Source organism: Arachis hypogaea, chromosome 9 (genome assembly GCF_003086295.3).
Source record: "Arachis hypogaea cultivar Tifrunner chromosome 9, arahy.Tifrunner.gnm2.J5K5, whole genome shotgun sequence".
Taxonomy (NCBI): Eukaryota; Viridiplantae; Streptophyta; class Magnoliopsida; order Fabales; family Fabaceae; genus Arachis; species Arachis hypogaea.
Genome location: NC_092044.1, coordinates 111,419,512 through 111,490,435, shown reverse-complemented (window position 1 = coordinate 111,490,435; position 70,924 = coordinate 111,419,512). Strand labels below are relative to the sequence as shown.

General features: G+C 36.1%; 7 protein-coding genes and 1 non-coding gene across 9 annotated transcripts; 3 read left to right on the top strand and 5 right to left on the bottom strand.

Annotated features, from left to right (window-relative positions):
* Positions 1–7,623: 7,623 nt before the first annotated feature.
* On the bottom strand, positions 7,624–14,869 carry LOC140175222 (uncharacterized). The gene is made up of 3 exons (XM_072202171.1): positions 14,719–14,869; positions 8,206–8,228; positions 7,624–8,088 (listed from the first exon to the last, which is right to left on the bottom strand). The coding sequence occupies exons 1-3, from the start codon at positions 14,867–14,869 to the stop codon at positions 7,624–7,626; spliced, it is 639 nt and encodes a 212-aa protein (XP_072058272.1).
* A 15,265-nt stretch (positions 14,870–30,134) lies between these two features.
* On the top strand, positions 30,135–31,523 carry LOC140175221 (pre-mRNA-processing factor 39-2-like). The gene is made up of 5 exons (XM_072202170.1): positions 30,135–30,245; positions 30,504–30,560; positions 30,946–31,101; positions 31,207–31,326; positions 31,509–31,523. Exons 1-5 carry the CDS (start codon positions 30,135–30,137, stop codon positions 31,521–31,523), a joined length of 459 nt encoding a protein of 152 aa, XP_072058271.1.
* A 7,394-nt stretch (positions 31,524–38,917) lies between these two features.
* Positions 38,918–41,128, top strand: LOC140175220 (zinc finger BED domain-containing protein RICESLEEPER 2-like). Its single transcript, XM_072202169.1, has 3 exons — positions 38,918–40,531; positions 40,618–40,936; positions 41,025–41,128. Exons 1-3 carry the CDS (start codon positions 38,918–38,920, stop codon positions 41,126–41,128), a joined length of 2,037 nt encoding a protein of 678 aa, XP_072058270.1.
* Positions 41,129–43,995: 2,867 nt separating this feature from the next.
* Positions 43,996–47,361, bottom strand: LOC112711859 (cysteine-rich receptor-like protein kinase 25). 2 transcript variants are annotated; one of them, XM_025764586.3, is made up of 7 exons: positions 46,427–47,359; positions 45,636–45,782; positions 45,430–45,551; positions 45,134–45,344; positions 44,811–45,048; positions 44,573–44,726; positions 43,996–44,495 (listed from the first exon to the last, which is right to left on the bottom strand). In XM_025764586.3, exons 1-7 carry the CDS (start codon positions 47,262–47,264, stop codon positions 44,178–44,180), a joined length of 2,028 nt encoding a protein of 675 aa, XP_025620371.1. In that variant the 5' UTR covers positions 47,265–47,359; the 3' UTR covers positions 43,996–44,177. The 2 variants fall into 2 exon arrangements, with proteins under 2 accessions (XP_025620371.1, XP_029145052.1); XM_029289219.2 differs by having other exon boundaries at positions 44,304–44,502; positions 46,427–47,361.
* Positions 47,362–48,822: 1,461 nt separating this feature from the next.
* On the top strand, positions 48,823–50,745 carry LOC112709511 (uncharacterized). Its single transcript, XM_025761396.1, has one exon. It carries the CDS (start codon positions 48,823–48,825, stop codon positions 50,743–50,745), a length of 1,923 nt encoding a protein of 640 aa, XP_025617181.1.
* Positions 50,746–54,225: 3,480 nt separating this feature from the next.
* On the bottom strand, positions 54,226–57,234 carry LOC112711858 (cysteine-rich receptor-like protein kinase 25). Its single transcript, XM_025764585.3, has 8 exons — positions 57,111–57,234; positions 56,246–57,011; positions 55,927–56,082; positions 55,710–55,834; positions 55,415–55,625; positions 55,075–55,312; positions 54,839–54,989; positions 54,226–54,752 (listed from the first exon to the last, which is right to left on the bottom strand). The coding sequence occupies exons 1-8, from the start codon at positions 57,231–57,233 to the stop codon at positions 54,441–54,443; spliced, it is 2,082 nt and encodes a 693-aa protein (XP_025620370.1). The 5' UTR covers position 57,234; the 3' UTR covers positions 54,226–54,440.
* Positions 57,235–59,547: 2,313 nt separating this feature from the next.
* Positions 59,548–60,491, bottom strand: LOC112711857 (NDR1/HIN1-like protein 26). The gene has a single exon (XM_025764584.3). It carries the CDS (start codon positions 60,420–60,422, stop codon positions 59,739–59,741), a length of 684 nt encoding a protein of 227 aa, XP_025620369.1. The 5' UTR covers positions 60,423–60,491; the 3' UTR covers positions 59,548–59,738.
* Positions 60,492–67,371: 6,880 nt separating this feature from the next.
* Positions 67,372–67,479, bottom strand: LOC112713299 (small nucleolar RNA R71). Its single transcript, XR_003158273.1, has one exon. It is a non-coding gene; the product is annotated as a small nucleolar RNA R71 (small nucleolar RNA).
* Between the last annotated feature and the right edge of the window lie 3,445 nt (positions 67,480–70,924).

The following is a 70,924-nucleotide window of genomic DNA, read 5'->3' as shown; positions in this document are numbered from 1 at the left end:
TTCAAATATAGTTATTTTTACATGAATTTAATAGTTAAAAAATATAGATAATTTTATAAATTAATTAAATTATTATTTAATAATTTTTAAATATTATTATATAAAAATAAAAAATAATTATACATAAGTTTTTATCATATGTAATATATATATATATATGTATATTATTTATATATTAAAATTAATCATTAAAATTAGTTACTAATATATTTATGTATAAAATATGTGTGGTTTAAATATATATTTATATTTTAATATATATTTTATATTAATGATTAATTTTAGTGATTAATTTTAATATATATTAAATATAATTCATATATATATATATATTGAAAACTCTACTTGATTTATATGTGAGTGTACATTTGGCGTGTGGAGTATATACGAGCATCACGTCGTAAATAGAAAATTTGTTACTTGAACCATTAACGTAACGTTATTTTTTTATCTTTTATATCTTAGTGTCTAACAACTATCTAATGATTATATTAAAATTAGGTCGTTTTCCTTTCGTCCTTAATTCTATCTGAAAAATATATAGGTTTACACGGATCAAGGAAATATACAAATAAATTAAACGGCCTCTGCATACAATTCATTTGATGTGCAATCAAGTTTAGGTTGAACTTTCCAATCTGTGAAATTTGTCTTTCCTAAACATTTTTATCCATTTCTCAAATGTAATAATCCTACGTTGAATAGTATGACGGCCGAATAACAATAGTGATGTGTACTTAACTATTAATATGTATCGCTTCGTTGTGACGCTGCTTTGTGAAATTTTCTTTCGTAAGTGTAATGACAAGTGGACTAGTATATGGTAAAAAATCTGGATGATTTTCTTAAGAAACCATAGCTGGCCAAGTTTTTATTTCGGAGTAGGATGTGCATCTAAGTCAACTCGAGTATATCAAAACTGATTCTTACAATAAATGTTTCTCCAATCCTAGTATCCTACAATCGCCATTAGTCAAGGAATCAAATCTATCATTGAGTATTGCTAATTAATTAAGAGTGACTTAGATAAAAAACCTTAAAACATTTTTTTATAAATATTTTTTAATAATTAAAATTTAATATATATATAATTAATTAAATTATATTATTTTTGTCAAAATTAAATTAAATAAATGAATTTAATCGAAAAATTGATAAATTAAATCTTAAATCGATCTAAATTAATATTTTTTTTTAAAAAATAATTATAATATTCCTATTATAGAAAACGACTACAATACTCTTATTATATATATATATATATATATATATATATATATATATATATATATATTTACTGAGAATTCTAAATCTTAACCCTTCTCTTTTCTTTGTATTATCATAGAGTTAAGATTTAAGATTTTTAAAATTAATTATAAGAGTATTTTAGTATTTTTCTATAATAAAAGTATTGTAATAATTTTCTATGAAAAATATTAATTTAGACCAATTTAAAATTTGGTTCATCGATTTTTTGGCCAAATTGATTATCCAATCTAATTTGGTAAAAAAAAAAATAACATGGTTTAATCGATTACATATGTTAACTTTTAATTGCTAGAAAATATTTTTTTTAAAAAAAGACGTTTTAGGTATCTTTATTTAAGTGACTCCCTTAATTAAAAGGACAAATCACTTAGATAAAGCAAAGACATGAAAATATTACCTATATCACATAAATAGAAAATCATTACGTGTATGTCCCTAGAGGACATTTCTATGTAAATTGAAGCGGAAAAACTTGATTTAGGGTAGTTCTATGTAAATCGAAACAGGTGAATTCGATTTTGAATTCGATTTAGTATACACCCATGTAAATCGAATTAGTCTCCTTTAATTTATGCATGCATGGCTACATTACCTCGTAAATCGAATTTGGCCCATTCGATTTATGTATGGTTGGCATCTTTCTAAGTAAATCAAAGTAACCTAATTCGATTTACCTTGTTGGAGATCAAGTTGAATAAATTGAATTAGGATAGGCAGATTTACTATAATTTCAGCAACATACGTAAATGGAAGTTGGGTAGGTAATTCGATTTAGTAGGGTGCAAATATGTATAAATAGTTGTGGAATGTAAATTCTCCATCATAGTGAGCCCTACAATGGCTAGTGAGGAGAGTTTCTTAGTTTTTGTACATTATAGAGGGTCGATTAAGAAAAAAAACGCATTCCGGAATTAAGTTTATGGATAAGGATCCGCTTAGTGTTTTCATGAGACCTTCAACGAGTTTCATCGAGTTTGAGGATACTATAACCCGAAAACTGGGACTGTAAGGAATAAAACGGGTGGAGAAGTTATTCTATAGATTTTCAATATCCGTTTTACGAGATGATGTGAAGTATGATTCGTTCGTCATAGGCAGCAATGAAGATTTGAAAGTTCTATTCCACTATCGTCGGCAATTTTCGGAGGTGAGGATCCCTGAGTTGTTGGCCAAACTTGTGGATGTGATCTTTAGTTCAGGAGGTTCTAACCGGAATACTCTGTCTTTAGCCACGCCGTCAGTTCGAGTTCGAGGTCTGTTGGTGCCTTTTCATCTCTGCCCGTGATTGAGTTTGAGGCACTTTTGGTGGCCTCTATGTCCTTCGCTGCTGATCTAAACTACACTCGTGACAGAGAACGGGTTGACACTGTGTCAGTAGTTGATCTAAACTGACTAATAGCTTATCCAACTTAAACCAGTGGTCATTGAGTCTCATGAGATGGGTCAGGCCAGCCATCTAGACGTACAGCATATGCCCATTGTTCTAATGATAGTCACTATTGTTCTAATCTTTCTACAAAGTTACCCATTCAAGTGAGAGTCTAACATATTTTTTTACACAGGAACTTTAACAGCTTTTATATCCCCAGATGGCATCCTAATTATATTTTGGAGACCCCTAACTTTAGTAGCACGGATAAAAATATCCTACCCAAGTTTGTTTTTTGGAATTATATAATAATTTCTCCTGTGGAGTGTGTCAATGATAGAGCTTCCAACAGAAGTTGAAGAAAATGCATCCTATCAGATAACCACATTAATACAAAGGTAAAACAAATGAATTTATTGAGAATTGAAATTATCAAATAAATTAAAACACCTACTTTCTTTTGGCCTTATATAACAAAAGATAATAAATACTCACCAAGTTCGACTACATAATGCTGTATTGTCAAAATATGACTAAATAAATCTAATAATCTGTATGAACAACCTCTAAATGCAGCGCGCTTATTAGAGAAAACTTGGTCAACATCTTTGTTAAATGTAAAATGGAGCAGAGCAGAACAATTGTTTTATATATTAACTAAGGTATTATTAATAAAACAAGAGAGAGCAGAGCAAAGAAGCCACGACCACAAGGAGTAAGAGAGTAGAATAATATTACAACTATTATCTCTAAGTTCCAATTGTTCAATTTATTCATAATAGATTAAATTGATCATAATAGGTGTAAAAGCCTTAACAAAGTAGATGAAATTGATCGGAATCTAGATTAGGGATACCTGCTTGAGAAATTGATGAAAACGACTGCGACAGCGCCGAGATACCAGGAGACAAAGGTGATGGCGCCGCGAGCTAAAAACGACGACGACGGTTACACCGCAGAAGACAACGCGACGATGACGGCACAGAAGACAACAACGACGGCACCGAGATCTCAAAGATAAAGGCGGCGGCGCAGCGAACTTAGTCGACGACGAAGACCTTGTGAAGAGAGGTGCTTCTGCGGTGGTTACATCGGTTACTGTGTAAGAAGAAGAGAGTGTTGTGGCCTTGTGGGTAAATTAGGGTTAGAGAGGATAGATTAATTCAGTAGTTATTTTGTTTTATTTAAATCAGCAATCGATTTTGCGATCGATTAGTTTTAACAATATTTTTTATTGGTCACTAATTCGGTTACTAAGGATTATATTTTCAACCAATATAGTGACCACGATTTAGTGACTGAATTAGTAACCAAATTTTTCTGCCATATTTATTCTATCGATTGCAAAATCGGTCGCTAAATAGCGACCGATTTTGCAACCAATCGCTTTAAATCAGTATTTATATTTGGTTGCTAAATCGGTCGCTGCGTTACTTATTAGCAATCGATTTAGCAACCACCGGCTTAGCGAACAACCATTTTTAGCTTCTTTTTTTATTGGTTGTAAAATCGGTCGCTAAATAAAAAAAGCGACTGATTTTATGACCAACAATCCCAAACATTACTTCCTCAATTCAGTTGCTAATTCGGTCGCTAAGTTAAAAAGTAGTGACCATTTTAGCGACCAACTTTATGTTACTCGTATAACAAACTTATCGGTCACTAAATCGGTCGCTATTAGTGATCGATTTCTTTGGTCACTAAAATTGGTCGCTGAATATAATTTTAGTGACCGATTTAGCGACTGATTTTTTCTAGTCCTAGGAATCCTATATCGGTAGTTAAATCAGTCGCTATTAGCAACCCCTTTTTTCAGTCGCTAAAATCGGTCGCTAGTCTGGTAATTTCTTATAGTCCATGATCCTATTGTCTAACGACATACCATGCTGCCTCCTCATGCTCGAGATGCAGTGATGGAGCTGTATGACATTGAGAAAATATTCTTAGAATCATAAAACTTTACAAAAAATAAATTATCTAAGATGGAAAATTTTTATTATAGATTTACTTTAACCAGATATCTATTAAACTCTCAGAATTTCTTACCCTGCATTTTTTTTTATATACTATAACACACTATCATCCTTGTATCAATACTCTAACCACTGTTTGAGACTACAGATTCTATCAGTTATAATATTCAAGTTTTAAATAGTTTAATAGCAGTAAATAGCTTATAATACATTGCTACCCCTAAATCAATCCTCTAACTACTACTTGAAATTTACACATTCTAATCATATTAATAAACAAGATCTAACCGATTTAAACAAAACTAACACATAGTTTTTTTCTTTCAGAAAATAAAATAAAATTTAAATTTTATTTTATTAACCTCATTATGCATGCTACCAGCGATATGTGCGACTCTATCTAAGCGGTATATTCGATTCGGTCCGTCTTTCATTTTGCTAGGCTGCGTCGTTTTCTCTGGATTTAGTGGAGTATGGGGTGGTGAAATGTAATTCGAATAAAGTGGATTCGAATTATATAGAGCCACTGTTCATGTAAATCGAATTAGGGGAGTTAGATTTACATTGAGCACAATGTCTTACATAAATCGAATTAGGGGGGAGTTAGATTTGCTATCGGATAAATCGAAACCACCCAATTCGAATTACTATAAGCACAAAATCATTACTTAATTCGAACTAGTTTCATTTGAATTACTATGGACTTAGATAAACTATGTATATTGTTAAATTTGAGGGACTTAGTTCAATTTATTTAAAACATGTGTAAATCGAAATAAATCAATTCAATTTATGTATATTATAACTTTTTTTAATAAATTTATATAACTTAATTCAATTTACTATTAGATGTTGGAATTCAAATTATATTAATTCGATTTGTATAGTTATATTCTTTAGAATATCTACGTATTATTTTTGTTTTAGATAATATATACAGGTAATATTTTCATATATGGCTTTAGTTTATCCCAATGATTTGCCCTAATTAAAATTAGAACGACATAGTATATGGTGTAACTACTAATTCCTTTGTTACTGAATTTTTAATGTAGACAATTAGCCATAACATGTGTTTAATTTCTATAGTTAGAGACGAAACTCTTAACTACATATAGTAATTAGTATTTTTTTAAAAAAAATATTACTGCCTTAAAATTTGGACAATTTCCCATAATTAGGATTTAGGGTTTAGGGTTTAGGATTTAGGGTTTAAAAAAAATAATACTGCCTTAAAATTTGGACAATTTCCCATAATTGTTATAGAATATCTACATTTGTATAGTTATATTCTTTAGAATATCTACGTATTATTTTTTGTTTTAGATGATATATACAGGTAATATTTTCATATATGGCTTTAGTTTATCCCAATGATTTGCCCTAATTAAAATTAGAACGACATAGTATATAGTGTAACTACTAATTCCTTTGTTACTGAATTTTTAATGTAGACAATTAGCCATAACATGTGTTTAATTTCTATAGTTAGGGACGAAACTCTTAACTACATATAGTAATTAGTATTTTTTTTAAAAAAAAAAATATTACTGCCTTAAAATTTGGACAATTTCCCATAATTGAATTCTCTCTAAATTTTGGTTCACGCTGTAAGCAAGTTGGTATTAAACTATTCAATTTTTTTTAATGAATTAAATTCCAAGACTTTTCAACATAAGATCTTAGAAGATAGATTGAAACTGAAAAATAGAAATTATGAGACAAAAATTAAAAAATAAATATTAAATTAAATTTTTATATTATATTCAGTAGTATAAAATGTATTTAATATCATATTTAGTTTAAGATAAATATAAAAATTAAAAAATGTATTTAAAATTTAAAAAGTTAAAATTATAGTATTTTTTAAAAAAATATTATTAAAACTTTATTTTCCACTCTAAAAATTTTAGTTTTATGTATTTCTACTTTATGAAAATATTAAATAAAAGACTAAAATTTTGTGTCGTATTAGAATTAAAATGTTAATTTTAATTTATGATCATCTAACACAATATTTAATCTAAAAAAATATTTACAAATTTAATATATTAATATTAATTTATTAATATTTAAGTTAACAGTTAATATATTATTCTTGTGATATTTTTTTATCCAACAGTCATATAGGACTCTTGGTTTCTGAGCAAAACATTATACCCATCCATACAAGTGATGAAAAGTCATAACCCATTATAAATACGATAATATTTAATAACAAAAAAAAATTAATTAAGAATAGCTAAAATTTATTTTATTTATTATTTATTAATTATTATTAAAATTAATAAATATTAAATAAGACAATATATATTGCATAGAAAATATTTTTAGAACACCTACAACTCTAATATATGTGTCTTTTAATCAAAAGATATAATATAAATTACATATATTTGTAATGATGATATTAGAAAGATTAAAAAAAAGTTTAATATATTATTATTCATTATTTTATATGCACATAAAAAAGTGTGAATATTAATTTTTTGTTCAATAGGGTAAAGAATTTTTTATTATTATTAAGTGAAAAGTTTTTAAGTTTTATTATATTTTAAAAGAGTATTATTATCAATTTAATAATAATTATGTGAACAAATATTTATCTAAAGATAACAATTTAATTATGTCTTAAAATCACAACAAAATTAAATGTTATCCTTTTCTCTTCATTTTAATATATTCAATAGTTCTAGTCATCCACTCTCCGGTTCTAATTTCAGAAAATAAACGTAGTCTTAAGAATTATTAGTTTTAAGTCTCGTGCCAAGTACGGAGATATAACATCAGCTACGTTGAATATTACAGTAATGACTGAATGGCAGAAAATAAATTGACAAAAATCTCTTTGTACACAATATTAAGGGTATGATTTGAGGCTTTTTCATTAGAATTAACAACTAAGATCTTAAGACCAGACATACTATTGACTCGAAAGAGTGTAATATAAAGCTGACCATGTGTGAAAACAAACCTTAGAAGATACACACCAACAGTTGTGAGTGTCTGTCCTTAGGACTTATTTATGGTCATTGCAAAGCAAAGCACAAATAGAAACTGCCTTCGAGTAAACCTAATAGGTAAGGTTTTATTATTGGGGATCATGTTCATTCTTGGAATAAAAACAACTTGACCAACATTTCGTCCTGCTAAGATGACGCACTCAATAACATGATCACCAAGTCGCCTAACTTGCATTCGTGTACCGTTGCACAATCCACTGGATTGGACAATATTATGAAGAAGCATGACAGGTACACCAATCTTAAGCACTAACTTGTGTTGTGGAATACCAGAATAAATCAATGTATTCAACGACTCTGTGCTCATTGTGTATAATTCAGATTGTAAGTGACCGTTTTCATTAAGCAGTGTATCAGACCTCAAGTAAACATTTTCATTGCCAGAAAACAAAGATATAACATGATTGTTAACTTCGGTTACAACATCAAGTATCGGTGCCAATATACTCCTGTCCTTAAATTAGTCCACGCTAGAAATATGTAGTAAGATATCAGGCTAAATGAACAACACCAAATCGTGAAGAGATGGTGACTCAAAATTAAATAGCAACTTCTCTGGTATCCTAATCACCGATTCACCATCGGAATTGTCTCCTAATAATCCGTCACTTAACTTAAGGATCCAGTCAGCAAATTTCTTTAACTAAACATTGCGGATATCCTGTGAGCAAATTTCTTATTTTCATTTTAAAGTTTATATTTCAATTGATTAACTCTAAACTTGATATGATTAAGCTAACCACAATAAACATTAACCATATAGTAACTTTTTTTTTTTATATATGATTCATCACTTATATTTTATAAATATTATGAATATTGGTGCACTCTAAAAAGATACTAATTTAAATATTGAGGTCAATTAACCTATTAGTTATGTTCATTTTATCTAAGTAAATTAACAATCATAAATACTAATTAGATAACGACTCTTTTATTTCTTTATATCCGATTCATAATCTATATTCTATATATATCTGATAAACCCCATTTGTAGGGTTTATCTTGAATTGGTTTTAGGGGATTTTATAACCTTTTACCCACATTTATCCATTGAAATAGCATGGTTTTATAACTTCTCCTTTAATTGTGCTTAAGAGTGAAAACATGCTTTTTAGGTCTTAAAATAACTAAATCTAATTCTCCTTGATTCCATTAGATGTCTTGATATGTTTGTTAAGTGATTTAAGGTTTAGGAGGCAAAGATTGGATCAAGGAAATGAAGAAAGAAGCATGAAAAGTTGGAGAACTCATGAAGAAATGAAAGAATCGGAAAGTTGTCAAGCCGACCTCTTCGCACTTAAACAACCATAACTTGAGCTACAGAGGTCCAAATGATGCGGTTCCAGTTGGGTTAGAAAGCTAACATCCGGGGCTTCGAAACGATATAAGATTTGCCATAATTGCTACACGTATGGTGGCGCGCACGTGCATAGTACGCGCACATGACGCGTACGCGTGGATTGAGAAGTTCCACATTCCATACATTTTCCAGAGAGTTATGCCTACACCACGCCAACGTTGTGCTTTTGGCACAACACCACTTGCGCGCACGCGACATGACGCGTACGCGCCACTCTCGAAATAAGCCATCGACGCGCGCGCGCCATGCGCGCGTACGCGCGGATTTCCTTCCTTCACCACAATTCTTTTCTTATCCTATTTCCATTTCTTTCCTTCTCCTCTCTTCTTCCCTTCTCCTACCCCTCATCCAACACCTCCAAACACCATTGATAACCATTTATTTTAGTTAGTTAATTAGTTAGTTGGTTAGTCGATTAGTTAGTTTTAGTTTAGTTTTCATTTCATTTTCTCTTTTTCATTATAAGTGTTGGATTATTGATTTTGTTTACTATACATTGCTGCCCCTTATTGCCTAAATGCTTTCTTAGCATGTATGTTTTTAGGTAATCTTTGTTGGATTCTATGATTGATGTTATATTTTGCTACTTGGTCTTGAGTTTTTCATGGTTACCTTTTGAAAAATACCAAGTGATGAGAATTGCCTTTGATATTGTAACTCTTTTGAATTGCATGTTGTAGCTAGCCACCATGTGATTTGAACTCTCTCTTTGAGTGGGCAATTTCTTGATGGATGTTGAGCATTTACCTTAATGCATTGTATTTCATGATCATATTCATCCATATGTTTGACTTGAATGCTTTCATGCTTCTCTAATGCTTGTCTTACCTTACAAGCTTACTTAAAGCATCTCAAGCATACTAGAATGAGTAAAGTGCATGCTTCTTTTGTGACATAGCTTTTTATACTAATGTGTGTTCTAAACCGCGCAATTTAGATTTCACACACTTATTTGTCATTCATGTCACACTAATTCACTCACTCAATTCTAGTGATTAGTACCTCATTCCAACAATGTAGGCTTCCTTGTTTTTATATCTTCTCATCTTATGGTGTTATATTTTTTTTTTCATGAACAATGCACCACAAGCAAACATGGAAGCGGAAGAAAGAACACGCAGCAATCCGGAGAGTCGCCATACCCCCTTGCTCATCTTTGAGTGCACTGAGGACGGTGCAAACTTTTAAGTGTGGGGAGGTCGTCCGACCGATCGGCGATTTTGGGTGACAAATTTCTAATCCCAACACTTTTGCATTTCATTCTAGGATTTTATGGTTTTTACTTGCATTCTCTTAATTTTTGCATATGTATACACAATAAGCTTAGTCAAAATAATGAAAATTTTCAAGATTTCTATCTATAGGGCACCAATTGATTTGAGTAAAAACTTTTCATAAAACTTGCTTGAAATATATATATTATGGATCATGTTTTTGAGCTAAGAACACAAGCAAGTGAGATTTGAGCCTAATGGTGTGGTTACATCTTATAACCACTTATTTTTCCTTCTTGTGTGCATTATTCTCTTCCTATGATTGTAATCTTTGATTTGTTTGATTCTTTATGTCCATTATTTTGTGTATTCATGCATTTATATGATTGAGGCCATCATTTCATTGAGATTACTTACCCAAATAGCCTTACCTTTTATCTTCCATTGTTAGCCAATTTGAGCCTACGCTTAACCCACTTGTTCTTAATTTAACACATTACAAGCCTAAAGCGGAAAACAATAAATGTCCTTATTTGGATCTTTGATTAGCTTAGGCTAGTGTGTGTGAGTACCATTCAAGTGTGGGAACTCTTGGGACATTAGGGGAATAAAAGGGTAGTTTTGTATTTTTGTTGTAAATATTGGGAATTGGGTACATGCTCGTGTATTGATCAAATGTATAGACCTTATGTATTGATGCTCTTGTATATAAAAAAAATGATGAGAAAAATAAAAGAAAAAGAAAAAATAATATGGAAAAGAAAAAACTAGAAAAAGAAAGAAAAAAAAGAAAAATAATAAAAAGGGGACAAAATGCCCCAAATCAAAGTATAGTCCAATAAAATCAATGCATAGGTGTTGTGAAATTAAAAAGGAATACATGAGTATGTGAAAAAGTGAGGGATGGGTAGTTAGATTAGAACTTAATTGTATAGGATGTCATAGGCTAGGTGGGAAGTTTAAGCTTATCAAAGATTCAAATTCCAAGCTCACTTAACCAAATATGCATCATACCTTGACCCTAGCCCCATTACAACCTATGAAAAGACCTCATGATATATGTATGCATGCATGAAATATTTGTTGATTGTTAGAAGAAAAACAAATCTTAGAAAGCATGATTAGGAGAGAATTGAGAGAATCGACCCTAAACACTTGAGCGAATAGAGTGCAAACACATCCGGTGAGGGTTTGATGCTCAATTACATGTTTTCACCTATGATCATAATTTTCATGCAAGTTTGTAAAAATATTTAATAACTCAATTCAATTGTGGATTAGACTTGCTAGTCCTTAGTCCTTGTGCATATATGCTTCTTGGGAATTGATTTATTTTGACCAAGCAATTGCATTCATTTAGATAATCGCATATAGGTAGATTGCATTTAGTTAGTTTCCATTGAATAAATGTCATACCCTTACTTCATTCTTGGTTTAAGCATGAGGACATGCTTGGTTTAAGTGTGGGGAGGTTGATAAACCCCATTTGTAGGGTTTATCTTGTATTGATTTTAGGGGATTTTATAACCTTTTACCCACATTTATCCATTGAAATAGCATGGTTTTATAACTTCTCCTTTAATTGTGCTTAAGAGTGAAAACATGCATTTTAGGTCTTAAAATAACTAAATCTAATTCTCCTTGATTCCATTAGATGCCTTGATATGTTTGTTAAGTGATTTAAGGTTTAGGAGGCAAAGATTGGATCAAGGAAATGAAGAAAGAAGCATGAAAAGTTGGAGAACTCATGAAGAAATGAAAGAACCGGAAAGCTGTCAAGCCGATCTCTTCGCACTTAAACAACCATAACTTGAGCTACAAAGGTCCAAATGATGCGGTTCCAGTTGGGTTAGAAAGCTAACATCTGGGGCTTCAAAACGATATAAGATTTGCTATAGTTGCTACACGTATGGTGGCGCGCACGCGCATAGTACGCGCACGCGCCGTTGCTGCCACCTGGTTCACTTAAAGCAAAACGTGGCTAGCGAATTCTAAAGTCTTGTGGGCCCAATCCAACTCATTTCTGATGCTATTTAACCCAAGGAGTGAAGAGGGAAACATAAGTTAGTTACCATTAGTCATAGTTTAGTTTTAGAAGTAGTTTCTAGAGAGAGAAGCTCTCACTTCTCTCTAGGATTAGGATTAGGATTAGGTTTAGTTCTTAGATCTAGATTTTAATACATCTTCTTCTACTTCTATCTTCTCAATTCCTTGTTGTTACATTCATTCTTCTTCCATTCTTTTGTTGTAATTTCCTCTATGTTGTTCTTATGCTTTGTTGTAGATCTACTATTGTTCCTTCCATTTTCCTTCAATTAAATAAGAGATAATTCATAATAATTGTTCTTCTTTGCTTTTCTATTGTTGATCTCTTGCCTTTGTAGTTAGATCTCTCTTTAATTCTTACAATTTATGTTGTTTACTTTTATTGCCTTTTATGTGTTTGTTGAAATGCCTCTTCTAGATATAGTATAGATTTTGTTCCTCTTGGCCTAGGTAGAGTAATTAGTGACACTTGAGTTATCTAATTCCTTTGTTGATTGGTAATTGGAGAGATTGCTAATTGGTTTGGAGTGCACTAAAGCTAGTCTTTCCTTGGGAGTTGGCTAGGACTTGTGGCTCAAGTCAATTCATCCGCTTGACTTTCCTTTATTTGGTAAGGTTAACTAAGTGGTAGGAATGAACAATTCTCATCACAATTGAGAAGGATAACTAGGATAGGACTTCTAATTTTCATACCTTACCAAGAGCCTTTTATAGTTGTTAGTTTATTTTCATTGCCATTTACTTTCATGCTTCTTATCCAAAACCCCAAAACACATTTCTAACCAATAACAAGACACTTTATTACAATTCCTAGGGAGAACGACCCGATGTTTGAATACTTCGGTTATTAATTTTAGGGGTTTGTTACTTGTGACAAACAATCTTTTGTATGAAAGGATTATTGTTGGTTTAGAAACTATACTTGCAACGAGAATTCATTTGTGAAATTCTAAACCGTCAAAAATCCAATCATCAATATCATGAATATTGGTGCACTCTAAAAATAATGCGAATTTAAAGATTGAGGTCAAATAACTCAACACTTATATTTATTATAAACCCTATATCTTAATTGGTGAAGCCTAAAATTTACATGAATAAGTTAATTATTACGGTGATTTTTTTATTTTTTTTATACGTAATTCATCACCTACATTTTATAGATACTATAAGTATTGGTGAAGTATAAAGAAATACAAATTTAAACATTAAGGTCAAATATGATAGTGGTTTAATAGTGTTATTTGAATTATTAAATCTACATATATCCTAATTGATTAAATTATTTTTCTTAACCAATTATCAAATGTAAACATTTTATTGTTTGAATCCAAAATTTAAAATATTAAATCTTAGAGGTGAATGCTAAATTATCCGAAGTTAATTTTAAAAGATAAATTTATGATAAAAATAATAAAATTTGTGAACACCATGTGGAGCTTAAGAAAAAAAAACTTAAAAACAAAATTATTATGCGTCTTAATTGATGAATTCTAAAATTTATATGAGTAAGTTAAACTACCATAAATACTAATCACATGGGACTCTTTTATTTCTTTACATGCGATTCATCACCTATATTCTATATATATAATGAATATTATTGTACTCTAAAAAAATACTAATTTAAACATTGAGATCAAATAACTCAACACTTATGTTCATTATAAACCCTATATCTAAATTGGTGAAGCCTAAAATTTACATGAGTAAGTTAACTACCACAAACACTTTTTATATGATGACTTTTTTATTTTCTTTATATGCAATTTATCACCTATATTCTATAGATATTATAAATATTGGTGAATTATAAAAGATGCTCATTTAAATGTTGAGGTCAAATATAATAGTGTGATTTAGTGTTGTTTGAATTATTAAATCTACGTATATCATAATTAATTAAATTATTTTTCTTAACCAATTATCTAATGTGAATATTAAATCCTTTGAGTTAAATACTAAATTATCCAAACATAACTCTAAAGAATAAATTTATAATACAAATAATAAAATTTATAAATATCAGGTTAAACTCACTACGAGAAAAATAGTTATTACAGACGGATATTTCCGACGGATTTTATCCCACGAAAATACAGACGAAATTTCAGAGGGACATTTTATCGGAAAACAAAAAAAATGAATTAGCATAAATTACAGACGGAAAAGAGAATCCATCAATAAATCCGTCGGAAAAATGAATTTTTTTCCGTAAAAAATTGTTACAGACGAAAAATTCGTCTGTAATTAAATAAACAAAACGTTGTGTTTTATTAAATTATTACAAACGAAAAATCCGTCAGTAATTTAAAATTTTCCGTCGAAAATATTAAAATAAAGATTTGCCCAAACGAGCTCTTCCTCATTTCATTTCCCGTGTCTCTTCCCCGCACCTCCACGCCCATCCCTTCCAAATGCTCTATCGGTAGCGCGTCTCAGCCTTGCACCGCCGTCTTACCTTGCGCCGCCGTCGCACCGAACCTCCATTGCACTGAACTTCCATCACCGCAAAACTCTGTCACACCCCTTCCTGGCTCTTCTCCGTGTGTTGCTAGTTCCCTTTTGAACCCTAATATGCATTTCTCCGCCACCGTCTTCGTCGCCTCCATCCTTATCCTCTTCACCTTCTCCTGCGTTCACTCTTTCTACCTTCCCGGCGTCGCCCCTCGAGATTTTCAAACCGTACGTCTTTGACAAACCCCTATTTGACGGTTTGTTTTGCATTGAATTTAGAGTATTTTGATAACCTTTTGTCACATTTAGCCTATGAATTAGCATGGTTTTGTTATCTCTCCCATATTTGTGCTTAAGTGTAAAAACATGCTTTTTAAGCCTTATTTTGATGAATTCTAGTTTCTCTTTGATTCCATAAGATGCCTTGATGTGTTTGCTAGTAATCTCAGGTTGAAATAGGCTAGGCATGGATCAAAGGAAGTAAGGAAGGAAGCATACAAGTGGAGAGAAGCACAAAAAGCCAAAGAGTTGATCTCGGCCAAGCACGCGTACGCGCACAAGGCGCTCGCGCGCACATCGCAGAATTAGCCAGGGACGCGCACGCGTACCGTGCGCGCACGTGTCGTGGTCCGCACGTGATTCTTTTATTGCAACACGTGCCTGGCAATTTTGGAAGGTTTCAGCAACCAACTTTGGCGCCAAAATGCATATAAGAGCCAAGGATTGAAGGGGATTGACACACATTCACATCCATAGACTAATTTTAGATCCTTAGGTAGATATTTTGAGTTAGTTACAATTGTAGAGAGAGAAACTCCAACTTCTCTCTAGGATTCATCTTCATTTTCTCAATTCTCAACCATTCCTTGGTGAGATCTATTACAACTCTCAATTTACTTTGTTCATGTTGTAGATCCTCTTCTCTAATCTCAATTAGTGTTTGTAATTGTTCAATTCTTATAGATCTTAGATTTAGCTTTGTTGTTTTGGATTCTATTGATTCATTGAAGATCTCATTTTCATTGTTGTTCATTGTTGATTGTTGTTAATTTCTTGTGTTGGATTGCTTTGATTCTAATTCTCTTCTCTCCATTTTACTATGTCTTTCATTCTTGCTCTCCAAGTGTTTGAGAAAATGCCAACTTTAGATATGGAGTAGTATCCCCTCACTTGGCCTAGTAGTTGAGTCATTGGAGACACTTGAATAATGGATGTCAATTGTTGATTAAGAATTGAGAATTGCTAATTGACTTGGAGTGCACTAAAGCTAGACTTCCCTAGGGTAAGACTAGGACTTGTGACTCAAGTTAGTTACTTTTACTTGACTTTCCTCTATAATTAGGGGTTAACTAAGTAAAGCAACACTCCTTTGTCATCACAATTGAAGGAAACTATAGTGATGGAACTTCCAATGTTCAACCTTGGCCAAGGCTTTTAATATTGATTGATTGTTGTTTTCTTTTATTAGCACTTTTATGCCACACTCTTCAGGCCACAAAAGACCACTTAACCAATAACATGCATCCTTGTAGCATTCCTAGGGAAGAACGACTCGGGACTAATACTCTCGGTTATGGATTGTAGAATTACTTTGATGATGGATTTTGTGTCGGTTTAGACTATACTACGATTGATTACTTGATAATTTCTATACCGGCAAAAATTCATTCGTCAGTCTTCCATTTTTCTCTCTTTCTGAGATTCGCGTTCTCCTTTCTCTTATTCGAATTTATGCGCTACTTGTTTCATTAATTTCTTTATCAAAGATATTCTCACAGAAATCATAAGTGCATTTCTCGCTCGTGTGTTGCTTAGTTGATGTGTTTTTCTCTTCGATCTCGCCTCAGCCGTGCAGGTAACCTAATCAGAAGGAGGTGCTGTGAGGTTTTTGTTATATTTTATTGATGTATTTTGTTGTTGCTATGAGGTTTTTTTCAATTTTCATACAGTATGGATAACATTATAGTAAAGAGTACTACTACTTTGGGTTTTATATATATAATAATGCTTTTCCTGTCATTGAAACATGAAATAGTAGCAGCAGGAGATAACAATTACAATGATCCATACTTTCGTTTGAATTTTGAAGAAATTTGATGGTAAATGCAGTAGCTGGGATTGATAAACCCTAGGATTGTGATTTAATTAGAGGTCAGTTTATTCTTCTTCAAGCCCTTAATGATTTACAATCATAGTTATTATTTGTTTATTTATTTATTGTTTGATTATTTCTGGATTTTTTTTAGAATTTTAAGATTTAGTAATTACCTTTTCCCTCAGTAAGCAAATGTAAGTTTTAAATTTATATAGTTCTATTGTGACTTTGTGAGCTTAAGTTGCAGATTCCATAGTTTAGAAAGTACAATAAAACTTTGGAAGGTTTGCTTCTTTTGTCGAAATTTTGGTTTTTATGTGAAATACAAAGCTATAATATTTTAATGGTGCAACATAGGAAGTGATTTTTGCTTGGCAGAGTAGATTAGAGCTTTATGACATTGTCAGACAATTCGCTCTCCTGGTTTATATATAACCATTATTTCTGTTTTGGCTTATGCCGCTGCAGCACTTGTGGAAGCACTCTCTGCATCATACACCATTATCCTAGTATTTTCAAAGCTATATCTCCTCACTATATTTTCCATTTCTTTTGGAGAAATGGAAAAGCTGACTGGCTTTTACTTGGTGGTACTGTCTTCTGCATTACAGGTATGTGTGTCTCTTATCATCTTGATAATATTCATCATCATTGTCCATTGATACAGAAGTAGGAATATTATCAACTTGGCATGCCTTGGTTTGGCTATTGACTAAATTTTCTATATGAGAATTGTGCAAAGAGAGACTTGCAACTTAATGTTATTGGTGGTTTCTGAAATGTTTTGGATTGATTTTATTTGATTTGGATCTGAAATTTAAAGAGAGAATGAAAAAAATTTGATTTCTTTTTATTGTGTTAGGAATATGGGAAGCACAGATGCCAAGTGGAAATTGGCTGATCACCCAAAGCTGCCAAAGGGAAATTAAAGCCAGTTGCTGTAGTGGTTTTGGATGGATGGGGTGAGGGCAACACTAATCAATACAACTGTATCCACACTGCTGAAACTCCAACCATAGATTCCCTAAAAAAGGTTGATATATAGATATAGATACTACATGGTATATGCACCCTTTTGTGGAATCTGAAATCTTTTTCTTTTTGCACATATTATGATATATTCATTCATATAATGATAAGATCTAAGATTGGTCCCATTTTTCAGGGTGTATATGTTTGCTTGAAGCCTCATGGAAAAAGTGCTAGAGACAACTTTCTGATATATATTTGAGTTCTGCTAACTGAACTTTGGAGTGAAAGTTTTATATAGTTCTGCTAACTGAAAGGAAAGAGCTTCTCAAGACCCAGTTGGTGGGAAAGTCCGGTGTTACCTCCAATGTTGCAGCCTCTTTCATTGAGACACTTGAAGCCAATGAGCTTTGATGAGCGGATAATTTATACGCTTTTTGGCATTGTTTTTAGTGTGTTTTTAGTATGATCTAGTTAGTTTTTAGTATATTTTTATTAGTTTTTAGTTAAAATTCACCTTTCTGGACTTTACTATGAGTTTTTGTGTTTTTCTGTGATTTCAGGTATTTTCTGGCTGAAATTGAGGGTCCTGAGCAAAAATCTGATTCAGAGGCTGAAAAGGACTGCAGATGCTGTTGGATTCTGACCTCCCTGCACTCGAAGTGGATTTTCTGGAGCTACAGAAGCCCAATTGGCGCGCTCTCAACGGCGTTGGAAAGTAGACATCCTGGGCTTTCCAGCAATGTATAATAGTCCATACTTTGCCCGAGATTTGATGGCCCAAACCGGCGTTGCAAATCAGCCTCAGAATTTCCAGCGTTTAACGCTGGAACTGGCATAAAAATTGGAGTTAAACGCCCAAACTGGCATGAAAGCTGGCGTTTAACTCCAGAAAAGGTCTCTACACATGAAAGCTTCAATGCTCAGCCCAAGCACACACTAAGTGGACCCAGAAGTGGATTTTTACGTCATTTACTCATTTCTGTATACCCTAGGTTACTAGCTTACTATTAATAGGATCTTTTGACATTGTATCTGTACCTCATGACACTTTACACGTTTCTTTGTGTACCTTCCACGGCATGAGTCTCTAAACCCCATGGTTGGGGGTGAGGAGCTCTGCTGTGTCTTGATGGATTAATGCAATTACTACTGTTTTTCATTCAATCATGCTTGCTTCCATTCTAAGATATTACTTGTTCTTAAACCGGATGAATGTGATGATCCGTGACACTCATCATCATTCTCAACTATGAACGTGTGCCTGACAACCACCTCCGTTCTACCTTAGATTAAGTAGATATCTCTTGGATTCTTTAATCAGAATCTTCGTGGTATAAGCTAGAACTGATGGCGGCATTCAAGAGAATCCGGAAGGTCTAAACCTTGTCTGTGGTATTCTGAGTAGGATTCAATGATTGAATGACTGTGACGAGCTTCAAACTCCTGAAGGCGGGGCGTTAGTGACAGACGCAAAAGAATCACTGGATTCTATTTCGGCCTGATTGAGAACCGACAGATGGATAGCCGTGCCGTGACAGGGTGCGTTGAACATTTCCACTGAGAGGATGGGAGGTAGCCACTGACAACGGTGAAACCCTTACATACAGCTTGCCATGGAAGGAGCCTTGCGTGCTTGAAGAAGAAGACAGTAGGAAAGCAGAGATTCAGAAGATGGAGCATCTCCAAAACCTCAACCTATTCTCTATCACTGCAAAACAAGTACTTATTTCATGTTCTTTTACTTTTTACAATTAATCCTGATAATTTCTGATATCCTGACTAAGATTTACAAGATAACCATAGCTTGCTTCAAGCCGACAATCTCCGTGGGATCGACCGTTACTCACGTAAGGTATTACTTGGACGACCCAGTGCACTTGCTGGTTAGTTGTGCGGAATTGCAAAAGTGTGATTGCAATTTCGTGCACCAAGTTTTTGGCGCCGTTGCCGGGGATTGTTCGAGTTTGGACAACTGACGGCTTATCTTGTTGCTTAGATTAGGACTGTTTTATTTTTGTTGGTTTAGAGTCTTTTAGTTGAGTCTAGTTTCATATTTTAAGTTTGGTGTCAATTGCATGCTTTTGTTTTTCTTTTAATTTTCGAATTTGCATGTCCTTAGTCCCTTTTTGATCCTTAAAAATTCTAAGTTTGGTGTCCTCTTTGTGTTTTTCCCTTAAAATTTTCGAAAATTAGTGTTTGATTTTCTAAAAATTTTAAGTTTGGTGTCATTTTGTTGTTTTTCTCTTTCCTCATTTCAAAAATCAAATCTTTTTCATAAAAATTTTTTTCAATCATATCTTTCTAATTGCTAATCTCAAAATCTTTTTAATTAACTAATTGATTCAGTTTTCAATTTGTTTTGATCTTATTTTCTTTTAATTTTCAAATTTTTATTTTATTTCCCTTTGTTTTTATTTTATTTTTCGGTTAATTCAAAAAAAAACAAAATTTATCTATTTGCAATCCATATCAGTTCCCTTTATCCACTATGGACCTAAGTGGGATTGATCAGTCCAGAAGGACTCTGGGGTCATATGCTAACCCCATTACAGCTGCATATGGGAGTAGCATCTGTACACCTCCCATCAAAGCAAGCAGCTTTGAGCTAAATCCTCAACTCATTATCATAGTGCAGCAAAATTGCCAGTATTCCGGTCTTCCACAGGAAGAACCTACTGAGTTTCTGGCACAGTTCTTACAAATTGCTGACACAGTACATGATAAAGAGGTGGATCAGGATGTCTACAGACTATTACTGTTTCCATTTGCTGTAAAAGATCAAGCTAAAAGGTGGTTAAATAACCAACCTACAGCAAGCATAAAGACATGGAAACAGTTATCAAACAAATTCCTGAATCATTTTTACCCTCCAAAGAGGATGACACAGCTAAGGCTGGACATCCAAGGCTTTAAACAAGAGGATAATGAATCCCTTTACAATGCCTGGGAGAGGTATAGAGGTATGCTAAGAAAATGCCCCTCTGAAATATTTTCAGAGTGGGTGCAGTTAGACATCTTCTACTATGGGCTTACAGAAAAGGCTCAGATGTCTTTAGACCACTCAGCTGGTGGATCTATACACATGAGGAAGACAATTGAAGAAGCTCAAGAGCTTATAGACACTGTTGCTAGAAATCAATATTTGTACTCTAGCAATGAGTTCTCCCCAAAAGAGGAAGTCATGGCAGTAGCCACTGATCCTAATCCTCAAGAACAGATGATTGAGCTTAATCAACAATTGCTCCTGATGACAGAACAGTTAGCAGAATTTAAAGAGATGCTCCATGAAACTAAAGTTGCTAACAAGAACATAGAACTGCAGTTGAATCAAGCAAAACAGCAGATATCTAAACAGATAACAGAAGAATGTCAAGCAGTTCAACTGAGGAGTGGGAAGACATTGAATAACACTGCTCAAAGTAGCAAAAAGCCAAATAAGGAACAATTGACAGAGGATAACCAAACCACTGTTCAAAATCCCTCGGAGGACAGTAAGAGCCCAGAGAGGAACACTTTTGGCGTTCAAACGCCAGAAAAGGGGGGAAAGCTGGCGTTAAACGCCCATTCCCTGCCCAGTTCTGGCGTTCAAACGCCAGAAAAGGGGGAAAAGTTGGCGTTAAACGCCAAGGGAGGATCAGACACCTGAGAGTGCTGACAGTAATCCCTCTAAAAAGACTTCTTCAACCACTTCTGTAAGGAATAAGCCTGCAGCAACTAAGGTTGAAGAATATAAAGCCAAGATGCCTTATCCTCAGAAACTCCGCCAAGCGGAGCAGGATAAGCAATTTGCCCACTTTGCAGATTATCTAAGGACTCTTGAAATAAAGATTCCGTTTGCAGAGGCACTTGAGCAAATACCTTCTTATGCTAAGTTCATGAAAGAGATCTTAAGTCATAAGAAGGATTGGAGAGAAACTGAAAAAGTATTTCTCACTGAAGAATGCAGTGCAGTCATTCTGAAAAGCTTACCAGAAAAGCTTCAAGATCCAGGAAGCTTTATGATACCATGCACATTAGAAGGTGCTTACACCAAGACAGCCCTATGTGATCTTGGAGCAAGCATCAATCTAATACCTGCATCTACTATCAGAAAGCTTGGGTTGACTGGAGAAGTCAAACCAACCCGGATATGCCTCCAACTTGCTGATGGCTCCATTAAACATCCATCAGGCATAATAGAGGATATGATTGTCAAGGTTGGGCCATTCGCATTTCCAACTGACTTTGTGGTGCTGGAAATGGAGGAGCACAAGAGTGCAACTCTCATTCTAGGAAGACCTTTCCTAGCAACTGGACAAACTCTCATTGATGTACAAAAAGGGGAAGTAACCCTGAGAGTCAATGAGGATGAGTTCAAGTTGAATGCTGTAAAAGCTATGCAGCATCCAGACACAAAAAATGACTGCATGGGCGCTGACATTATTGACTCTCTGGTAGAAGAGATCAATATGACTGAAAGCCTAGAATCAGAGCTTGAGGACATCTTCAAGGATGCTCAACCTGATCAAGAAGAACCAGAGGAACCAAAGGAATTTTCGAAAATTCCTCAGGAGGAGGATAAGCCTCCCAAACCTGAACTCAAACCACTACCACCATCCCTGAAGTATGCATTTCTGGGAGAGGGTGACACTTTTCCAGTGATTATAAGCTCTGCTTTAAATCCACAGGAAGAGGAAGCACTGATTCAAGTGCTAAGGACACACAAGACAGCTCTTGGGTGGTCCATAAGTGATCTTAAGGGCAATAGCCCAGCTAGATGCATGCACAAGATCCTGTTGGAGGATAATGCCAAACCAATGGTCCAACCACAAAGGAGGCTAAATCCAGCCATGAAGGAGGTGGTGCAGAAAGAGGTCACTAAATTACTGGAGGCTGGGATTATTTATCCTATTTCTGATAGCCCTTGGGTGAGCCCTGTCCAAGTTGTCCCCAAAAAGGGAGGCATGACAGTGGTTCATAATGAAAAAAATGAACTAGTTCCTAAAAGAACAGTCACAGGGTGGCGTATGTGTATTGACTATAGAAGGCTCAATACAGCCACCAGAAAGGATCATTTTCCTTTACCATTCATAGACCAAATGCTAGAAAGACTAGCTGGTCATGATTATTACTGCTTTTTGGATGGCTATTCAGGTTACAACCAAATTGCAGTAGATCCTCAGGACCAAGAGAAAACAGCATTTACTTGCCCTTCTGGCGTGTTTGCCTACAGAAGGATGCCTTTTGGTCTGTGTAATGCTCCTGCAACCTTTCAGAGATGCATGCTATCCATCTTCTCTGATATGGTGGAGAAATTTCTTGAAGTCTTCATGGATGACTTCTCAGTATATGGAGACTCCTTCAGCTCCTGTCTTAACCACCTATCACTTGTCCTGAAAAGGTGCCAAGAGACTAACCTGGTTTTAAACTGGGAGAAATGTCACTTTATGGTGACTGAAGGAATTGTCCTTGGACACAAAATTTCAAGCAGGGGAATAGAGGTGGATAAGGCAAAGGTAGAGGTAATCGAAAAATTACCACCACCTGCCAATGTTAAGGCAATCAGAAGCTTTCTGGGGCATGCAGGATTCTATAGAAGGTTCATAAAGGATTTTTCGAAAATTGCAAAACCTTTGAGTAACCTGCTAGCTGCTGACACACCATTTGTGTTTGACACACAGTGTCTGCAGGCATTTGAGACCCTGAAAGCTAAGCTGGTCACAGCACCAGTCATCTCTGCACCAGATTGGACATTGCCATTTGAACTAATGTGTGATGCCAGTGACCATGCCATTGGTGCAGTGTTGGGACAGAGGCATAACAAGCTTCTGCACATCATTTATTATGCTAGTCGTGTTCTAAATGATGCACAGAAGAATTACACAACCACAGAAAAAGAGTTACTTGCAGTGGTCTATGCCATTGACAAGTTTAGATCCTATCTAGTGGGATCCAAAGTGGTTGTGTACACTGACCATGCTGCTCTTAAATACTTACTCACAAAGCAGGATTCAAAACCCAGGCTAATAAGATGGGTGTTGCTTCTGCAAGAGTTTGATATAGAAATAAGAGACAGAAAGGGGACAGAGAACCAGGTAGTTGATCATCTGTCCCGAATAGAACCAGTAGCTGGGGCGTCCCTCCCTTCTACTGAGATCTCTGAGACTTTCCCAGATGAGCAACTCTTTGCCATTCAGGAAGCTCCATGGTTTGCAGATATTGCAAACTATAAAGCTGTGAGGTTCATACCCCAGGAGTACAGCAGAGTGCAAAGAAAGAAATTAATTTCATATGCCAAGTACTACCTATGGGATGAGCCATATCTCTTTAAGAGATGTGCAGACGGAATGATCCGCAGATGTGTACCCAGAGAAGAAGCACAAAGGATCCTATGGCACTGCCATGGATCACAGTATGGAGGACATTTTGGAAGTGAGCGAACAGCCACTAAAGTCCTCCAATGTGGCTTCTACTGGCCTACTCTCTATAAAGATGCCCGAGAGTTTGTGCGCAACTGTGACAGTTGCCAAAGAGCTGGTAACTTGCCTCACGGATATGCCATGCCTCAACAAGGGATATTAGAGATAGAATTGTTTGATGTATGGGGAATTGACTTCATGGGTCCATTCCCACCATCATACTCAAACACTTACATTCTGGTAGCAGTGGACTATGTATCTAAGTGGGTAGAAGCAATTGCTACACCCACTAATGATACCAAGACCGTGCTGAAATTTCTCTAGAAACACATCTTCAGCAGGTTTGGTGTTCCCAGAGTACTAATCAGTGACGGGGGCACTCATTTCTGCAATAGATAGCTATACTCTGCTATGGTCAGATATGGAATTAGCCACAAAGTGGCAACTCCGTATCATCCACAGACAAATGGGCAAGCTGAAGTCTCTAACAAAGAGCTAAAAAGAATCCTGGAACGGACTGTGATAGCCCGAAGAAAGGATTGGGCAAAGAGCTTGGATGATGCTCTGTGGGCATACAGAACAGCATTCAAGACTCCTATAGGAACCTCTCCATACCAACTGGTGTATGGGAAGGCCTGTCATCTGCCCGTGGAACTGGAACATAAAGCATACTGGGCAACCAGATTCCTAAACATGGATGCTCAGTTAGCTGGTGAAAAAAGATTGCTCCAGCTAAATGAGCTAGAGGAGTTCAGACTCAATGCCTTTGAAAATGCAAAAATTTATAAGGAAAAGGCAAAGAAGTGGCATGACAAGAAGTTGTCATCCAGAGTCTTTGAGCCAGGACAAAAAGTTCTGCTCTTCAACTCTAGGCTCAGATTGTTTCCAGGAAAACTTAAATCCCGGTGGAGGGGTCCGTATGTGATTACAGGAGTGTCACCATATGGATATGTTGAGCTTCAGGATATTGATTCTGACAAAAAGTTCATTGTTAATGGACAGAGAATCAAGCATTATCTTGAAAACAATTTTGAGCAGGAATGCTCAAAACTGAGACTTGAGTGATTCTCAGTAAAGGTCCAGCTAAAGACAGTAAAGAAGCGCTTGCTGGGAGGCAACCCAGTCATTAGCAGGTTATATGTTTTGTTCTTACAAAGGCAAGTATCAAAAATGAAGGAATTCACAGAGTTACAGAAGGATTCAGTGCAAAAAGCAGAGAAAAAGAGCTTACTGGCGAAAAAACGCCAGTAAGGGATACTTTGGGCGTTAAACGCCAGAATGGGCATCATTCTGGGCGTTTAACGCCAGTAAAGGTGCCATTTTGGGCGTTAAATGCCAGAATGGGCACCATTCTGGGCGTTTAACACCAGGTGTGCAGCATCCTGGGCGTTTAGCAAAACGCCCAGTGATAAAGGAAATTCTGGCGTTTAACGCCAGCCAGGGCACCTGGCTGGGCGTTAAACGCCCACAATGGGCAGCAAATGGGCGTTAAACGCCAGAATGGATGCCATTCTGGGCGTTTAACGCCAGAATGGATGCCATTCTGGGCGTTTAACGCCAGAAAGGTGGGGGACCAAGATTTTGCTTTCCAATCAAATTTTTTTCAAACTTTCCTTTTCTTACCCATACTTTTCTACATAAACACATCTCAACCTTTCATCATTCACTTTCAAATCCTCAAAAATCAAAATCATTCTTCAAATCTCTCTCAAATCAATCCCAAATCTTATTCAAAAACTCACCCTTCTCTCAAATTCTCTCATATCTTCTCAAATCTCCTTTCAATTTTTTTTCGAAATCTCCTTCCCCCCATTATAAAAACACGTTCGGCCTCACCATTCCCCCACACCATTCGAATTTGCTCTTCTCCTCTCTCTCCTCCTTCCTTTCTTTTGCTTGAGGACAAGCAAACCTCTAAGTTTGGTGTGCTTTTCCGTGATCACTAAAGCCAAGATTCATCAAGATCATGGCTCCTAAGGGAAAACAAACCAATTTAAGAGGAAAGAAAGAGAATAATCCAAAGAATCTTTGGAATCAAGGGAAGTTCTTAACCAAAGAACATGAAGACCATTATCACAAAATAATGGGTCTGAGGTCAGTGATCCCGGAAGTTAAATTTGATCTGAAAGAAGATGAATATCCGGGGATCCAAGAGCAAATTCGAAACAGAGGATGGGAAGTTCTAACCAATCCTGAGATAAAGGTTGGAAAGAATATGGTTCAGGAATTCTACTCAAATCTGTGGCTAACAGATAAGCAGAGAATGACTGGAACTGCTTACCATACTTACAGAACCATGGTCAGAGGGAAAGTTATGTACTTCCATCTGGACAAAATAAGAGAAATCTTCAAATTGCCTCAACTGCAAGATGATCCTGAATCCTTTAATAGGAGAATGGTGAGAGCAGATAAAGGGTTGGATCAAGTTCTAGAGGACATATGCCTCCCTGGAACTAAGTGGATAACCAATTCAAAGGGTGTCCCAAACCAACTCAGGAGGGGAGACCTCAAACCAATTGCAAGAGGTTGGCTAGACTTTATTGGGCGTTCCATACTGCCTACTAGCAACCGTTCTGAGGTCACTATCAAGAGAGCAGTGATGATTCATTGCATTATGCTTGGAAAAGAAGTGGAGGTTCATCATGTGATTGCTTGTGAGATCTACACAATTGCAAATAAGAATTCCACTGAAGCCAAATTGGCTTACCCAAGCTTGATCTCCTTGCTCTGTAAAGAGGCTGGGGTAAAGATGGGAGTAGATGAATTCATACCCATTGAACATCCAATCACCAAGAAGTCAATGGAAGGACAAATGCAAGACAACTCTATCAAAAGGAGGGCGCAGGAGTTCCTCCCTGAATTTCCTGAAATTGGCTACTGGGCCAGCCTAGAAGCATCTATCACCAAGTTGCAAGAGACTATGGAGCAACTTAAGGAAGAACAGCAGAATCAGAACTGCATGCTCTGCAAATTGCTGAAGGAACAAGAGAAGCAGGGGCGTGAACTTCAAGAACTGAAACGCCAAAAGTTCTCCCCTCAATTTGAGGGAGCATCCACTTCTCAAAATCAAGGTTGTTGAGTCCTAACTCTGTGAAAAACCTCTATCATTAGAAGCCTATTTAAATTTTTGTTTTCTATTTTTAGTCTCATCTTATATCTATTTTTGAGTCTTGTTCTTAATTTATAATTAATAAAATTTAAAATTCATGTCTTAAAGCTATGAATGTCCTATGAATCCATCACCTCTCTTAAATGAAAAATGCTTTAATCACAAAAGAACAAGAAGTACAGGATTTCGAATTTATCCTTGAAACTAGTTGAATTAGTTTGATGTGGTGACAATACTTTTTGTTTTCTGAATGAATGCTTGAACAGTGCATATGTCTTTTGAATTTGTTGTTTTGAGAATGTTAAAATTGTTGGCTCTTGAAAGAATGAGGGAAAAAGAGAACTGTTATTGAGGATCTAAAAAATCATCAAATTGATTCTTGAAGCAAGAAAAAGCAGTGAATACAAAAAAAAATTCGAAAAAAGAAAAAGAAAAAGAAAGAAAAAGAAAGAAATAAAGTTGTGAACCAAGGCAAAAAGAGTGTGCTTAAGAACCCTGGACACCTCTAATTGGGGACTCTAGCAAAGCTGAGTCACAATCTGAAAAGGTTCACCTAATTATGTGTCTGTGGCATGTATGTATCCGGTGGTAATACTGGAAGACAGAGTGCTTTGGGCCACAGCCAAGACTCATACACTAGCTATGTTCAAGAATCATTATACTCAACTAGGAGAATCAATAAAACTATCTGAGTTTTGAGTTCCTATAGATGCCAATCATTCTGAACTTCAAAGGATAAAGTGAGATGCCAAAACTGTTCGGAAACAAAAAGCTACTAGTCCCGCTCATCTAATTGGAGCTAAGTTTCCTTGATATTTTGGAGTCTATAGTATATTCTCTCCTTTTCATCCTACTTTGATTTTTAGTTGCTTGGGGACAAGCAACAATTTAAGTTTGGTGTTGTGATGAGCGGATAATTTATACGCTTTTTGGCATTGTTTTTAGTGTGTTTTTAGTATGATCTAGTTAGTTTTTAGTATATTTTTATTAGTTTTTAGTTAAAATTCACCTTTCTGGACTTTACTATGAGTTTGTGTGTTTTTCTGTGATTTCAGGTATTTTCTGGCTGAAATTGAGGGTCTTGAGCAAAAATCTGATTCAGAGGCTGAAAAGGACTGCAGATGCTGTTGGATTCTGACCTCCCTGCACTCGAAGTGGATTTTCTGGAGCTACAGAAGCCCAATTGGCGCGCTCTCAACGACGTTGGAAAGTAGACATCCTGGGCTTTCCAGCAATGTATAATAGTCCATACTTTGCCCGAGATTTGATGGCCCAAATCGGCGTTGCAAATCAGCCTCAGAATTTCCAGCGTTTAACGCTGGAACTGGCATAAAAATTGGAGTTAAACGCCCAAACTGGCATGAAAGCTGGCGTTTAACTCCAGAAAAGGTCTCTACACATGAAAGCTTCAATGCTCAGCCCAAGCACACACTAAGTGGACCCAGAAGTGGATTTTTACGTCATTTACTCATTTCTGTATACCCTAGGTTACTAGCTTACTATTAATAGGATCTTTTGACATTGTATCTGTACCTCATGACACTTTACACGTTTCTTTGTGTACCTTCCACGGCATGAGTCTCTAAACCCCATGGTTGGGGGTGAGGAGCTCTGCTGTGTCTTGATGGATTAATGCAATTACTACTGTTTTTCATTCAATCATGCTTGCTTCCATTCTAAGATATTACTTGTTCTTAAACCGGATGAATGTGATGATCCGTGACACTCATCATCATTCTCAACTATGAACGTGTGCCTGACAACCACCTCCGTTCTACCTTAGATTAAGTAGATATCTCTTGGATTCTTTAATCAGAATCTTCGTGGTATAAGCTAGAACTGATGGCGGCATTCAAGAGAATCCGGAAGGTCTAAACCTTGTCTGTGGTATTCTGAGTAGGATTCAATGATTGAATGACTGTGACGAGCTTCAAACTCCTGAAGGCGGGGCGTTAGTGACAGACGCAAAAGAATCACTGGATTCTATTCCGGCCTGATTGAGAACCGACAGATGGATAGCCGTGCCGTGACAGGGTGCGTTGAACATTTCCACTGAGAGGATGGGAGGTAGCCACTGACAACGGTGAAACCTTACATACAGCTTGCCATGGAAGGAGCCTTGCGTGCTTGAAGAAGAAGACAGTAGGAAAGCAGAGATTCAGAAGATGGAGCATCTCCAAAACCTCAACCTATTCTCTATCACTGCAAAACAAGTACTTATTTCATGTTCTTTTACTTTTTACAATTAATCCTGATAATTTCTGATATCCTGACTAAGATTTACAAGATAACCATAGCTTGCTTCAAGCCGACAATCTCCGTGGGATCGACCCTTACTCACGTAAGGTATTACTTGGACGACCCAGTGCACTTGCTGGTTAGTTGTGCGGAATTGCAAAAGTGTGATTGCAATTTCGTGCACCAAGCTTCTCAAGGTATCAATTTCAATTTCCCTGTTAATTGTGTTGTTATTGTTGTTGGAGGAACATGCTTGAGAGATTGTCTCGCTTCAGTATTGTTATGCTTACCATGTGTTTGATGAATTTCCTGAGAGAGATGGAAAAGAGCGGAACTTGTTTTCTGTGTTTCCTTTTCCCAATTCACAAGATTTAGGTACTTTTCCTCTTGGATTGCTTATGAAATTGGGTGTAAGTTTTCTCATGTTTTGTATTTGTGATTGGTAGTATTTTTCCTTGCTTGAAGTTGTTAGTTATTATTAAACTACTGTTTTGTGCCTAATATAATTGATGAGTACTACTTGTATGTACTACTTCATGACCAATAAACTTTCTTATATTAGATGACCAATTCTGCCTTTTGTTACTGCTGAGGACCAGAAAACTGCCATGGCCAAGACTTCTAAGGCATGTGCCTTTCTCAAGAGATGTCCTTCACTAACACTGAGTTCCATGTTGGAGGAGATTGCTGCTATTCTTCCTGGCCATGAATTTGCTTCTGTGAGTGACATTCAGTTAAACTCTTCATCTTCATCATCATATTAATTTTTTCTACTCATTCTTATGTAGCCATGTTTTTACATTCTTATGTTGCATCTATGCTTTATTTTCCTTAAGTACATTTCTAATCTTTTCTTCGTCTCAGTGATATTCTTCTTTTATCAAAAGATACAAAAATTCACCCCACTGTTTCCTTAATAACTGATTTACTGCCTGTCTTTGAGTTTGGTCATTAACTTTATCTGTTGCATCATGTAGATTTTGTTGTCAAACATGGCTTATGCAGATGACGACGACTCTCTTGTTGAAGCTGAGGTTCTCTCCTTTCTTTCTCATTAATAAGTCTTTTTTCTCAATATATTAAAGAACGATTTTTGCTTAACTTTATCATTCTTTTTGCCATGGCTGAGGTATTCTGTTGTTTGGTTCTGATGACTTTAATCCTTGGCAGAAGGTGTAATTAGGGGAAAATTTAGTTTAACTTGTTTGAAGTTTGATTAAATCATGCTATCATCAGTTTGTGTAATTTTTGTTTCAATACTTTGGTAGTGTTTGGATTGTCTCTGAGATTTAAGCGGACGGTTGGTATAGATCTTAGTACAGGTTTACACTAATAATAATTTCTATTAAATTTGCACAGTTGGATTATTTATAGTGTATGCTTTGATTTACCTTGAATTATGACTCCTATTTGTAAAAGAGTGTACCAAAAATCCATTTCTTCAATGCCAGGTTTAAGGAACAAATAGGAGATGTTTTAGCTGCTCGCGCTGCATATATTCAGCAGACTGGTAAAGAGTCAGATTCTGATTTTGTGCAGAATGTTATATCAAGAGCCAATATGGAGAAACATTTGGTATGCAATTAGCCTTTGCTACAATTGAAGAAAGCTTTACTCTTTGATGATAAGCTGATACAGAAAAGATGACTACATGCGCTACCTGTTACATTTTTATTGCAGGGAAATATGGAGTCAGCTTGTGGTATATACAAAGAAGCAATAGAGATGGTTGTAGCTGAAGAAAATTTACAGCATGCCCTCCCTAATTTATATGTCCATTTCTCTCACCTAAAATATATGGTACGTGGCATATTTATCATTTTTTGTTGAATTTTCATTCTAAAAGGATAAGCATCATTCTAGCATCATCTTTCCAGAGCCTAAAATGTTGCTTGATTATCTTCAGGCCCTGAAATCCTCAGAAGAGTCTTTAAGAGAGCAGTTTTAGAATCTAATCTGCCCTTTTTTTTCTGTTGATGTAGTTCACTATCCATTGATGGTAAAGTCTGGTGCACTCTGATATTGGATGGTCTGCTTATGGTTATTGGGCTGATGTCTTTGTTTATGTTGTCTATAATAGATGTTTGTTTGGGATGCTTGCAAGGATCTGACCTTGATTATTTTAATGGTAGCTGCTGCAGCTTCATTAGTACTGGGGATAAAATCTGAGGTGAGAAAATGTGGTAGAGTAAATTTTAAATGTTGAGAAATAGGTTGATTAGGAATATGTTTTTAAATGTTGAGAAATAGCCAAATAGGTTTTCATCCATAGAAGAATTAATTTTATATTTCAGGGTATTAAGGAAGGATGGTATGATGGTAGAAGCATTGCTTTTGCAGTTATTCTTGTTATTGTTGTTACAGGTACTATGCCAATATTTTGTCTTTGTAAAGTTTCTAATAAAGCATTCAAACATGTTCTATGGTTCTGTTTCTCAACTTGATTCTTTTATATAACTTTGTTATATATTATGGAGGTTATCACTTATCACAATAGTTACATCTGTAGTAATATTATCATTTGAAGTGCGCATCACTCTCTTTCTTTCTCCGCTTCCTTTTGTAGCTACAAGTGATTATAAGCAGTCTCTTCAATTTCGGGACCTAAATGAGGAGAAGAGAAACATTCATTTGGAGGTTTGATTTTTGCTTCTCTGTACTTCTTTATTATTACTATTATTATTATAGCATCCTCCTTATCATATTTATATATTTTTTTAATCTTTAAATTTTCTCTCTGCATGAGAAGGTAATTAGAGGAGGTAGAAGAGTTAAGATCTCAATCTAGTATGACTGGGGAGAGCAATATTGTAAGTGTTTTTTTTCATTATGTGCTGAATAAGAAAAATTACTTGTCTCATTTCTTAAGTTTGATAATCATTTTCCTTTTTGCAGGTTGAAAAGAATTCTAAGAACCCTATTCTGATATCTGGTTGTAAAGTTGCAGATGGCAGTGGTGTTATGCTCGTAATGTTTTACTTTCTTTTGCCATGTGTGTGTGTGTGTGTGTGTGTGTGTGTGTGTGTATATATATATATTGATTGCCATGTGTGTGTTTTACTTTTTTTGAAATTCCTCTCATCATTTATGAACTGAGTAACTCAAATTTTGTCTTTTTCCCAGTAATGGCTTCGGGATCCGATGATGCTCTTAAGAGTGTTGGTTTAGTCTTAGCAGGTAATAACTAATAAGTGTTTATCATAAAATGCAAAATTTTAATTTTGATTCTAGGGTTGCAGTAAATTCAATAATCACTTTTATTTCTAATGATATAAATGTTTTCAGGACTTATCAACTGAATCTGAAACTGTGATCCCCTATGTTCACTTGATGAAACAAGCTCACAAGATTTTGAGGACAGTTATATAGTCTTGTTATTTGTATAACTTAGTATAGCTGAACAATACATTGAGTTTATGTTTTGAATTATAGTTGATGTATCAACACACTTTGATGTATGGTTGTTACTTATTATTATAGTTGATGATCAATACATTTTGTTTATGTTTTGAATTATATTGACTTGCTTGTTTATAGTATTTTTCTTTTAGTTTGATAATACGATGAATTTGTTTATTTTGTAAAATATTATAAATATTCGAATACAAATTAGATAAAAATTTGTATTAAATTTATATTTATTTTGTATGAAAACAAGCTTATTTTGTAATTAGAAAAATAAAAAAAATTATTTTACCTTACTGACGGATTTACAGATGGATTTTCTGTCTGTAATTAGAGTATGAGATGATTTTTCAAAGTTCAAATTACAGACAGAAAATCTGTCGAAAAATCCGTCTGTAATTACAGACGGAAAATCTGTCTGAAAATCCATCTGTAAGTCTATAATTATAGACGGAAAATCTGTCTGAAAATCCTTCTGTAATTACAGACGGAAAATCCGTCTGAAAATCTGTCTGTAATTACAGACGAAAAATCTGTCTGAAAATCCGTCTGTCTGTAATTACAGACGAAAAATCCGTCGGAAAGTTCGTCGCCTTCGAAAAATGGAGGGATAATTTACAGAGGAAAAATCCGTCGGTAATTTTCCGACGGAAAAAATCCGTCGGTAAATAATTTCTGACGGAGCTTTTACAGAGGGACAAAATCCGTCGATAATTTCGTCGGTAACCAAAAATCCGTCTGTAATAAAGACTAAATCTGTCTGTATTAATCCATTTTCTAGTTGTGACTCAAGAAAAAAATCGCTTAAAAACAAAATTGATAATGGTGAACACAAGAAAAAAATTAGTACTTATAATGTCTAACAAAATAAAGCATCAAAATAAAAAATAAAAAATCACTAACAAATATTTTTGTATTATTTAAGATATATTAAATTATAATATAGAATTAAATACTTTGTTATTTAAATTAATAGATACAACTCTAAAAATATACATAAAATTTTATAATTTGTTAGTCTGAATTTAGATCCATTTAAATAAATTTTTAAAAAAAATTAAAGATCATATTTAAAAATTAAAATTAAAAAAAATATATTTTATTTAAATTAGTCACAATTGAATAATAAAAATGAATAATGTAACAAAATTTATAATGCAAGATAATATAATATTTTATTTTAAATACAAAATTTAATTTAAAATACAATTTCAATTTTTTTTTGGACTTAGTGCCAACAAAGTTGACCCAAAACGAAAAAAATCAGAATACGCATCGAAACCCAATCCACCCAAGCTACCTTAAAACCCGCTCCACCCGTGATTCGGCATCTTAGGTTCTTAACTAAACTGTCTTGCTGGAAGAGATGCAACAAACCCAGATACAGGCGACCCAACAGTCTCGACCGTCGAGTGTCTCCGTTTCAAACATCGCCTCCTTCGTCTAGACAGTGTCGCCATCTTCTTGGAGCCACCTTATGAATAACTATGTTATGTTCTATGTCATTAGATTTATGTTTTCATTGAGACTTATGTTATTGTTGATGGATAGAATTGTTATGTATGTTGGAATGCTGAATTGTTGATGGAATTGTTATTGTTATAAATTTATGTCTTCCTTCTTGAGCTGCGTTGTAATTAATGGTCTGAATACCGGACCAGATCGGCCGGTCGAACCAGTAGCTTAAGCAATTCGGTTTATTAATATAAATTGCTGTTTTAGAAATCGACACAGACCGCTGAACCGGCCGAAAATCGGTCGGTCAAACCGGACCGAGACCCGGCCGTTTCACAACAAACGATGTCGTTTCCTTTGTTGAAAGGAAAAAAGGGATTGCACGCATTTGGCTCCCTTTTCCAACTCCTTCCTTAGTCATAAGCAAAATGCCCTAGCCTCCACCAAAAGAAAGCAAACCCTAGCCTTCCCCAATCCTGTCGCCGTCTGTCGGAGTGAGAGACTACTGCTGCCGCCTCCGTCGTACTCAAGAACTTCTACCTTCATGCTATCGGCGTTCGTTACTTCTCTCTCACCATCCTCTGTTCGCTCTCATCAGTCACCTGTTCGCTCTCCATCCCCTGTTCGCTCTCATCAGTCGCCTGTTCGCCGTCGTCCGTTGCGCTCAACCGCTCTTCGTCGTCCGTCAAAGGTCAATGCTCACTGCTAGTACTTGTTCTTCGTTTTTTTATTGTCTGTTCAGAAACCAAACCCTCTTCATGCTTGTTCCTCGATGGTTAGTGATCATCATTTTTTAATACTCACTGTCGGTGTTTTATTTTTCATTGATTGATTATTATTGATTAAGTGATGTGTTGCTGTTTTGTTTTTTTACTTTGTGCTTGAGTTAATTGGATGCTCTGTCAGTGCTTAGTGCTTGTTCTTGGTTAATTGGCTTTGCTCACTACTCTGGCTTGTTCAAGCCTATTCTTGATTAATTAACTCTGTTACTGACTTATTGATTGATGCTAAATTGGTACTAATAAACTATTTGTTTCTATGATTAGTTTAAGAATTTTTATAGAGTTTTTGTATCTGAAACATTTAGTGATTGGGCTTATATCTATATCCATACACACTATTGTAATAGTTAGGGGTGGCAAACGGGCCTTAATCCGCCGGTCCGGCCCGCGTAACCCGCCAAAAAAGGCGGGCTGGGCTAGAAATTTGGGATCGCCGTAAGATAAAAGCCCGCCTAACCCAAACTGTTTAAACCGTGGGCTTTGACGGGGCGGGGCGGGCTGCCCCGGCGAGTTGAACATTTTTTTTTTGGCTGAACCCATTACCCATGAACCCAGACCCAGAACCCATGAACCCACCCTACCCGACCCGACCCAATCCCCATGCCCCACACACCTAAACGGCCGAAACCCTAAATTGAATTGACAAACCCCAATTTGACGGTTTATCTTGTATTAAATTTAGGGGATTTTATCACCTTTTACCCATATTTATTCAATGAAATAGCATGGTTTTGTATATTCTCCCTTAATTGTGCTTAAGAGTGAAAACATGCTTTTTAGGACTTAAAATAGCTAAATCTAATTCTCCTTGATTCCATTAGATGCCTTGATATGTTTGTTAAGTGATTTAAGGTTTAGGAGGCAAAGATTGGATCAAAGGAATGAAGAAAGAAAGCATGAAAAGTTGGAGAACTCATGAAGAAATGAAAGAACCGGAAAGCTGTCAAGCTGACCTCTTCGCACTTAAACGACCATAACTTGAGCTACAAAGGTTCAAATGATGCGGTTTCAGTTGGGTTGGAAAGCTAACATCCGGGGCTTCGCAACGATATAAGATTTGCCATAGTTGCTACACGTATGGTGGCGCGCACGCGCATAGTACGCGCACGTGCCGTTGCTGCCATATGGTCCACTTAAAGTAAAACGTGGCCAGCGATTTTAGAAGCCTTGTGGGCCCAATCCAACTCATTTCTGATGCTATTTAAGCCAAGGATTGAAGAGGGATGAGGCATCTAGTGATCATTAGTGATAGTTTAGTTTTAGAAGTAGTTTCTAGATAGAGAAGCTCTCTTTTCTCTCTAGAATTAGGATTAGGATTAGGTTTAGTTCTTAGATCTAGATTTAGATTCATCTTCTTCTACTTCTATCTTCTCAATTCCTTGTAGTTGCATTCACTCTTCTTCTATTCTTTTGTTGTAATCTCTTTTATGTTGTTCTTGTGTTTTGTTGTAGATCTACTTTTGTTCCTTCTACTTTCTTCCAATTAAATAAAAGGTAATCCATAATAAATGTGTTTCTTTTGATTGTTGTTGTTTAATTCCTTGCAATTGAGTAGTGTAGATTTACTTTTCTTGCAATTTTACTATGCTTTCCTTTTATGCCTTCCAAGTGTTTGATGAAATGCTTGGTTGGATTTTAGAGTAGAATTTTATGTTCTTGGCTTGGAAAGGTAACTTAGGAACTCTTGAGTTACTAATGTCCAAGTGATTGATGATTGGGATCCATTGACTCTAGTTCTCACTAATTGAATTAGTGGAGAGTTAGGACTTATGGACTAGGATTGATATAGCTCATTTGACTTTCCTTTACTACTAGTTAGAGGATGATTTAATGAGATTGATCCTTGCCAATTCTCATATTGTGGTTAGTAATTAGGATAGGGATCCTTGACCACCAACCCTTGCTAAGACCTTTTTAGGCCTTAGTTTACTTTCTTGCCATTTATCTTTCATGCTTCATATCAAAACCCCTAAATAACTCACAACCAATAACAAGACACTTCATTACAATTCCTAGGGAGAACGACCCGAGGTTTAAATACTTCGGTTTATAGATTTTAGGGGTTTGTACTTGTGACAAACAAATATTTGTATGAAAGGATTATTGTTTGGTTTAGAAACTATACTTTACAACGAGATTTCATTAGTGAAATTCTTAACCGTCAAAAATCCGTTCATCATGAATCCCCATTCGGCCATTCCCCAATACCTAATCCCCATTGCAGCTGCCTCACTCTCACTCCTCTCAGTTCCTCGGCAGCACCGCAGCACTCAGACACTCAGTCGTCTCGTCTCCACTCTCCAGTCTCCTCGACGGCTCTCAGCCTCTCACTCGGTTCCTCAGTCTCAGTTCCTCACCATCACTCTCAGTCTCTCACTCGGTCATCCTAAGCTCCTCACCGTCACTCTCAGTCTCTCATTTCCATCGTCCAGCGACCTCAGCTCGAACTTCAGAATTCCGTCCTCACCTCTGTCTGGCCGTCGTCGCTGCTGCCTGCTGGTCTCGGTCCTGGGCTCATAGGTCTTGTGAGTTGTGACTTGTCCTCTGACTCTGCTGGTCTCGCTCTCGGTCACGGCTACTCCTCGCTCTCGGTCACGGCTGCTCCTCGCTCTCAGTCACGGCTGCTGCCTGCTTGTCTCCTTGATCCTTCAAGGTCTCCACTCTCCACAACTCTAACCTTTGCTAATGCTATTACCTGAACACATATTTGTAACTAATTCTTTGTTTTCAAATTATTAACACAAGTTGATATATGATATACTTGATGATTGTAATTTATAGTGTGTGTTGCTAAGTGAAGGTGCATGGTGTATTGGTGTTGTTATTTATTATGTACAGAAAAAGGGTGTTACTAAACTACAGAAAGTACCAAAGATTTGGATAAAATAAAATCAGAGACAGAGAGCCGTTTATAGCTAATTAGCTAGTGGTGTTGTTATTGTTTTTAGTATGTGTGTGGTTGTGTGGGATAAATATGTATGTAATATTTGTTAAATAATAGTCATGAACTATGATATTATTTATATAAAGAATTGAATAGAATGAATATATTAACAAGTTAATGTGCTAAATTGTTCTAACTAGATGATTATTCAGTTGATGCCTCAAGAAAGAACAACTATCTTTTACATTTTTGACGTGCTAGAGCTTCTATGTTTGAACCCCTTTTTTTTAAGTCATAACAAAAAACCACAATTACCATACAAAATTGTTCCAAATGGAGTTATCTTAAGAGAATTGAACAATTTTATTGATGAGAAGAAATATCTGAGTTATTGAGCTCACTGTCATTATAAAAAAAACAGAAGACATATTCTTTGAATTTGTCATTCTGGTGGTCAACTCTTACCTATTGTACATATTCTTTCAATTCATATGCAACTAATCCTTTTTTTGTTCTGTTGTTACATCAAATGCAGCTGTCTATGCAGTTGCTAGTGCAGTTTTTAGCACCCAAGTGGTGAATTTGATAATAGATTATATGCTCAATTTTTATGGATCCATCATGTATTCAATTTTTAAAGAGAAATAATGATTGTTGGTTAAATACTTGAATCTGATGCATATTCAGAAATTGTTTGATAATGGTTGAGTTTTGAATATACTTGATAATGGTTGAGTTTTGAATATACTTCATAATGGTTGAGTTTTGATTATGGCTGAATACTTGCTGTTTTTTGTATGGTTTGCTAATGGTTGAAAAACTTAGTTCATATAAACAATTTACATTTACTTTTATTTCAGGAAATATGAATTCTGAAATTGTGAGTAACCTTGTTACAACTGGAGTTGGTTCTGAGGCTGCTCCGGTCGAGGTTGATGAACCTAGTTCGAAAAGGCTGAGACCAACAACCTCTGATGTTTGGAATTTTTTCAAAAAGCTCGGTCCAGATAAGGATGGAGTAGAACGTGCTGAGTGTAAAGGATGCAAGAAAGTGTTTAAAGCTGGAGGTAAGCGATATGGCACTTCTACTATAAAACGGCATCTTGATAATTGTACTAAAATTAAGCATGAAGATATTGGTCAGACTATAGCAGAATTGCAACTTAAAATGGGTTCACTTAAGATTGATTCAGGAGTGGCTAGAGATATGTTTGTTGGGTATGTAGTTGCTGGGGATAAGCCTTTTAATATGGTTGATGATAGGAGATTTAGAAATTGGGTGAAATATATTAGTCCAACTTTGAAACTTCCTTCTAGGAATACGGTTAAAGCTGACATAGTAAAAGTTCACAAGAGAGAAGCTGCGAAACTTAAAAAAATTTTAGTTTCCATTCCAAATAGAATTTGCTTAACATCTGATCTTTGGACTTCCAGTACCAATGAGGGGTTTATATGTTTGACTGCACATTTTGTTGATGAGAACTGGAAATTACAGAGTAAAATTCTCAATTTTTGTCATATGCCTCCTCCTCACACAGGATTTGAGTTGTCTTCTAAAATCTTTACGCTTTTGACCGAGTGGAAAGTTGATAAAAAGATTTTTTCTATTACTCTGGATAATGCTTCTTCTAATGATACTTGTGTTGAACACTTGAAAAGTACTTTGGATGTGCATGGTTCATTGTTGTGTGGTGGTGAATTCTTTCATGTTCGTTGCTCTGCTCATATTTTAAATCTTATTGTCCAAGATGGAATGAAAATATGTGGTGATGCAGTGTATAAGATTAGAGAGTCTATTAAGTTTCTGAGAAAATTTGAAAGTCGAATGGTTAAGTTTAAAGAATGTTTTGAAGATATCGAGGGACTTGAGTATACGACTGCATTATGTTTAGATGTTCCTACTAGGTGGAATTCACTTTATGCAATGCTTGCAAGTGCTATTCCTTATAAGAAAGCTTTTGAAATGTATAAAGTAAAAGAAGATGGGTTTAGGGAGTATTGTCCTTCATCAGATGAGTGGAGAAGAACTGAGAAGATATGTGATTTCTTGTTACCATTTTACGAAACTACCAAGTTGATGTCCGGAACTTCTTACCCAACATCCAACTTGTATTTTTTACAAGTTTGGCAAATCCAGCTTATTTTAATGAATAGTTTGAAGAATGATGAAGTGCTTATAAGGAACATGGGAGAAAAAATGATGATTAAGTTCAAGAAATATTGGGAAGAATACAGTATTGTTCTTGCATTTGGGGCAATTCTTGATCCTAGATTTAAACTCAACACTTTGGTTCATTGCTATAATGAGATTGATCCTATTAGTGCTAAAGACAAAGTGGAGCTTGTGAAGAGTAAGTTATACAAGCTTTTTGAGGTTTATGACCAAAATTCCTCTACAACTGTAGAGAGTTCTTCCCAACTTTCAAGTAATTTTTCTCAAGCAACATCTTCTGCAATTGGAACTCAGCTTATTAAAATTGTTGGTATAAGTATTTTTATCTACTTGATTATATGTGTTTTTTATTTTTCATGCTTTTTGATTCATATATTGTTTGTAATGCAAAGGATTTGATGTCCCGTAATCAAGAAGCTGAAGTGAAAAGTGGAAAGAACCAACTGGATATTTATTTGAGTGAGGCAACATTATTTTGCAATGATGCAATCATTGATGTTTTGCAATGGTGGAAAGACAACCATCATCGTTTTCTAACATTATCACTAATGGCAAGAGATTTGTTGAGCATTCTTATTACTACCGTGGCTTCAGAATCTGCATTTAGCATGGGTTCTCATGTTTTGAATAAGTATAGAAGTCGTTTGTTGTCAGATAATGTTGAAGCGGTGATTTGCACCAGAAATTGGATACGTGGATATGATGATTTTGGTATATTATATTTATGACATACATACTTGAGTGATTTTGAACATTATTATGTACTTTTTTGCTAATATATTTAATTACATTTTTCTAGAGGAAGATAAAGATCAGGAAGATATTGCAAAAGGAGAAGGCTATTCTTCAAGAGTTGGTTCCAATGATGTTATTGACTTATATGAAGATGAAGATGAAAATTAAGTGTATTAAATTAAGTTTAATTTGCTTTGAAGACTATTTATAATTATGTTTTTGGACTTTGGATTATATATTTATTTTGTCGATGGGACTATTTATAAGTTATAACTATATTTTTGTATTTTGGATAATTGGATTATGTTTATTTATTTTGAAGACTATTTATATTTAATATTTGTATTTATATTGATTTAAATAGAAGATATTAGATATGCCCTTATAAAAAAAATTAATTAGGCAGGCTTAGCCCGCCAGCCCGCCATTAGGCGGGGCGGGCTAGGATTTTGGGACCGCCTGAATAGGCGGGGCGGGGCGGGGCGGGGCGGGCTTCCCCGCCTGACACCCCTAGTAATAGTTAGACCTTTTAACTAATAAGATCACTTATTTTATTTTTCCATTCCAACTTTGTTTCTATTACCCTTGTTCCAATATTCCATTCTACCGTGATAATTCCCTAATTTGACCTTCACTTTAAAAGCGATCCAAGTTCCTCGTGAGCAGTTCGAAAAGATTCATACTCCAAAAGAGGAAGATGAATAAGGGGGAGAAAGAGAGGGAGAGATAGAGCTGACGGGAAGGAAGAATATAGAGAGATCCACCAACAATTGAATGTAAATTTATTTACATTAAATTTAGGGGTAAGTATGGTTTTGGTCCCTAACATTGAGGGCCAGAATCGAAACCGTCCCTCGTCTAATTTCTTATTTAGAATCGTCCTTAATGTTTTTTTCGTATTAAAATTGTCCTTTTTATTTTTTTGGATAAAAATACCCTCCCCCTTTCCCCTCCCCCACCCCCACCCCAACCCCAACCCCGGCTCCCATCCCCCTCCCCGTTCTCCCCTTCCCCCATCCCCCCACCCCCACCCCGGCTCCCCTTCCCCCCACCCCGTCTCCCCTTTTTTTTAATTTTATAATTTTTTTAAAGCAAGGGTAGTTTAGGAATAAAATAAAAAATTTAAATAAAAATGACGATTTTAATACGAAAAAAAACGTTAAGGACGATTCTAAATCGAAAATTAAATGAGGGACGGTTTCGATTTTGGCCCTCAACGTTAGAGACCAAACCATACTTATCCCTTAAATTTTTTACATTAAACTAACAGGTGATTTATTAATTAGCTATTTGAAAATAGCCGCACAAGAACATGGAATGGCAAGACTTTCGAACTAACAACTGCGATGAAATCTCATATGTGATTCATTGAAATGAATAATAATAATAATAATATTATATTATTATTATTATATTAGTATACCAAAGAAATATAATCATTAAAATTATGAGGATGTGTTGAACGGCAGGAATGAAATTCAAAGTAACAGTAGTCAACAACACATGCATTGACTTATTGATAGATAGCCTGTTCTTGATAGAAGTATAGAAGTATAGATAGATAGTTTTTTCTTGATTAATGAACTCTGTTATTGGCTTATTGATTGATGCTAAATTGGTACTAATAAACTGTCATTGGCTTGTTCTTGCTTTTTTTCCTGATGTTAAATTTTATTAAAGTTTCTTGATTTTGTGCTCATTACCTCACTAAGTGCTTTTTTTGTTGTTAATGATTGTGCTTATCTTAATTTACTTGTGATGTATTTACTGTCATTTAGAGAGTGCTTATTCTTTGTTTTTTTTTTGGTTTTTTTTTTCTTTCCTCTTATTTTTAGACACCAAAGAATATATTACAAATTACATATTTAGATTGATTTAGGTTTTCATACTATGGAGATTGTAGTTAGATTTTTGGTAAGTTATCCTTGTTAAAGTTTTTGACATAAGCCTTGAAGATAGGTAGTTTCTTGCCCTTCATGGTTTTTGAAAAAAAAAACAAATAAATAATGGAAAAAAAGGAATGTGTTGCATTGTTGTTTTTGACTATCGCAGTAAGCTTGTTCTATTTTAATCATGCTTGCTTCGCCCAAGTAAAAAATAAATAAATATAAAAGGGCATGTGATGTCTTGTTTTTTTGTTTAAATCACACATATTATTAATAACTTGAGGAGGGAGAATTTGATAATGAGAACCAATGGAGACTTTAGTCAGAGGGAGGGGGAGAAGGAGAGAGAAACGGCAGCTCCGTGATGCATTCATGTGATGACACACCAACCTCGAAAGACAGCAACCACATGTTCAAAATAAGAGATAATCTTTTATATATACTCAATATATGTTGTGATTGTCTGAATGATAATGAAATAATTGTGTGTGATAATGATGCTTGGACAAATAAAAAATTTGTGATGCATAAAAAATAGGTAATAAGAAAGGAGGGATCGGATGAATTGGGTTCTTTCGCTGAAAAAGATTTTGCCCTTCTGATGAATGAATAATTTCTTTTTATAGTTAAAATTTACATCAATGATGCATGTGACAGCATAAATCTTTAGAATAGATTGGCCAAATGTCAAACACACTTGTCTGATGATTTGAATTTACATTGATTATTTTTTTGAACTAACAGGTACCGTACTTTAATTAGGTGTTGAAACTTCCATCGATGACCAACACGTGGAAAGACTTTAGAAACTTTTATATTTGTTGTCTCTTTATTTAATATCCAGTAGTAACAACTTAACAGCCCAACCATATTTATTATTAATGTGAGCAGGGACGTTGAGTAAAAAAATTGGCATTGTCAACAGTCAAAAGGATCAAGTGGTTGGGTGGATTAAAGCAAAGCAAGACCGGTCAAATACGGGCGATGAATAAGAGAATTCACACAACTAATATTAGCGGGGGTTGCGACACCTGACCTCTTGAAACCGGAAATTAGGATATTAACTTAGGATTAAAGATTTCTACTATTGTACTAGAATTAAAGAAATTAAAAATAAACTCGAAAATTTTCCAATTCTGCTAGTTAGTGTTGGTGAAATGTCTTAAGATGGAATTCTTATATCCTTCAAACTTGCCAGCATTAGAATTGCCTAACTAAACATTGTACAAACTGCAAAATCCTCATGTCATTACACTCACATGTAATCAAGGACAGGTTAAACTCTATATATGTTCCTTGATTATTATGATAAGTAATTCCCCACCCATATATTAACGAGGAAAGAATTTACTTATGGTGATTTCATTGATGGAATTGCTGTCATTAACCAACTCCTTGCTTGTTGTCATGCTTTCCTCTGTTCTGTTGTTCTTGAAATAGTATGCTGGTTCACGAGGGGATGGCAAGTTGAGTGAAGAGCTATTTAGGTAAAAAACAATTGTTGCCATTGTAGGTCTGTCATTTGGTTCTTCTTGAACACATAACAAACCAATCTGAATGCATTTTATGACTTCTTCCTTTGAATAAGGGCCTTCCATGTTAGGATCCAATAGTTCCATTGGCGTTTTTTCTGTCCATTTTTCCCAAGCCTGCAACCTCCATTTGAATTGGCTAAAGTCAGTGTTTTCTACTCCAAGAAAAAGAAATTTAGAAACATTGTACTCACATGTCTTCGGATGTCATCAATACACTCTGATTCAGAAGAGGAGGTTCCTTTTCGCTTCCCGTTAATGATCTCGAGTACCATGACTCCAAAACTAAACACATCCGATTTTACGGAGAATTGTCCAAACATTGCATATTCTGGAGACATATAACCACTATATATAAAACATGGAACAGTTAAACAAGCAATTGCAATGACAAAAATTGATAGAGAAAACAAGATCCAAGAAGAAACTTACTATGTTCCGACTATTCTATGCGTGTTTTCTTCGTTTTGATCCACAGCAACAATTCTAGCCATGCCAAAATCTGATATTTTTGGATTCATATTACTATCTAACAAAACATTACTAGGTTTCAGATCACGATGTATTATTTTGAGGCGAGAATCTTCATGCAGGTATAGAATTCCTCTAGCGATTCCCATGATGATCTGTTTACGTTGAATCCAAGATAATTGTCTTCGCTTTTGAGGATCTATAAATAAGACTTTTGAATACTACATTGTACAATCAAATACACATTACTCATTTTTTATTAGTAATGTTTAGAAGCAACATACCACAAAGAAAGTAGTCAAGGCTTTTGTTTGGCACATACTCATAGATGAGTATCTTTTCTTCACCTTCCAAACAAAATCCCAGTAACCTCACTAGATTTCTGTGTTGAAGCTTAGCTATAACAAGAACCTCATTTTTAAACTCTATTGCACCTTGTCCAGAGCTTCTAGTAAGCCTCTTCACAGCAATTTCTTGTCCATTTAAAAGAATACCCTGAAATTATTTGTAAATAAATACCAGTTGTATATTCTGTTCTGTTATGTTATTATATCAACAACTTGATAATTGATATGTCTACCTTATAGACTTCTCCAAATCCACCTTTGCCTACCCTGTTCTCTGTGGCAAATCTATTTGTTGCAGCTTCAATCCTGGCTAGTTCAAATCGCAAGGACTCCAAAGTGCTTAGATCATTCCCAACTACACCAAAAGTGTTTGAATTCTGTTAAATGGTTTTCTAAGGTTGTGAAAATAAGAAAGGAAATCTATATTTCTCCACATTACAGTTTTCTTTGAGAATATCATCTTGATTCTTTCTTCCTTTTCTACGTAGAAAGCAGCAACCACCCAAAGTTAAAAGCACAAGTGCAACGACAATGGCAATTGGAACAGCGACTTTATTTAATGGTAAGTTCTTCTGCTTTCGTTTACCTGCACGATTTTTAGTTAACACCTCTAATTATAAACTATTATGTTCTTGAATCATAAAGAGAAGGATAATAAAGCATATAACAATTTTGAGGTAAGCAGACGTCAATATCTTAGATTCTTTTCCCTCCCTCCTTCATTTTCCAAGAAATATGAAAGATTAAGTGAAAACTCAGTGCAGTCGACTTCACGTGAAATTCATAGTCGAGAGTCGTGAAGTTGACTACACCTAAGTTTTCACCCAAAGAGTATTAAGATTACGTGAATTCAGTCAATTCACCCAATTAGTATAAATTTTACATAATATATTTTACATATGACATATTACAAGTGGTTTTGATAACGGTCTATAAAAACCACTTGTTGAGTAAGGATAGCATCGAAAAAATGAAAAGAAAAATAATCAGAGACATATTTATAAAGATAAAAATTCATGTGCAGTTAATTTCATTTGAAATTGATAATTGAAAGTCATTAAATCGTTAAATGATTTAACAGATTTAACTAAATAACGATTTAACGATTCTCAACTATCAATTTAAATCGTTAAATGATTTGACAGATTTGACTAAATAACGATTTAACGATTCTCAACTATCAATTTCACGTGAAGTTAACTGCATCTGAGTTTTCATCGCTTACAAAACCTGGTGGAGCCAAAGGACGAGAATCTCTTTGCGGTGGTGGGGGCCGCAGCGGCCGAGGAACTATATTGTGTTCCTTAAGGAATGGATATAATTCATATCTAATACCACAACTGGGATACATGACAGTTCCTCCAGATTTTCCCCTGCAGCATCCTGCTGGAATATATGCAATGGCATCACTGAGACACCAGCTACAGTTCTCGGTGGAAAGATAAGGGAGACACCAAGCGGAACCATATATGTTTTGATGATCTGTGATTTTCTGAGTCATTGCAGCCGTTTTATTTGAATCAGCAGCGGCCATAGTTCTCATATCATTCAGCATATTCCAGAGAATAGTGTTGTAGCGCCCAACTTGACCCACATAGTCAATGTCACTCACAAAGGTGATACTTGGACTTTCCTCCACATTGGAGAAGAAATTACGATTAGAGTAACGCATATAGCATACACGGTACCAAACCATGGCTTTTTTTGCTTTGCTACAAAGAGATGATATGAGTTTTGATGCTTCTGCCACACAGTCTTGGCACATTCCTGGTGTGCTGTCTCTTGTACAAATGTAGAGGCCATAGACTGTGTCTGAAGTGGTTTTACCAATTACTTTAGTGTTGTAGGATCTGGAATCTGTGGTGGCATTGGAGGAGAGCCAGTTAAGGAGTGTTATGGTGTTGGAACGGTATGTGCTATTGGATGCAAAAGTGCCATTGATTGTGCAGTTATAATAAGCTTTAGTATTTTTATCGGTGGCTCCTTGGATGATGTTAAAGCAGTGAATGGGGAGGAAGAAGAAGAAGAGAGATGGAAGCAGAAGGAAGAAGTAGAAGGAACTCATCATGAATAGGTTGGAAGATGAATCATCATTCTTTATATTGATTTAGAATTGAATAGTGACCAAAATGCTTAGTGCTGATTATGGTTTTGTTAGTGCATGGTAATGATGGTTTGAGACCAATGCACTTGTAGTTGTGTACTTAATTAATGAATTCACACCCGTTAATCCTGTCCTAAACAATACGCGGATTATCATGCTGTCCATGCACTTATATTCAGCGCCACTTTCACATGAAAAATAATGGAGATAAAATATTATATTTCCTAAAAATCGTTGTCTAGAGTTAATGAATATAAAATATACATTATATATATTGCACGATCGCTGTGCACTTCTAGCAGTTTTTGCTACACAACCACGGTCCTAATTAACATACGGGAAAGTATAACAGACAAAATACTAAAAATAGAGGTCTCATTGATGTGATAATAACGTTATTTTATTCTTTGAACTTACTTTTAAGATATCAAATGAGATATCTACTATTAGACAAGTATCCCACTCTGATGTTCTCTGTTTCATTTTATATTGACTTATTGCTTAGTGTTATATAATTTAATAAAAAGTATTGATATGAGATATATTTAAAAAAATATTAATTACTAACGTCATGTGTCGTGTTTTAATTTTGTTGTGGCCCAGTCCAGCTGGTTTTGTTGGTGGGCATAATCTGTTCAGTTTACAATCCGGACACAAGTACCCATGCTGTCAGCTACATGACAGCTGTGGGAGAGAAAATTTTCTAAAAAGAGATCTTTTCTGTGGAGTCTGCCTTACTGACAGGATATATATGGGGAGGGTCCTACCCCTCCCCCAAAGTATGTCACTACCACCCTCACTCTCATAGCCACTTGTACACTTTTTGACTTGGACATCGGAGTGTCATTGCAAGTGATGCCCTCCTCGCACATCCCGACCAATTCGGGAGGCCCACTTTCCCGTAAATCTCGCTCACAGGCTCAGACCCAGACCGATTCCCACTTCATTATCCGGAGAACCTCTCCAACCCATTCGGAACCCGAAAATGTAACGAATAGGAAGAAGGCAGAGCACGTGGAGGTTAACCAGGCTACATATGCAGAAAATAGTAATAACAATCATACCTTAGAGCCACATATGTGGGAGGAGGAATCAGTTATAAGCCAGGGACAGATGGCAAGCATAGGGGTAAATCAAGGCCCAAGAAGAAGTGCAAGAATGAGAACTACTAATAGGCGGTTAGAGGAATACGTTCGTTAGCGTGATGTGGTAATTCTCATTCCTTTCTGTTATTTTCTCTAGCCTTTCTATTCTCTCTCCTTCTCTCCCCTTCTTTCTATCATGGAAAACCCTCTCTGATCTCACCTTTCCAAAATTCTGCACAGGTCTTTGGATGAGGAGCGTGGATTGCCTCTAATGTCGTTCCTTCGCAATTTTTCTTTTCTTCTTTATTATACTGGTTCTGTTCTTACTATACTGTTACATTGAGGCTTGAGTCCTCCATAGTGTGTATACCTGCTACTGCTATTCCCTTCAATAAAATTCATATTACACCCTTCCATTTGGTGCTTTCATTGTCTCCATGGCTGTGGCTGATAATACTAGGATGAAAGGGATGGAGGCGGACATCAAGCGACTCTTTCAATTGCTTGAGTCGGTAACGGAGGAACACCGAGCTGAGAGGGCCAGAACTTCTGAGGCTACGAATATAAAGTTTGACGCGATTCAACACTCTATTGCTCAGCTCGCTCAGTCCAGAACTCGTAGCCGTTCTCCATCGCGTGAGCTTACGCATGGGTCAAACTCTGAGGGTGATATCCAACCCCGATACGGGCTTCCTCAACAAAGGGTGAATTTTGATTTACCAAAATTCGATGGCGGAGATGCGCTTGGCTGGATCTTCTCGATGGACCAATACTTCGATTTTTTTCGGGTGCCTGAGGAGGAGAAGCTCGGTATAGCTGGGATCCATATGACGGGACCGACAGTTCCTTGGTTTCAAATGTCTCAGCGCACTGCTCAATTTCGTTCGTGGGATCAATTGAAGCGGGTAATAGAAATTGAATTTGGTCCGTCTCTCTATGAATCGCCACGGGAGCTTCTCTTCAAGCTACAACAATCTGGGTCGGTGGGTGACTATTATTCCGATTTTGTGGCGTTGGCGAATCGTTCACGTATTGAACCACCTGAGGCTCTTCGCGATTGCTTCATCAGTGGTCTCAAGCCCGATATTCGCCGCGAGGTGAAGGCCCAGTGCCCCCCGTCGCTCATGCGCGCTGTCGCCCTCGCCAGACTTTATGAGGATAAATTCTCTCCATCTCCATGTACTACCTCGGGCCCTTCAATTAGTCGTCCAGGGATTCCTACTGTGGCAGCACCGCAACCACGCGTAAATAATCGTGGTCTTCTTCCGCCCTTGCTTCCAACACCAAATCAGCGTAACGCTCCTACTCCAACCAAAACACCGATCCGAAAACTATCACCAGCGGAGATTCAAATTAGACGTGACAAAGGCTTGTGCTACTGGTGTGATGAGAAGTTTTCAGCTAGCCACAGGTGTACAAATCGCCAGTTCATGTTGCTGCAACTTGGTTCCGATGATTTGGAAGACATTGATCCATCAACGGGAGATATGCCGCCCGACCTGGAGATTTTACCACAATTAGAGCAGCAAGTCTTGGGCCACCATTTATCATGTAATGCCATGCTAGGCACCACTGGTCCGGCCATGATCCGTATTAGAGCCTCAATTAATGGGTTAGAAATTTCGGCACTGATCGATGGGGGGAGCTCTGATAGCTTTATACAGCCCCGAATCGCTAAGTTCTTGAATCTGCCCATTGAGCCTGCTCCAGGGGTCAAGGTCATGGTGGGTGATTTTGATGTGTTACCGGTGGAGGGATACCTTCCAGCCTTAAATGTTAATTTGTCAGGTTGCTATGTGACAATTCCGGATGTCTTTGTGCTACATGTTGCAGGGGGTGACTTGGTTATTGGTACAACCTGGTTAAAGACTCTAAAAGCTCACATAGTGGATTATGACTCTTCCTTTCTCAGATTTTTGCACCAGGGTAAGTTTGTGATTGTGAATGGTGAAAAATCAGGGACCCCTGCTCAAGCTCAATTTAACCATATAAAGCGGTTGGTTAGTACTGACGCCATTGCAGCGGCTTTCACTCTTGAGGTGCAACCAGCGGCGGAGGCTGCTATGCCCAAGATTCAATTCCCTGTGACTATGAAACCTGAATTGGGGCGGCTTCTTCATACCTATGAGGGGGTTTTTGCTGCACCATCAGGATTACCTCCACAACGCACTCATGATCATAGCATTCCGTTGGTTCAGGGTGCCGCACCAGTGAAGTCCAGACCTTATAGATACCCTCATAGTCAGAAGGCTCAGATTGAATTAATGGTTCAGGAGATGCTACACGAAGGAATTATCCAGCCTAGCAAGAGCCCATTTTCATCACCAATTTTATTGGTTAAGAAAAAGGATGGCACATAGAGGTTTTGTACTGATTATAGGGCTCTCAATAATATCACCATCAAGGATAGCTTCCCAATTCCCACAGTTGATGAACTCTTAGATGAGCTTTTTGGTGCGACAGTGTTCTCAAAATTAGATTTACGCTCGGGTTACCACCAGATATTGGTTAGGCCGGAGGATCATTTCAAGACTGCTTTCCGGACGCATCAAGGGTTGTATGAATGGTTGGTGATGCCGTTCGGCTTAACCAATGCCCCAGCGACATTTCAATGTTTGATGAATGATGTGTTTCGTCCATTCTTAAGGCGGTTCGTGCTGGTATTTTTTGATGACATTCTCATCTATAGCCCGACGTGGGACCAGCATTTACACCACCTCGAATTAGTTTTGAAGCTATTACAGCAGGAACAGCTTTATGCCAAGCTTTCAAAGTGCTCCTTCGGCTTGGCAGAGATAGATTATCTGGGCCATACTATATTTGGTAATGGGGTTCATATGGAAGATGCAAAGGTGCAAGCAGTTATGGAGTGGAAACAACCTCAAAACCTCAAGCAGCTGCGAGGTTTTTTAGGCTTGTCAGGTTATTATCGACGCTTCATCAAAGGGTATGCCTCTATTGCTGCCCCGCTGACCGATCTGCTCAAGAAGGATGCATTCGTCTGGAAAGATGAGGCTGAATCTGCCTTTCTTCAACTCAAGATGGCCATTTCTTCACGTCCTGTTTTGGCTCTTCCTAATTTTGAGTTTCCCTTTGAGTTAGAGACAGATGCTTCAGGGTTGGGCATTGGGGCTGTATTGGCTCAAGAGAAGCACCCTATTGCTTACTTTTCAAAAAAATTATCTCCCTCTATGCAGCAGCAGTCAGCTTACACCCGTGAATTCTACGCGATTACGGAGGCAGTTGCCAAGTTCCGTCATTATTTGCTGGGTAAGAGGTTCATCATACGCACTGACCACCAGAGCTTAAAGACCCTCTTGGAGCAGAATCTACACACCCCAGAACAGCATAAGTGGCTGCATAAGCTTTTGGGGTACGACTTTGAGATACAATATAAGCCGGGTAAGGAAAATCTTGCGGCTGATGCATTATCACGTTCCTTCTTTGTGGCTTGGTCCACTCCAAAATCTGAATGGCTACATATTCTAAAGGAAGAGATTGATAAGGATACATTCCTTCAAGATATTATCATTCAGTGCCGTCACAACATGGTAGCTGATAAGAATTATTCATATCGCAATGGCATCTTGCTTTGGCGGGACAGAGTAGTGGTACCCAAAAATAGCAAACTCATTGACCTCATCATGAAGGAATACCACGATAGCGCTGTAGGCGGTCATGCGGGTATTGCCAAGACCGTGGAGCGCATTTGTTCTACTTTTTACTGGCCGAATATGCAGCGACAAATAAGGGACTATGTGCTCTCTTGTGGCACTTGTCAAAAGGCAAAGATAGAATCCAAGTTACCCGCTGGGCTGCTGCAACCTCTTCCAATTCCCTTTCGAGTTTGGGAGGACATATGCATGGATTTCATTGTGGCCTTGCCACCGGTTAATGGTTTTTCGGTGATCTTAGTTGTTATTGATCGCCTCACCAAATTTGCTCATTTCATTCCACTCAAGCCTGACTTTAGTAGTAAGAGTGTTGCTGAGGCTTTTGTTAAGCATGTTGTGAAGCTTCATGGATTTCCTAAATCAGTTGTATCGGATAGGGATAAGGTTTTTGTAAGCAAATTCTGGCAGCAGCTTTTTGAGATGCAGGGCACTACATTGGCTATGAGTTCTGCCTACCACCCTCAAACGGATGGTCAGAGTGAGGCACTGAATAAGACTCTGGAAATGTATCTCCGTTGCTTCTGCTTTGATGCTCCTAGGAAGTGGCTCGAGATGCTTCCATGGGCGCAACTTTGGTATAACACTTCTTGGCACCAGAGTATTAAGATGTCTCCTTTTAGGGCCTTATATGGTAGGGAATTGCCGTCCTTGGTGAAGTATGAATTTTGCCCAGATGATGAACCGTCTCTTCAAGACATGTTGCTAGCACGGGATCAGATATTAGAGCAGCTAAAGCGTAACATGGCTCGCTCCCAACAATTCATGAAACACTTTGCAGACAAGCAGCGACGTTTGGTTGAATTTGACGAGGGTGATTTCGTGTTGGTAAAGCTTCAACCTTATAGACAACATTCAGTTGCTTTGAGGAAGCATAAAAAATTGGCGATGCGTTATTTCGGGCCATTTAAGATCTGTCGTAAGCTTAGTGCCGTGGCTTATAAATTGGCACTGCCTCCTGAAGCCAAGATTCATAATGTGTTTCACATATCAGCTTTAAAGAAGTTTAGGGGTGAGAAGGTTGACCATTATCTCCCCCTTCCTCTATGCACAACAGAGTTGGGACCTTTATTGGAACCGCAAGAAATTCTGGGTACAAGAACAGTCATCAAAGATGGTAAAGAGATTCTTCAACTGCGGGTCAAATGGGGACAGGGGCCGAGTGCTGACACGTCGTGGGAGAGTGCTGATGATCTGCGCCATACTTATCCTGATTTCAACCTTGAGGACAAGGTTGTTGTTGATGAGTGGGGTAATGTAACGAATAGGAAGAAGGCAGAGCACGTGGAGGTTAACCAGGCTACATATGCAGAAAATAGTAATAACAATCATACCTTAGAGCCACATATGTGGGAGGAGGAATCAGTTATAAGCCAGGGACAGATGGCAAGCATAGGGGTAAATCAAGGCCCAAGAAGAAGTGCAAGAATGAGAACTACTAATAGGCGGTTAGAGGAATACGTTCGTTAGCGTGATGTGGTAATTCTCATTCCTTTCTGTTATTTTCTCTAGCCTTTCTATTCTCTCTCCTTCTCTCCTCTTCTTTCTATCATGGAAAACCCTCTCTGATCTCACCTTTCCAAAATTCTGCACAGGTCTTTGGATGAGGAGCGTGGATTGTCTCTAATGCCGTTCCTTCGCAATTTTTCTTTTCTTCTTTATTATACTGGTTCTGTTCTTACTATACTGTTACATTGAGACTTGAGTCCTCCATAGTGTGTATACCTGCTACTGCTATTCCCTTCAATAAAATTCATATTACACCCTTCCAAAAAACCGAACAAATTTATTTATATTTTACGTATAAATTTATCATTGTATGAAAACAAATATCTTTTTTCATTTTCACTCTCTATTTTATATTCACCACCCCATCCGCATTGTGCATGCGAAGAAATAATGCGCAATCATTCTATCATCAAATAACAAATATTGACGCAAACTCCCAATTATACCTACCCCAACTTAAAATTAATCTCTCTCTTCCATTTTTAATGTGCACGTTCTCAGCTTACCAAATGTATTGATTTATTACTCACCTAAAATATGCTTTTGTATTAAATAAACTATTTAACATAATACCTGTCTAACATCTGACTATTATCTTTATACGAAGATATATTGATGTAACTAGTTATGTTGTTCTTAACGTGAAACACATGGTAGAACTTGCCGAAATAGAAGATACATTAGTTGAAAGAAATACAGGATCAAACTCAATGGAGATCCAAACAATACATTTAATTCAACAGAGAAATTCAAATAAAGTGTAGGCATGTGTGTCTCGAACACACTTGTTTTTGACCCGCTAGATTATTTAGCATAAAAGCATTCTAATATATATGTGAAGGAAGTGCATGTCACCCAATAGTGCATTCCTTAGCTTATCTAGGGAGAAATGTGCTCACTGACAAATCGTTGATAGAATCATTTATGGAATGCGTTTTGTGGTAGTAAGACATATAATCCATCTTTTTACTTTTTGAAACTATTGGTTCTTGAGGCAAAGGTACTTCCCCTGAAGAACTACTGAGGTATGACACAATTTCTGTCATTGTAGGCCTCTCATTTGGATCATCTTGAACACATAACAGGGCAATCTGTATACTTCTCATCACTTCATTTTCAGAATAATTTCCTTTTAAAGTTGTATCCAATAATTCCAATGGCTTTTCTTCCTTCCATTTTGCCCATGCCTGCAACAATTTTCTATAAATTAATTTGAACCATTGTATGAATATAATTTGATACAAGGTACCAGAAAAAGTGAATTATTACTCACAGAAAGTCGGATGTCATCTGAGAAGTGTGGTTCACAAAAAGAATTTTTCGATTTTCCACTGATAATCTCAAGTACTATGATTCCAAAACTATACACGTCAGATTTTATCGAAAATATTCCTTCCATTGCATATTCTGGAGACATATAACCACTGTATATATGATTTAACTATTTGGCTTAATAATGATTAAATAAGATGAGACTAAAATGAAAACAAAAAAGAATAATAAACTTACTATGTGCCAACAACCCTATGAGTATTCACTTGAATTTGATCTGTAATTACTATTCTTGCCATACCAAAATCTGATATTTTTGGATTCATACCATCATCTAATAAAATATTACTTGGTTTAAGATCTCGATGGATGATTGTCAAACGAGAATCTTCATGAAGGTATAAAATTCCTCGCGCAATTCCTCTAATAATCTTGTATCGTTCAGACCAAGTTAATGGCCTGCTTCTCTGAGGATCTGTACAAAGAATTAGATTTTTCAATGGCCAATTATCAAAATGATATTCATCTTACTCATATAAAAGAAGCTAAGCTAAGAACACAAATTCTAATTTCTAACCAAATAAAATGTAGTCAAGGCTCTTGTTGGGGACATATTCGTAGACAAGTATCTTCTCTTGTCCTTCCAAACAAAACCCCAGTAATCTGACCAGATTTTTATGTTGAAGCTTGGCCATAACAAGAACCTCATTCTTAAATTCTTCTGCACCTTGCCAAGAGTTTCCCAAGAGTCTCTTTGCTGCTACTTCTTGCCCATTTTCAAGAACACCCTGTACAACATGATAAACCTGCACTCGTTTAGTTTAAACTAATACTCCAAAACAATATCTTAATTCTCAGTTTTACCATGTCACCTTGTAAACTTCCCCAAATCCACCTCTTCCTATCTTGTTTCCTTGGGAGAAGTTGTTGGTAGCAGCTTGAATTTCACTCAACTGAAATTGTAAAGACTCAAAAGAAGCCAATGATTCATCCCCAACTACATCAAACAATATAAAAACTATAGTAATAAATGAAGTTTCAAGCCTTCAAAAAAGAAAAGGATATGATATAGGAATTGAACACATTTACAGCTTTCTCTAAGAAGAATTCCCCTAAGAAGCTTCCTTTGTCGTCGTCGACTTAGGAAACATAAAGAGCAACCAAAACATAGCAGCAGCACAGAAACAACAGTTGAGATGATGGAAATAATAATCTGTCTCTGGTGTGACCTGTTTTTCCTATTTCCTGCAGTGAACAAAACAGTACCTTTAACATATGAAAGTTACTAACTATCAGAACCATATGCAGAAAATACACTAATTTAGTATCTCTATACATAATGTCTGTGTTCATGTCTCATCTACCAAACACGATCTTGTGTCTCTATATGCAGATTATGTGCTAATACCTCCAAGTCTCAAAATATTCAGATGAGATGATGGCTCATAAAATCGATAAAGCTCAAATCTAACGCCACAACTGGGAAAAAGAACCCTTCCTCCGATCTTTCCTTTGCAACAACCGGTCGGAATGTCAGCCGCGGCGTTTACAAGACACGAGCTGCATTCCTCAGGGGGCAAGTCCGGGGTGCACTTTGCCATGCCATAAAGGCTTTGTTTAGCTGTGATGTTGAGTTCCCCGTACACGAACCTTCTAGAACCCATGGGAATATCAGCAACCGCATGCCTTAGAGTATACATCATCTCCGACACTTCATTGTTGAAGGTAGCAAGTTGGCCAACGTAGTCCTTGAGGTTCAGCAAGAAGATTTTAGGGCTTTCTTCTGCTATTGTTAAGAAATCTCTGTAAGAGTAACGTAGGAAGCAGAATTTGACAAATACCACAGCTTCCTTTGATGTTGCACACTCTGATGTTACATTATACACTGCTTGATCGATGCACTTTTGGCATTTCTCTGGCGTTATATCTGCATTGCACTGGAAGAGGCCATAGACACTGCTGTTACCAGAAGAAACCTTGGTGATGTGGGATCCGGCAGAGTTAGTGGCATTGGAAGAAAGCCAAGATAGAAGAGTTTTGAGGTTGGTATGGTAGGTGGTGTTTAACTCAAAGGTGCTGTTTCTTGTGCAGTTACAGACATGTGGGAAATTGGTATCTGGTGAAGTAGTTGTAGAAGAAGAACAAAACCATGTGATGGAGAGTAGCAGCAGAAACTGGAATAACAGAAACGAATGCATGTTTCTTTGTTCATAACGAAAACCAATTAAGGAGCTCATATTATAGTGTAACTAGCAAGTGGACTGCTACCTAACCTTTATTTTGATGATCATGCTCTTCAAATGCACATTCTTTATTATCTTAGCCAACCTTTGTTGATTTCTTTTAGAAAGGGACTTTACACTGCTTTGTTCCATGTCCATGTCCATGGAAAACATAGACACAGTTACACATGTATATTGTTTGGTTATTAGGATATTAATTTTTGAAAGACACGGTTACACATGCCTACCTGCTGCCTTGTTGTCTCTCTTTGCATGTAAGACTACAACCTTCATTCTCCTTCTTCTCTTGTTTTTGTTTTTTTTTTTTTTAAGAATTAGAAGAAAATTATTTCAATTCTTTTTATTTGAATTAGTTAACTGATGTTGAAATTAGAGTTGTTAATTTTAATAATTTGAGTTGTTGAGGATGAAAAATTAGTAACGAAGGCAGTGATAATGGTGAAAGTTAGTGGTGGGAATAGTCGTGGTGGTAGAAATCAACAGTGAAGTAATTTTGGTTGAGAATAAATTTGACTTTTAAGTTAAACAAATGTATCTTATATTTTATTATCAAATATTATGTAAAATTTGTATATTTGTATGTTTATCTAGGTTCCTATGTATATGATGAGATATAAATATAAAGACACAGTTATTAAAGATATGAAAATAAAATATTTGTATTTATGTATTGTGTTTGACAAAAATAAAAAATAAGATACATATATTTAAAAAAGATAACTTTTCATTCAACCACAAATTTTACTACTATCACTATATACTCATTATCTCAAACACTACATATTATTATCATTGAATTTTTATTTCTTCTAATATTTTTTATTTCTTCTAATATCATCATTTAAATATTAAATATATAATTTTTCTTGAAAAAAATAAAAAATTAAAGCTCAAAATTTATCAAAAATTAATCAAAATTTAAATAAATAAAAAAATTAAATATACAGTTTTTTTCTTGAAGAAAATAGAAAGATAAATTTGATTGTAAAATTTAAAAGAGAAAGAAAAAAATTAAAGAAATAAGAAGACAAATTTTAAAAATTTAATGAGTAAAAATAAAAAAATAATATTTTACAAACTGTGTCCGTGTTTCACCAAATTAGAAATACATAAATTTAACCAAACAACAAACATATATCACGGTATCCATGTTTCATCTTCAACCAAACTACCTTATGTTTTTATGTCACTGTCTATTGTTTTGTATCTATTATTAATAAACGCAATCTTATATATTTAAAAGAATCTATTTGAACATTCATTAAGTCATCACTTGTTAATTATATTATATTTAGAGTAAATAATAACTTTAAATATGATGTGTAAAAGGCTAAAAAGATTTAAATAAGTAGGTTTTTTTTATGCGGTCTAAATTTTATTAATAGAATTAAAAAATTTATATCTCTATTTTTAAGCAAAAAAATCATAAGCACTAAAGAATTTCCCAAAAAAGGTAATTAAATAGTAAAGCGTCTATATTTCTTTAAAAAATTTATCACCTCATTTATCTGGATAGGGTAATAACTAATAAAGCAAATGGAAGAATTAAACATGTTCTACACTTCTACTTTATGCTACTTCATTTCATGGTCAGTGATTACTTACTACATAAGTAACATGCCACATTTTTTTTTACATAATTTAGCTGGCTCGTGGTCCGGGCCTGGAATTATAAAAAAGAATGTAGAAAGAATGCAGCTAGAGTCATATTTAATTAGTAGGAGGGTGAAAATGCCAAGAAGCTATCTTTGCATATAACATCAGGTTACACAAGTCTCCATAAAATGTATATTTTTGTTGCTATAAATCTAATAGCATTAAACCTGTTTTAGGGGAATTGATTCGTATTATTAAATTGCTTTCATACACGTATATTATTATTTTGACTAACTTTTTGAAAAAAAATTAAAAATAAATTCTCTTAATTGTTAAAAAAATTGAGAGTTTAATGATTCTAACTTTTTATTATTTTTTTTATATTTATTTTTTATTTTATTTATAAAATTAATGATAAAAAATTATATTTTACTCTCTTAATTATTAAAAAAAATTGAGAGGATTCATTTCTGTTTTACATACATGTACTGATATGAATGAAAAGGTGGAGAAAAGATTTGACATTTGTCACAAAAAGTTTAAATTTCGTTCTTTTTGGATTAATTCATTTGTTCCATAACCATGTGTTAATAATTTTAATCTTCTTCCATTCTGGTCAAAGAAAATTTTTCAAACATGTGTTAATAATTTAATCCTGCAGAAAAATAATGTTAAATATGTAATTTCTTTGACAAGTGACAGCAACCACTTCAAATTATTCAATAGCCAGGGAAAAAGTAAATATTCAGCTGGACAGTTAAAAATTATTAAATAATAATTAGTAATTTATTAAATTATTTAATAATTTTTAAATAGTAATTTTATATAAAATTGAATTATATATATTATACATTCATAACATGCAAGAAAATTTTAGAAAAATAATTTAAATTTCACCACCTTAAATATTTATAAATCACAACACAGATCACAAATGTAAGAAAATTCGGAAGACTACATAACATAGTCAGAAATAGATAATTATTAAAAAAAAAAAAAAACCTAAGGTGAAGACTGAAGTTAATACAAATTACTGAAATTAGTGATATTATTCTCGCATCTTCAAGAGAAGTAAACGGGGCATCTCTTGTCTTTGTAAAGGGGTAAGATGGACCCATCGGGTCCCACACCCGCATTACAATTAGCGTGCATTCTGTGGCGCTTGCTCTGCCACGATGATATCTTGAACCGAATCACAGACGTTAATTCCAAGCGGAACACCACGCTACCGTGAACCCTATCGTTCTGGAACTCCGTCCATCGTTGACTGTTAACGGTCAACGTAGCCCCACTGAGAACGGCGTTCACTATCGTCGTATGTTTGGGCTGTTGATAAAACGGATCAAGTAACGGCGTCGACCCGATTTTCTGATCCCGGTAGTAAACCGCCCCGTCCATTGACTCGTAGTAAATACCGATGTTCTGGTTGGCGTTTCGGGCCGTTGCATTGAAATTGACTTGGGCATTTTGGAAGCCAGATGATTGGGCCAGGCCCGGAATAGAGAACTCGTGGATGTGGAATCTGGGCCTGTGAGGGCGGAGGCTGATCCAGAGGATGAAAGTGATTAGGCCCAAAATAAAGAGGAGGCTGAGGAAGGTGCCGCAGATGACCTTGGAGACCCGGGTGGTGAGGCTGTCCTGTACCCGCTGCACGTAGTAGCGGGCCGTGTGGTGACGCCTTATGGGCTTCTGGTTCGGGTTCTGGCCCGGAACGTGGCGGATGGGTATGTGGTCGTTGCCGCGCATTTTGGCGCAAGCGTGTTCTGTGTTTCAACTTTGATGAGTGTATGATGAATAATGCGTTTGAGTTTGGTTTTGTAGTGCACTTGGAAGAGAAGAGAAGAGAAGAGAAAAAGAGAATCTTTGAGAGTGGTGAATGGAGGAAGAAACGAATATCTAAGCTTTGAGTCTTGCATCTTTGCATTGTTCCATTGCTTTTGCATCACGTTTGCTAATTACATCAGCGAAAAAAAATGTATAATAATTATTAATTTATTAGCATGCAGTAAAATTTGATTACTTAGTTTTATAAGATTCTGATTAGGGTTCAAACCGTAAAAGTTTTTATCCTTTAGAAATATAGAAGCTTCGGAATTTGGTGTATTAATAACTTTATAGGCACTGTTAAACTTTCAACAACAAAGCGATATAGATACTATAATGTTGTTAAGATTAGAAGCAGTTTTAGCTACTTTTGTAAATTATTAAGAAGGTATCATTCAGCAGCAGCTTTATCTATCTGTATTCTTGCATCTAGCTTGATGATCATGCATATTATATATATAGAAAATTAGAAATGAATAACAAAGAAGTCACGGACATTTTTATGCACAATAACGGGAATAAGGTAGTGTTTTCGTATAATGTTGTATAAAGTATATATACGAAATCGAGTTAGAAAGATGAATGGATTTTTTTTTATTTGTGGGATATATATATATATATATATATATATATATATATATATATATACATATAGATCCATCTTATATTATATTTATATGCCTCTTATCCAGTTTAAACCTGTTCTATACATGTATCATGGTTGCCTCACTTGGAAGTCATCACTAAAGACAATAACAGTTTTGCAATAGGAAATAGTATTTACTCGCATGATAAAATGTAAATATAAATATTATATTAAATAGGAAATTTACAAAAATATTGAACAAATTAAACGTTAATGCCTCCTATTATGCCAGGAATAAATTATAGGATGTGTCGGTGATTAAAATGAAGGGCTTATTATTATTGATCCTCACAAATAGCCGGCGGAAGCAATCTATATATGACACCGCAAAAATGCAAAACAATAAAATAATAGGAAAAGTTTAGGACTAGCAGTTTTATTGAATTTTTACCAACATGTAATTAATAGAAAAAGGTGAGCAATTGGATAAAATTTCACACTAATCTCACACTATCAAATCATCATTGATGGCAAAATAATATAATAAAAATCCTATGTTTTCGTGTTCATCTTCGGTCACATATATAGTATTTTTGTTTGGGCATAGGAAAACGACAGATATTTTAACTTGTACTTGATTGTTGGTATGTGCACAATGGTATTACAATACAAAGACATTCTTTTCAACCCCGTATTTAGGGTTGTCAACATGCATAAAGTGCGACCACATGCTACATTTTTTCTTTCACAATATCATGCAATTTTGTCACATAATAGAAACTCCATGTCGTATATGTCGTATATGACGTTTGAATTCGTTCCATATAGGTTGCGCTGCTAGTAAGGATAAGCAATGAGTGGTTTGGCTTAAACTTCTATGAAGAACCAGTACATGATAATAATGAAGATTCTATTCTGATCTCTCTCTGTGCTGGGTATACCCTTGCATTGCATGCATGTTATTCTCTAGCTCGGCGACTTTTACTGCCCATTAGATTGTGTTTGTTTCTAAGAATAGAATAAGATAAGATATTGATGGATAAAAATACAAAATTTTATGTTTTTGTATTCTATTTGATGATAAACTAAAACAAATTATGAAAATTCAATATATTTTCATGTTTTTCATTCAAAAAGTTTGAGATAAAAAATATAACGATAAAAAATATAATTATAAAAAATTAACAAAAATAATAAAAAAAAAATAAAAAATAAGTTGTGTTAGTATCTCCGTATCCTTCCTATCAAGATGGATATAAAATACACTAATTCAATATCTCTAGACACATTATCTTTGTCCATATTTTCTCTGCCAAATACTATTTTATATCTTAATGTCCTTATCTTAGTATCCTATCTTTACAACTAATAAACGTAAATTTAGAGAGAAATATATCATCCAAATAACAAAATGAAAGTGCAAATAGGATCGGAGCTTAAGCTAATATAAGCTCCATAGCTTAGCCAGCTTAATTAATAATTTAATAAATTAATTAATTGCTTGCATAAATATCTATCTTACATACATGGCGAGGTCTCTAGTGGCTTTGAAAATGGTATAAAATTGAACATTAAATAAAAATGTGACACTTATCTTATATTAAATTATAATTAATTTTTACCATACATATAGAGGAGTGTTAGAGGTCAATAAATTTTATGATTTAAAATCATTAATTAATCAATAATAATATTTTTAACAGTGTGAAATTATATTTAATGATATAAGATTATTTATTTTTCTTTTACTGTTTAATAAATACTAGACAAATTTTAATAAAAATACTTGCGACCTAGACTTTCTTTTATTATTGGTAATTAAACTGGAAAAAAACCGGTTGCACGCATGCTTTATGGTCGACCAAAACTATGGAGTCAAAAATAATTGTACTCAATTAATTTTTAAGAATGAAAAATATTAGTATTAAATAATATTACACCAATATTTAAAATTTTAAAGATAATAATAAATGAGTGTGTGTACTGTGTACACACTAGCTAGTAGGGAAAAAAGGGTTCAAAAATTCAAACTTTGATTTCTCACTAATTGAAAGACAAGACAAGAAGTCCTCAAGTGTATGAAATAATTCCAGTCCTTTTGCTTTCAACTTCCTCACAATAATAAGAGAACTAATAATATTACTTCCTTGCTCATTTTTTTTCTTGGTTTTCCTCGCATATAATTATGGCAAGTAACGTTAAAATCTACCAATTATTTTTCAATGTGGTGCAATATAGACCATTGCTTATGGGATATCGACATCTATAAGGTTCGGCAAATCTAAGATATAAACTCAATCAAGATAAGAAACGTGTTTTTGATAGGGAAGTGATGAGCGGATAATTTGTACGCTTTTTCGCATTGTTTTTAGTATGTTTTTAGTATGTTCTAGTTAGCTTTTAGTATATTTTTATTAGTTTTTAGTTAAAATTCACTTTTCTGAACTTTACTATGAGTTTGTGTGTTTTTCTGTGATTTCAGGTATTTTCTGGCTGAAATTGAGGGACCTGAGCAAAAATCTGATTCAGAGACTAAAAAGGACTGCAGATGCTGTTGGATTCTGACCTCCCTGCACTCAAAGTGGATTTTCTGGAGCTATAGAATCCCAATTGGCGCGCTCTCAACGGCGTTGGAAAGTAGACATCCTGGGCTTTCCAGCAATATATGATAGTTCATACTTTGCCCAAGATTTGATGGCCCAAACCGGCGTTCAAAGTCACCCTCAGGATTTCCAGCGTTAAACGCCGGAACTGGCACCAAAATGGGAGTTAAACGCCCAAACTGGCATGAAAGCTGGCGTTTAACTCCAAGAGGAGTCTCTACACGAAAATACTTCGTTGCTCAGCCCAAGCACACACCAAGTGGGCCCGGAAGTGGATTTTTATGTCATTTACTCATCTCTGTAAACCCTAGGCTACTAGTTTTCTATAAGTAGGACCTTTTACTATTATATTTTCATCTTCGGACGTCTAGTTCTTAGATCATTGGGAGGCTGGCCTCACGGCCATGCCTAGACCTTGTTCTTATGTATTTTCAACGGTGGAGTTTCTACACACCATAGATTAAGGTGTGGAGCTCTGCTGTACCTCGAGTATTAATGCAATTACTATTGTTCTTCTATTCAATTCCGCTTGTTCTTGTTCTAAGATATCACTTGTTCTTCAACTTAATGAATGTGATAATCCGTGACACTCATCATCATTCTCACCTATGAACGTGTGACTGACAACCACCTCCGTTCTACCTTAGATTGGGTGAATATCTCTTGGATTCCTGATTGCACGATGCATGGTTGATCGCCTGACAACCGAGTGCTCGCCTGACAACCGAGCCAGCCATTCCGTGAGATCAGAGTCTTCGTGGTATAGGCTAGAACTGATGGCGGCATTCAAGAGAATTCGGAAGGTCTAACCTTGTCTGTGGTATTCTGAGTAGGATTCAATGATTGAATGACTGTGACGTGCTTCAAACTCCTGAAGGCGGGGCGTTAGTGACAGACGCAAAAGAATCACTGGATTCTATTCCGGCCTGATCGAGAACCGACAGATGGATAGCCGTGCCGTGACAGGGTGCGTTGAACATTTCCACTGAGAGGATAGGAGGTAGCCACTGACAACGGTGAAACCCTTGCTTAAGCTTGCCATGGAAAGGTGTAAGAAGGATTGGATGAAGACAGTAGGAAAGCAGAGAGACGGAAGGGAAGGCATCTTCATGCGCTTATCTGAAGTTCCTACCAATGAATTACATAAGTATCTCTATCTTTATCTTTATGTTTTATGCGTTTATCACCATACCCATTTGAGTTTGCCTGACTAAGATTTACAAGATGACCATAGCTTGCTTCATACCAACAATCTCCGTGGGATCGACCCTTACTCGCGTAAGGTTTATTACTTGGACGACCCAGTGCACTTGCTGGTTAGTTGTGCGAAGTTGTGTTAATGCCATGGTTTTGAACACCAAGTTTTTGGGGTTCTTTACCGGGGATTATGAGAGTTGTGAAAAGTATTGTTCACAATTTCGCGCACCAAGTTTTTGGCACCGTTGCCGGGGATTGTTCGAGTTTTGAGCAAGCTTTTGGTCCGGTAACATCAGTGCCAACTTGGTGCTGTTGCCGGGGATTGTTTGAGTTTGGACAACTGACGGTTCATCTTGTTGCTTAGATTAGGTATTTTTTTCAGAGTTCTTGAAGATGAATTCTAGAGGTTCATGATGATTTGTTGAAGTCTGGCTGGCTGTGAAGCCATGTCTAATTTCATTGGACCGAGGTTTCAACTTATCATCACAAGAGCTTGTTGATTTCTATCAATCTTGCTGTTGGAGCAGTGATCTGCTAAGGCTTGGCTGGCCATTGGCCATGTCTAGTGTTTTGGACCGAAGCTTTCTTTGAAAGCTTGGCTGGCTGTGAAGCCATGTCTAATTCCTGGACCGGAGTCTTAGACTAGCGTTGCACTGATTCTTGGAATTCTCATTAAGAATTTTGATACCTTTATTTTCTTTTCCACTTAATTTTCGAAAAATCCAAAAAAAAAATATTTACAAAGTCATAAAAACCAAAAATATTTCTTGTTTGAGTCTAGTGTCTCATCTTAAGTTTGGTGTCAATTGCATGCATTCATTCATGTGTCTTAAGGATCTTCAAGTAATTCTTGATGATTTCTTACTCTGATCTTTGAATTCTATTGACTTGAGTGTTTTGTGTGTCTCATATGCATTCTCATTTTGTTAGTGTCAGTATTATACAAACTGCTAAGTTTGGTGTCTTGCATGCATTGTTATTTGATTCTAGTTGCATTTTGATTATTCCTTATTATTAAAAATCCAAAAATATTTTTAATTTGTGTCTTTTCAAGTCAATAATACAGAGAATTGAAGATTCAGAACATACAGCAGAGGAATTACACAGAAAAAGCTGGGCGTTCAAAACGCCCAGTGAAGAAGGACAGACTGGCGTTTAAACGCCAGCCAGGGTACCTGGTTGGGCGTTTAACGCCCAAAAGGGTATAGTTTTGGGCGTTAAACGCCAGAATGTGCACCATTCTAGGCGTTTAACGCCAGGATGGCACAAGGGGGAAGATTTTGTTTTCAAATCAATTTTTTTTTTAGTTTTCAAAATCTTTTCAAAATCAAATCTTTTTCAAATCATATCTTTTCAATCATATGTTTTCAAAATTAATTTCTTTCTATTTTTAAAGATACTTGCTATCAATTAATGATTTGATTCAACATTTCAAGTATGCTGCCTTTTCTGTTGAGAAAGGTTTAATGTTTGAATCATATCTTTTCTTGATAGCCAAGTCATTAATTTTCAAAATCAAATCTTTTTAAAATGTTTTTCAAATCATATCTTCTCAATCTCATCTTTTTAAAACCAATCATATCTTCTTAACCACATCTTTTTCAAAATAGTTTTCAATCAAATCTTTTTGATTTCTAATTTCAAAATCTTTTTCAAAAATCACTTGATTTCTTTTCCACTTTCATTTTCGAAAATCAATTAGTGTTTTTCAAAAATGTTTTCAAAATCTTTTACTTAATTTTCGAAAATCACTTCCCTTCTTCTCACATCCTTCTATTTATGGACTAACACTATCCCTTAATGCAAAATTCGAACTCCATCTTCTGTGATAAGTTCGAATTTTCTACTTCTGCCTTCTAATTTTCTTTTCTTCTGACACCTAAAGGAATCTCTATACCGTGACATAGAGGATTCCACATTCTCTTGTTCTCTTCTCTTTCATATGAGCAGGAGCAAGGACAAAAGCATTCTTGTTGAGGCTGATCCTGAACCTGAAAGGACCTTGAAGAGAAAGCTAAGAGAAGCCAAGGCACAACTCTCTATAGAGGACCTAACAGAAATCTTCAAGGAAAAAGAACCCATGGCAGCCGAAAACAACAACAATGCCAACAATGCAAGGAAGGTGCTGGGTGACTTTACTGCACCTACTCCCGACTTCTATGGGAGAAGCATCTCTATCCCTGCCATTGGAGCAAACAACTTTGAGCTTAAGCCTCAATTAATTTCTCTAATACAACAGAATTGCAAGTTCCATGGACTTCCATTGGAAGATCCTCATCAGTTTTTAGCTGAATTCTTGCAAATCTGTGACACTGTCAAGACTAATGGGGTTGACCCTGAGGTCTACAGACTTATGCTATTCCCTTTTGCTGTAAGAGACAGAGCTAGAACATGGTTGGACTCTCAACCTAAAGAAAGCCTGGACTCTTGGGAAAAGCTAGTCAATGCCTTCTTGGCAAAGTTCTTTCCACCTCAAAAATTGAGTAAGCTTAGAGTGGAAGTCCAAACCTTCAGACAGAAGGAAGGAGAATCCCTCTATGAAGCTTGGGAAAGATACAAACAATTAATCATAAAGTGTCCCTCTGATATGCTTTCTGAATGGAGCATCATAGGTATTTTCTATGATGGTCTCTCTGAACTGTCCAAGATGTCTTTGGATAGCTCTGCTGGAGGATCTCTTCATCTGAAGAAGACGCCTACAGAAGCTCAAGAGATGATTGAAATGGTTGCAAATAACCAATTCATGTACACTTCTGAAAGGAATCCTGTGAACAATGGGACTAGTCAGAAGAAAGGAGTTCTTGAGATTGACACTCTGAATGCCATATTGGCTCAGAACAAAATATTGACTCAACAAGTCAATAAGATTTCTCAAAGTCTGTCTGGAATGCAAAATGCACCAAGCAGTACTAAGGAGGCTTCATCTGAGGAAGAAGCTTATGATCCTGAGAACCCTTCAATGGAAGAGGTGAATTACATGGGAGAACCCTATGGAAACACCTATAATCCTTCATGGAGGAATCATCCAAATCTTTCATGGAAGGATCAACAGAGACCTCAACAAGGTTTCAACAATAATAATGGTGGAAGAAACAGGTTTAGCAATAGCAAGCCTTTTCCATCATCTTCTCAGCAACAGACAGAGAGTTCTAAGCAGAATACCTCTGACTTAGCAACCATGGTCTCTGATCTAATCAAAACCACTCAAAGTTTCATGACTGAAACAAGGTCCTCCATTAGAAACTTGGAGGGACAAGTGGGTCAGCTGAGCAAGAAAATTACTAAACTCCCTCCTAGTACTCTTCCAAGCAATACAGAAGAAAATCCAAAAGGAGAGTGCAAGGCCATTAACATGGCCGAATTTTGGGAGGAAGGAGAGGCAGTGAACTCCACTGAGGAAGACGTCCACTGACCTCCAATGAGTCCCCCAATGAGGAACCATGGGAATCTAAGGCTCAAAATGAGACCATAGAGATTCCATTGGACTTACTTCTGCCATTCATGAGCTCTGATGAGTATTCTTCTTCTGAAGAGGAAGAGTATGTCACTCAAGAGCAAGTTGCTAAATACCTTGGAGCAATCATGAAGCTAAATGACAAGTTATTTGGAAATGAGACTTGGGAGGATGAATCCCCTTTGCTCACCAAAGAACTGAATGACTTGTCTAGGCAGAAACTACCTCAAAAGAGACAGGATCCTGGGAAGTTTTCAATACCTTGTACCATAGGCACCATGACCTTCAAGAAGGCCTTGTGTGACTTAGGGTCAAGTGTAAACCTCATGCCTCTCTCTGTAATGGAGAAGCTAGGGATCTTTGAGGTACAAGCTGCAAAAATCTCACTAGAGATGGCAGACAATTCAAGAAAACAAGCTTATGGACTTGTAGAGGATGTTCTGGTAAAAGTTGAAACCATTACATCCCTACTGATTTCATAGTCCTAGAGACTGGGAAGTGCATGGATGAATCCATCATCCTTGGCAGACCCTTCCTAGCCACAGCAAAGGCTGTGATTGATGTTGATAGAGGAGAGTTGATCATTCAAGTGAATGAAGAACCCTTGGTGTTTAAGGCCCAAGGATATCCCTCTGTCATCATGGAGAGGAAGCATGAAGAGCTCCTCTCAAAACAGAGCCGAACAGAGCCCCCACAGTCAAACTCTAAGTTTGGTGTTGGGAGGCCACAACCAAACTCTAAGTTTGGTGTTGAACCCCCACATTCAAACTCTAAGTTTGGTGTTGGGAGGTTCCAACATTGCTCTGAGTATCTGTGAGGCTCCATGTGAGTCCTCTGTCAAGCTAATGACAGTAAAGAAGCGCTTGTTGGGAGGCAACCCAATGTTATATTTTATCTATTTTCTTTTGTTATTTTATATTTTTTTTTTGTAGGTTGATGATCATGAGAAGTCACAAAATCAATGAAAAAAGCAAAAACAGAATGAAAAACAGGAAGAAAAACAGCACACCCTGGAGGAGAGCGTGCTGGCGTTTAAACGCCAGTGAGGCTAGCTGTTGGGCGTTTAACGCCCAGTCTGGCACCATTCTGGGCGATTAACGCCAGAAAGGGGCACCAGACTGGCGTTAAACGCCAGAAAAGGGCAAGAAGCTGGCGTTAAATGCCAGAAATGGGCACCAGCCCGGCGTTTAACGCCAGAAATGGCTAAAAACGCATTTTTGCATGCCATTTGGTGCAGGGATGACTTTTCCTTGACACCTCAGGATCTGTGGACCCCACAGGATCCCCACCTACCCTACCACTCTCTCTCTCTTCTTCACCCATTCACCAATCACCTCAACACCTCTTCCCCAAAAACCCTTCACCTATCAAATCCCATCTTTCTCTTCACCACTCACATCCATCCTTCATAAAACCCCACCTACCTCACCATTCAAATTCAAACCACTTTCCCACCCAAACCCACCCTCAATTGACCGAACCCTACCCTTCCCCCTCTCCTATATAAACCCCTCTTCACTCCTTCATTTTCACACAACCTAAATACTACTTCTTCCCCTTTTTGGCCGAACACAAAGCGATTCCCTTCTTCCTCATTTCTTCTTCTTCTACTCTCTTCTTTCTTCTTTTGCTCGAGGACGAGCAAACATTTTAAGTTTGGTGTGGTAAAAGCTTTGCTTTTTGTTTTTCCATAACCATTTATGGCATCCAAGGCCGGAGAAACCTCTAGAAAGAGGAAAGGGAAGGCAAAAGCTTCCACCTCCGAGTCATGGGAGATGGAGAGATTCATCTCAAGGGTGCATCAAGACCACTTCTATGAAGTTGTGGCCTTGAAGAAGGTGATCCCCGAGGTCCCTTTTTCACTCAAAAAGGGTGAATATCCGGAGATCCGACATGAGATCCGAAGAAGAGGTTGGGAAGTTCTTACCAACCCCATTCAACAAGTCGGAATCTTAATGGTTCAAGAGTTCTATGCCAATGCATGGATCACCAAGAACCATGATCAAAGTGTGAACCCGGATCCAAAGAATTGGCTTACTATGGTTCGGGGGAAATACTTGGATTTTAGTCCGGAAAATGTAAGGTTGGCATTCAACTTGCCTATGATGCAAGGAGATGAACATCCTTACACTAGAAGGGTCAACTTCGATCAAAGGTTGGACCAAGTCCTCACAGTCATATGTGAAGAGGGCGCCCAATGGAAGAGAGATTCAAGAGGAAAGCCGGTTCAATTGAGAAGGCATGACCTCAAACCTATGGCTAGGGGATGGTTGGAGTTCATCCAACGCTCAATCATTCCCACTAGCAACCGGTCCGAAGTTACTATAGACCGGGCTATCATGATCCATAGCATCATGATTGGAGAAGAAATAGAAGTTCATGAGGTTATATCCCAAGAACTCTATAAGGTGGCGGACAAGTCCTCTACCTTGGCAAGGTTAGCCTTTCCTCATCTCATTTGTCACCTCTGTTATTCAGTTGGAGTTGACATAGAGGGAGACATCCCCATTGATGAGGACAAGCCCATCACTAAGAAGAGGATGGAGCACACAAGAGACCCCACTCATCATGAGATCCCTGAGAT

Excerpts from the sequence above, each read along its gene's own strand:
- LOC140175222 (XM_072202171.1), bottom strand. The coding sequence starts at position 14,869 with ATGGAGGCGACGAAGACGGTGGCGGAGAAATGCATATTAGGGTTCAAA. Across the intron at positions 8,229-14,718 it reads CGGTGCGACGGCGGCGCAAG|GAGACAATTCCGATGGTGAA; the intron begins GTAAGACGGCGG and ends ACGGATTATTAG. Across the intron at positions 8,089-8,205 it reads ACAATTCCGATGGTGAATCG|GACAGGAGTATATTGGCACC; the intron begins GTGATTAGGATA and ends GACTAATTTAAG.
- LOC140175221 (XM_072202170.1), top strand. The coding sequence starts at position 30,135 with ATGGCCAAGACTTCTAAGGCATGTGCCTTTCTCAAGAGATGTCCTTCA. Across the intron at positions 30,561-30,945 it reads ACTCTCTTGTTGAAGCTGAG|AGTGTACCAAAAATCCATTT; the intron begins GTTCTCTCCTTT and ends TATTTGTAAAAG. Across the intron at positions 31,102-31,206 it reads CCAATATGGAGAAACATTTG|GGAAATATGGAGTCAGCTTG; the intron begins GTATGCAATTAG and ends TTTTTATTGCAG.
- LOC140175220 (XM_072202169.1), top strand. The coding sequence starts at position 38,918 with ATGAATTCTGAAATTGTGAGTAACCTTGTTACAACTGGAGTTGGTTCT. Across the intron at positions 40,532-40,617 it reads GAACTCAGCTTATTAAAATT|GATTTGATGTCCCGTAATCA; the intron begins GTTGGTATAAGT and ends TGTAATGCAAAG. Across the intron at positions 40,937-41,024 it reads ACGTGGATATGATGATTTTG|AGGAAGATAAAGATCAGGAA; the intron begins GTATATTATATT and ends ACATTTTTCTAG.
- LOC112711859 (XM_025764586.3), bottom strand. The coding sequence starts at position 47,264 with ATGATGAGTTCCTTCTACTTCTTCCTTCTGCTTCCATCTCTCTTCTTC. Across the intron at positions 45,552-45,635 it reads TGATATTCTCAAAGAAAACT|TTGGGAATGATCTAAGCACT; the intron begins GTAATGTGGAGA and ends CTTTTGGTGTAG. Across the intron at positions 45,049-45,133 it reads CCTTGACTACTTTCTTTGTG|ATCCTCAAAAGCGAAGACAA; the intron begins GTATGTTGCTTC and ends TCTTATTTATAG.
- LOC112709511 (XM_025761396.1), top strand. The coding sequence starts at position 48,823 with ATGGCTGTGGCTGATAATACTAGGATGAAAGGGATGGAGGCGGACATC.
- LOC112711858 (XM_025764585.3), bottom strand. The coding sequence starts at position 57,233 with ATGTTTTCCATGGACATGGACATGGAACAAAGCAGTGTAAAGTCCCTT. Across the intron at positions 55,835-55,926 it reads AATTCTTCTTAGAGAAAGCT|TTGGGGATGAATCATTGGCT; the intron begins GTAAATGTGTTC and ends TGTTTGATGTAG. Across the intron at positions 54,990-55,074 it reads CATAGGGTTGTTGGCACATA|TGGTTATATGTCTCCAGAAT; the intron begins GTAAGTTTATTA and ends TCATATATACAG.
- LOC112711857 (XM_025764584.3), bottom strand. The coding sequence starts at position 60,422 with ATGCGCGGCAACGACCACATACCCATCCGCCACGTTCCGGGCCAGAAC.